Genomic DNA, 72,089 nt, shown 5'->3' on the forward strand with positions numbered 1-72,089 from the left:
AAGGCATCCCAAATGATCTTCAGTTACTCAAAGGATAGGAGATCAGAGCTATCAATGTGTCATAGATGATATATTTTCAACTATTATAGTTAGTTCAGGATGCATCCTATATCGTGTATATGTAATGGCAGGTTTCTCTCGATCATAGACCGTCAACTTTGGATCCTGCAGAGTTCGACACTCGGGTAAATTATAACGGATGAATAATATACTTTTAAAATTTTGCAATTGTTTAAGGTGATCATTTCCTTGCGTACACAAGGAGGCTCTAATCAAGAGAAATAAAGACCTTCTTACTCATACCGTTTTAAAATGAAATTATGTCGTAATACTATACAATTATATTTTGAATAAAGTTGTATGTGTCATTATAGTTGATAACTCTGAAACATGTCGTAATATTCATGTTAAACTATTTCCTGAATTGTATTGTGCCTTGATAAACTACATTAGAATTATATCATGTCTTGATGAACTATGATATCTCATATTGAAATGTATCATACCTTGATTAACTGTGGAATCTCATATTAAAATGTATCGTGTCTTGACGAAATGTAATATCTTATATTAAAATGTACCATGTCTTGGTGAATTGCATTGATATTGTGTCGAATGACATGAGATCATGATTGAACATGTTATACATGTAATTAATGATACATCACACCTACATAGTTACTTTACAAATGAATGCACTGTGTTATTATGATGAATATATATCACATATATATCACGATTGAAGTGTATCATGAATAATTGATTGAATGAATTATATTATCATTAATGTGCTACTTGTATTAGCTTTGTACACTCACCATATATTTTAATATAAATTTATTAGGCTTTCTTGATTCGGGATGGCGACCAAAAGCTAATACAAGTAGCACATTAATCATAAAAGACTCCTGGGGCAAGGGGTGCACCATGGGTTTACACAGTCGGGATGATGATCGGAAGTACAACAGGCTTAGCAAGCTCGATTGGGTCTCTGATTCCGATGATGGTTTCTTGATCCTTCATGAAAAAACTTTCCATCAAGTTGTGTATAGGAAGACACGACACGGGAGTGTCCCTTGTGACACAGGGTTTTGGTTATCGGTAGTTTAGGATTTGGTGTTTGGTTGTCTTACGGTTCTGGCCCACATTTTTTTTTGGCGACGAATTAGGTGATATTTCTGCATTTTTTAATTGATCCCTTGGTGCATCTTCTCTCCAAATCTCATTTTTTTTGTTGTTACAGTTTATTGGTTTCGAATGAGTCTGTTGTTTTAGGCGAGTGAATCCTTGGTGCATCCTTCCCGCTTTCATTTTCGATGCTCACTTCGAGTTATGTTACTTTTCTTGCCTTTAACTTATTGTTAATTTTGCAATTTTTTCTATGGTTTGTGTAAATATTTTTCCAATTTGATTAATGTGGTAGTCTTTATGACTGCATTCTTTTATGATTTTGTATGCACACTGCGGTTCTATGAATCTTTTGTTAGAATTTTCATTAAGGTGGCATAAAATAAAGTTAAAATAATATTAGATCTATTTACATTCAGACCCAACCTAATAAAAGCACTTTCCAATTCAAATCGGGTAAAGAAATGGATTTCTTTTTAGGTTTTTAATGGGTAGACCCGATATAAAGAGGAGGAGTCTTAGTCCCTCATGGCTGTCAAATATTTCTTGAAGAGACCCATCATCATCAAGAATAAGAGGGAGAAAAGACAACGTAGAGAAGGCTTTGTACTCACATGATCTATCATGGATCGTGATTTTTCTACTGTGTGAATCTTGATCGTATGAACTGGATTATCGTCTTTCACGTACAAGGCAACACATCGTGATCATCGACATGGATTCAGGTATGCTTCCGCTGCCCGAAATCTGACAAATGGTATCAGAGCCATAGGTTAGTATCTTGGTTCATGTTGATGATCTTCTTGTTTAAGATGATCGAATGATTATAGTCATTGACTATAATGGATTAAAATTGACTATTTTTTTCTTTTAATCATATTTACTGTGAATCGATCTTGCTGAATCAAATATTCACAGTTCATTAGAAATATTAATAAAATGTTTACAGTTCATTTACTGTAAATCACATTTTTTTTAGTATGCTAGCCTTGTTGAATCAGCTGCAAGGGTTATATTTAAGTTATATAAATATCAATATACAACCATTAGAGTTGCCATCGTTCTCCTTAATTGATTGCAGAAGCGATGTTGCCGTGATCTAAGTTAGATCCAGAGGGATGTATTGGGCTTGAACCCCATGATGATCCTAAACGTTGTTGAGGAGACAGTAGTGTTGCTAGGCTGCCCACCTTCATCAGCTACGATCATAGTAGATCAGACCCATTCTGACCCCTCTATGACCGCCATTAAAGAACCTTCACCATGGTCGTGTAAAGAGAGTCGGATGATGGCTACCATCCATTGATAGTAACTGCATTACTGCAGTTACAAATGATGACGGCAGTCAGTTGGACATTCTCTTCCACTCCCTCAATTACTGTATGCATGTAGAGAGGGAAATGGAGAGGAAATTGAATGACCCTACTTTATTGGGATTAACCGTTTTGCCTCCTTATGATTGACTATTTTGCCCTCATGTCTTTATGACTTCCCTACTTGCCATTACTAACTGTATTCATGAAATGTTGTGTTATGAGGTGGATCCGAGTCATGTTTTAACTGGATTCGTACATTAATTTTAGCATGAATGGAAATGGTATCCAATTAAAGACTTAAAGTCATAATTAATGGATTTCATAATTGGATCAAGATTTGGACTAAATATTCATGCTCTTATTTTATTTAAAGGTACATGAAATATTTATGAATATTAATTGTCAGCAATTTTATATTTATCAATCCTATTTTATTTTCACTATTCTAGTTGCCCCGAAGGGTCTAGAATGTGTTAATATATAGGGTTGTTAATTTTAGAGAAAATTTTGGATATTTATCTTGAAATGAAAATTGCATTAGAGTGTTGAATTGTAGTTTTGCTCAAAAGTAACTATAATTCAATATATTACTTGAAATTTAACAATCGATTGAAAACTACTTAACACGAAGAATCTTATCCCAAAGGAGAGATATCTTCGCCTTTAAGTATTTTGATTGGTTATTAAATATTAATGACATTATCATAGCGTTATTAACATTGTTCGTAATTTATATTCATGTAATTATGAATGATTAGCTGTGATTATATTAATGATTATTGGAATTGCACATAATGATTTATCTGCATCATGACAGTGATGTGAGCTTGTGAGCTTAACTTTGATTATTCAGCTATGACTCTGGCTTCCCTGCATTCTCATTTATCTCATATTCCTGCAATGAATGGATCAAATTATAATGATTGGCATGAGCAGCTTCTCATCACGTTGGGTTGTTTAGATCTTGATTTAGCTCTACGAACTAAAAAAAACTAATAGCACTACTGATAACAGTACATATGAAGAAAATGTCAAATTTGAAAGGTGGGAGCGTTCTAATAGATTGTCCTTAATGATAATCAAGAGTTCGATAGCAAAGAATATCAGGGGTTCTGTTCCTGATAATGAGAATGCTAAAGAATATCTTGATTCCATTAAACAACAATTTAGTGGGTCGGACAAAGCAATGGCAAGAATGCTCACTAATAAATTGACCTCTATGAAATATGACGGTACCAGTGGAGTGCGAAATCACATTATGGAGATGTCTAACATAGCTGGGAAATTTAAAGCATTGAGGATGACAATCTCTGAATTTTTTCTAGTTATGTTTGCACTCAACTCTCTTCCATCACAGTTTTTGCAATTTAAAATATCTTATAACACACATAAGGAAACATGGACATTGAATGAATTGATATCCATGTGTGTGCAAGATGAAGAGAGATTGAAACAAGAAGGATCGCAGGTTGTCAATTTAGCTTCATTATCAAAGCACTATAAGTCTCGAAAATGAAAAGAAAAGAAAAGAAAAGAAATTCCAACCAAAGAAAGGGCAAGAGGAAAGAAAGTTGGATGACAGGTGTCACTTCTGTCATAAGAAGGGACATTTTAAGGTGGACTGTCTAAAGCGCAAAAATTGGTTTGAGAAAATAGGTAATTTTCTTTTATGTGTTTGTTTTGAAACCAATTTTATGAATGTATCCTCTAATTCTTGGTGGATTGATTCTGGTGCTACTATTCATGTTACAAATTCTTTGAAGGCATTCATTTCCAACAGAAAACCAAACGAGAGTGAATCCTCCATCTTAATGGGCAATCTGACCAAATCTAAAGTCAAGGTTGTAGGGACTTATAGGCTTTGTCTTGATACTGGATATTATTTAGATCTTTATAATGTTTTTTATGTTCCATCAATATCTAGGAATTTGATTTCCTTATCAAAACTTGATGTAATGGGTTATTCAGTCAGTTTTGGGAACTTAAAGTTTAGCTTGTTTAAGAATTCTATTTTAGTAGGCACTGAAAATTTATGTGATGGTCTTTATAAATTAAATGCAGATTGCGCATTCTCTAATAATGTTTCTACTTTGAGTGTGAATATTGGTGTTAAGCGTTGCTTGATCGATGAGAGTTCCTCTATGCTATGGCATAAAAGATTGGGTCACATATCGAAAGCAAGAATGTTAAGATTGGTGAAAGATGAAATATTACCTAATCTTGATTTCATTGATTTTGACACTTGCATCGATTGTATAAAAGGAAAACAAACCAAGGCCTAGAATAAACAAGGTTGTAGACGTGAAGAACTCTTAGAATTGGTTCACACTGACATTTGTGATCCATTTCCATAATGTATAAGTGGAGAGCAATACTTTATCACATTCATTATTGATTTCTCACATTATGGTTTTATTTTCTTATTGCATGAAAAATCTGAGTCTTTGAAAATGTTTAAAATTTACAAAGACTTGGTAGAAAATAAATTGAATAAGAAAATCAAAATTGTGAGATCTGACAGGGGTGGAGAATATTATGGTAGACATGGTCAATTGGGTCATATTCCTGGACCTTTTGCTAGATTCCTTGAAGAGAAGGGCATAGAACCTCAATATACTATTCCAGAAAGACCTCAACAAAATAGTGTGACTGAAAGGCAAAATCGTACTTTCATGGACATGGTGAGGAGTATAATGAGCAATTCATCTTTACCCTTAAATTTGTGGAATCAGGCCTTAAAAACTGCTATGTATATCCTCAACCGAGTTCCTAGTAAGGCTGTTACCAAAACTCCTTTTGAGTTATGGACATGAAGGAAACCCAGTTTGAGGCATATGCATATTTGGGGTTGTCAAGCAGAGGCTAGATTATATAATCCACAAGAAAAGAAATTAGACCCAAGAACTATTACTTGTTATTTTATTGTGTATCCAGAATGGTCAAAAGGGTATAGATTTTATAGTCCATCGCACACCATTAAGATTGTTGAAACTGACACTGCTAAGTTTATTGAGAATGATACAAATAGTGGGAGTATGTGTAGTATTCCATGTAATGTGGAATTTAAAGAAGTTAGGGATCCTTTACCTACTACCTCTATGACAGATATGAGGTCTGAACCCATTGATCATGATATGATAGATCAACAGTCAGACCATACCACATCACCCACTGTAGAGGTTGATGTTGATCATGTACTACTGCAAAATAACACGCATGATGATACTGATAATATAGTCCACACTCCTGTACCTAGAAGGTCTCAGAGGGTTAGGAAACTTGTTGTTTCAGATGACTATATTATATATTTGCAAGAGCGTGATTATGATGTTGGTACTGATTATGATCCATTCTCATTCATAGAAGCCATTGAAAGTGAAAAATCTGATTTATGGTTGAATGCCATGAATGAAGATATTAAATCCATGTAAAAGAATGAAGTTTGGGAACTTGTTGCATTACCTAAGGGATATAAACCAGTTGGTTATAAATGGATTTTCAAGACCAAACGTGATCCCAAAGGTAATATAGAAAGATACAAGGCCAGACTTGTAGCAAAGGGATTCACTCAAAAGGAAGGCATTGATTATAGAGAAACATTTTCTCCTATTTCTAGAAAGGATTTATTCATAATTATTATGGTACTAGTGGCTTACTATGCTTTAGAGTTACATCAAATGGATGTAAAAACAACTTTTTTGAATGGGAATCTAGATGAAGATGTATACATGGTGCAACCTGAAGGTTTTGAAATGAAAGAAAATAAAAATTTAGTATGCAAATTAAAGAAATCCATATATGGGCTTAAACATGCTTCCTGTCAGTGGTACTTGAAATTTAATGAAGTCGTTTTGTCATTTGGGTTTAGTGAGAACATTGCTGATCAATGTATATACCTAAAGGTCAGTGGGAGCAAGTTTATATTTTTTATTCTATATGTGGATGATATATTACTTGCTATAAATGATTTGACTCTTCTAAGTGAGACTAAGAATTTTCTTTCCAATCATTTCGATATGAAAGATATGGGGAATGCATCATGTGTTATTGGCATTGAAATCCATCGTGATAGAACTAAAAGATTGCTTGGTTTATCTCAAAGAGCCTATATTGCTAAGATCTTAGAAAGGTTTAACATGTCGAGTTGCTCATCATATGAAGTGTCAATCTTTAAAGGTCATAAATTTAGTTCCCATCAGTGTCCACAAAATGAGATTGAGAAGCGGGAAATGAAGACTATTCCATATGCTGTCACCCTTGGGAGCATAATGTATGCTCAAGTTTGCACACGTCATGATATTAGTTTTGCTATGGGATTACTTGCGAGATATCAAAGCAATTCGGGAATAGAGCATTGAAAAGCAACAAAGAAAATAATGAGATACCTTCAAGGAACTAAAGATTTCAAGCTCACTTATGGCAAAACCAATCACTTGAAAGTGATTGGGTATACAGATGCAAACTTTGTTGGTTGTTTGGATAGTAAGAAATCCACATCGGAATATGTTTTCTTGCTTGCGGGTGGGGCAGTTTCATGGAAAAGCTCTAAACAACATATTGTGGCTATCTCTACAATGGAAGCCAAATTTATTGGTTGTCATGAAGCATCATCACATGTAGTATGGTTAAGGAAGTTTATCACTACACTTAAAGTTGTGGATTCCATCTCCAAACCATTAAGTTTACATTGTGACAATTTTTCTGCAATATTTTTCTCCAATTATAGTAAGTCTACTAGTGCTAACAAGCACATTGATATTAAATACCTTTCTATACAAGGATTCACAGTCATCTTGTATCAATTAGTTTTGTCAGTGGTTCTGACATGATTGTTGACCCCATGACTAAAGCCTTGGCACCTAAAGTTTTCTCAAGATATGTAGTGAGTATGAGTCTTATTTCATGGGATAATTGATGATGTAATTGATACATTTGAGATCTCATAATGGATGATTGTTATCTTCTTCTATTTTATTTGTTAACATTCATGTGTGAAATAGAAGATTTTATCGTATTGACATTAAAGTGGGACACTTTATATTCTTTACCATATAAGACTTATTTAAGTGAATTTGTTGATAGTATGAAGCATGGAAGGGAATATATCATTTGATGTATATAACCGCCATGATCTATATCAATAAGTTTTCTTAAAGTAAGTATGAATAATGAATTGTAAATACATATTGTTGGGTATGTTTATTAGAGTGCATTCAAATGGAACTTCTTTTATGATCCAATGTTGTATTTTGGATATACTTACAATTATTTTATTTTATATTATGCCAAGTGAAAGATTGTTAGAATTTTTATTAAGGTGGCATAAAATAAAGTTAAAAAAATATTGGATCTATTTATATTCAGACCCAACCTAATAAAAGCACTTTACAATTCAAATCGGGTAAAGAAACGGATTTCTTTTTAGGGTCCTGATGGGTAGACCCGATATAAAGAGTAGTCTTAGTCTCTCATGGTTGTCAAATATTTCTTGAAGAGACCCATCATCATCAAGAATAAGAGGGAGAAAAGACAATGTAGAGAAGGCTTTATACTCACATGATTTATCGTGGAACGTGATTTTCCTACTGTGTGAATCTTGATCGTATGAACTGGATTATCGTCTGTCACATACAAGGCATCACATCATGATCATCAACATGGATTCAAGTACGCTTCCGTTGCCCGAAATCTAACATCTTTTGCCTGTTGGTGTGCGTTTATGTACACTCATTTAATCTGGACAATTGGGACAAATTGGATAAACTTCACTAAGAAAAAAGCACGATATCCTTGTCTATCCCAATTATCTAGACAAATGTTTGCATCTAGATACAAACATCTATTTGAGGCACCTCCATTAGGATTGAAGATGTGACGATAGAGAATTAGTAGAGATTTTTAGATTGATAAAAAATGTTTGATTCCATCTGTCCATTGCTCTTCAAAATTTTGTCTTTCAGAAATATATTTTGTCGAACCCTTCTATCCCATTGAAAGCCTCAGGCAGACGACAGACCTGTGATATCAGATATACCTACTATTACATTGGTACACAAATAAGTTGCAGCGATCTGTTTATGTTCATCCTTCTAAGAAAAATATGTCCTATACATTGCATTAGGTTAAACTGAAAAGGTAAAAAATAACTCTAGACTGCATACATTCATCTGTCGAATAAAAAACAGTTGTAGATTCCATCTGAAAAAGTTGTTCAATAAAGAAGGATTCTAGGGTTCGGTATCGGTTGCCCAGTGTAGCATGTTTGCGACATGTAGGTGTCATTTATTTAGATGAAGTTCTAGTTGAATGTGCATTATGGAATAATCATCTATCTGATTTCTGTCTATTGTGCTATTTTTAGATAATTCTTTGAGGTTGAGGTTAACTTGTATGCTTAGCAAATATTGCATTCTTATTTTTTTTACCTAGTTTACCTGGAGGATGATCTTTGCTAATATTGTGTCTTCCTTTTCCATTGTAGAACATGGCAGTCCATGTTCTGTTCAAGAAAATTTTCATGAATCCCAAAGACTGTATATTCCAATGGATACTGGATTCCTGAGCCTTGTTCTAGAAAAGGGATCTGGTCTGTAAGGTGGTGTACTTCTATTGCTTGATTGAAATCTTGCTATATTAATATGAAAAATGATTACTTTAATCATCTACCTTATGCGTGGTTTTAGGGATGACTTGCAACTTCCTTCATCCCCATACTTCCCTACTCCACAGGGTGGTCAAGGACTGCCTCCGATGGCGCAAGAGCATTTCCAAAGTGTTATCAGTCAACTTTTTCAGCATGTAAGTCTTCACTATGGCAGTAACCTTGAAAAGATTATGTGATTTTCCTTTTTACTTCTAAAGTTTCTATACTTGTTTATCTTAGGAGGAATAACTGGTGTTTTATGAGGCTTTCATACTTTTCTACAGAGGATCATATGATGTGGTGGGGTCGTGGATGATGACATGCCGAATGTTATTGTTGCTCAACTTCTATATCTTGATGCAATTGATCCTAACAAGGTGCCAATTTTCTTTCTTTAGATGAATTTATTTGGTACCAGGATGATGGCGGTTTAATAGTTCTTCTCCCAGTTAGAAGGTGCCTTTTAACATTCTTTTATTTTCCTAACATTTTTCTAGCTATCCATGCATCATTGAAATGCATATCTCATAACAAAGCCCAACAAGAACAATCATAGAAAACCAACTTTCTTCTAGAGCTAAATCCACCTCTTTGAAGAATGCACGCAAATAGTGCATTGCTTCGCGGGTTTCACATATTCCGAAATCCTTCAAAAGAAAGAAAAACGTTGAATCTTCACCTTAGCCAGTATTGAAGAAGGAGATGGAAGATGTTGAGGTGCTGCAGCTATTCCACGCCAAGGTGAAGCCCACGACTGGAGTGAGGGAGCTTGAGAGAAGAGAGGAAGCTTTGGGAGAGAGAAAGAAGGAAAAATTGCCCAAAACAAGGGGGTACCCATTTTTTGTAAAAGCTTTATAGAGGTTGGCTTAGGGGTGGATGGCTGGGATTTAATTCCTCAAAGATGGAGGGTTGGAGAGCTCCACGCCCCCAACCACCAATGCATGTTTTTTTTTCAAAAGGTTTTTGCATAATTTCAAAAACGCCATTTATTAAAAGCCTTGAAACTTCAACAAATAACAAGGGGGCGCCCTTGGCTGCCACCCAACGCGCCCAATGGTTTTTAAGGATTTGAATCCTTTTGGAGATATTACAAACCTGCCATGGGGCGCCAACCCCATGGCTCCCTTTTGAAAATGGCGCCCCTCATGATGGAGCCTAGGCTTCATCATGAGGGTGTTGGAATGATGCATGGCCAATGAAGGCCCAAACTTTAAATCCATGCAAGATTTTTTTTTCAAAATTGCCATCCAGCTGGTCAAGCATTGACCAGCTGGTCAACCATGGCCATGGACGTCCACTATAGGGGTCGTCCATGGGTCTTGGATCCACTAGGTGCTCCGGATCCAAAACCAAAACCCGCCTACGTATGTATATCATAGAGAAATGCTTATTTAATGAAGTAAAATAATAATTTAATTCCAACAAATTATTTTGTTCTCTTTATAACCTTAATTAACATAGAATGGTTTATGCCTCTTGAGGAAATAGCCTCTTGTTCGCTAAAATTAAGCGTTCTAAGATTCAGGTCTAAAATTAGGTCAAAACTCGTAATTCACATGCATTGATGAGGTTCTTTTGTCGTTCGGGTCTCAAATTCGGGGTGTATCAGTACAACCCTATTCCAGACTTACACTAAAAGTTTCAGAGGTTGATTCGTTCTAGATTTCCCGAAATTGCGCTATTTACATAAAATTACGCGATTTTACCCGATTCTCAAAATAAGCAAAACTTCAGAAATTGCCAAAACATAAAAATTCATCGATTCCCATATAATTACACAGTATACATCAAAATTAGAATTATGGATCTTACACTATACGAGTTGCACAATGCTATACTCACGATTTGAAAGATAAATCATGTTCAAAATAAGATTTTTGGTCCAGTATATTCTAAGTATACACTTTTTCAAAATATGCGGGTTTACGCCTGGGTACTAAAATTCTTGAGAAAATGATATCTTTTCGTGAGTCCAGCTTTTCAAATAAACAGTTTTGCAAAGCAAAGTTTTAGAGTCTTTTGATTTCGAAATACCAGCCAAGTCTTCCATATCGACGTATTTGGGAATAGTGTTTTTGCTACTTCTGTTGTGTTCTGATACAACTTGGATAATTCTACTGAGAAACCTTGCACCATTATTGGTATCACAAGGCATGCATGTCATGCTGATGCTACGTTATCTTTGGATGAAAGATCCATGGAGATCTCATATCCTGCAATGTTGTTCAAGTAGTTAAAAGTCAGGATCTTATTGCATCACTTCTTTTGCGAGTTATTGCCGTTGAGTTTCTTTTGGATAAATTCATACCCCTCAATGTGTAGTCGTACTTTTAGACATATACGATTTGTTTGGACTATGATGAGTAGGATGAGAGGTCTGTGGTAACCCCAAAACGTGCTTTGGCACATTATTGTAATCACATGATGTTGATATTCGCCTACATAGGTAAGAGGCTCGTGTCGGTTAAAAGGACCAGAGCATGTCAAATTTAAACTTGGATGATTACACCATGCATTTTTACAAAACATTACAATGGGGATTTCCTTTGAGAAATCCATACCCCTCTCATCGTGGTTGTACTTTTAGATAGTTACATTAAGTACTACGATGAGTAAGATGAGAGGTCTATGATTACCTCGAACGTGCAATGGCACGTGATTGAAATCACATAATGGTGATGTTTTGAGCCTCACAATTAAGTTGATCTCTCTTATCATGGTTGTACCTTTGGACATGTATGTCACGTACTACGATGAGTAGGATGAGAGGTGTGTGGTTATCTCGAACGTGTAATGGTGCATTGAAATCACCTAATGGTGATATTTTTGCCTTCACAGAAAAGATGCTCTAGTGGGTCGAAAGGCCAGAGCATATAGAATGGATCTTCAGTTAAGTAACTCTTGATGTACCCATTGACTTCATCAAGAAAGAGGATGAACTGGTATAAAACTCTGACGGACAGGTTGTTAACAACTACCCCACGGGCAAATGACTCAGTGTCCCCAGTCTCTGGAGTTAGGGGCAGGACTACCTAAAATTTTCTTAAGTGGTAGATCCCATAGACTTCTGCGGAAGTAGGATGCATCCGTTGTTTACGAATGCATTTGGGGATTTTCTGTCTTTGTCACTGGTCATCTCTTTAGGAGCGGACCCAACTAGCTACTCGGGGTATCTAAAATTAATGGCATAATAAACCATCGGATTAGTCTCAACTGTTTCTACGTGTCGTGCCCTATTTGTACCCACAAAGCCAACTAGTATCGAAACAAAAGTTATTATGCTCATATTACTATTGAATCTAGATTAGTTCATATTACTTTTAATATTATGGTTCTTTTTTATTTAGCCTTATTAGCTTATGTACTTTACCCATAATGATTGTTTAATTTGTTCCCTTCGATTTCATTACATGATATCAAAACCAATGAGATTTATTGGTCCTGTTTGCTTTGTTTTTCTATGAGTGACTTCTCTTGGCGTGCGCTATTGACTACTACTTCCCCCATTCATGTGAAAGTTTCTTGTGTCCATCATCATCATCATCACATAGGTGAAGAAAAATAAAAAAAATGAGTTTTTCTTTAAGTTGAATGGCTCGAACTACTTATGTGAGCGGCGGCGATGGAAAATCACCTTAAAGGCAAGAAGTTATGTGGATATGTAAGTGGAACTACTCTTGAACCCAAATTTAAGGTCATTAAAATGGAAGGTATCAAAACCATTTATGGTGATGAAAGAAAAAAGATGATTCATGAATGTCAACAAAAAATGAAGGACCGAGAAAAAAAAACTTGTTAAAGTCTTTGCATGGTTCATGAATAATGTATAACTAAAGATTTGTGCTAACCTTGACAAATTTTTAAAGGCAAGTAAAACATGGATATTTGTTAAGGATATGTACACTCAAAAGGACCTTGCTCGCCAATACTTTTTTCAAGAGAATATTTGGTCGATAAAGCAAGTAGACGAATGTATATGATTACTATAGTATCATATCCCCATTGTGGGATGAGTTTGCTCTTTTCTAACCACGAAAGTGTGGAGCGGCTATTAAACTAAGGTAAAACCTAATAGAAAAGAAACACTTTTTTCAATTTACTCATGATCTCCACTCAAAATTTGAGTAAGTTCAGGTACATTACTTTGTTGATCTTCTCTACCTCCTTTAAATGAGGCTCTTAAGAAAATTTGCCAAGAAGAAACTCGACTTGGTGTGACTAAGGGAAGGGATGAAGTGCACATGGTGTCAAGACTGGAGAATAACTTGAAGATCTTCAAACCTTCACACTTTGGGAAGCAAAAAATAGAGGAATGTCAAAAATCATTTGCCATTTTTGCAATGACTCGAGTCGTATCAAATTGGATTGTCCTAAGCAAAAGAGAAAAGTGGCTTTTGTTGGAGATAAACTTTCTAAATTGAGTGATGATGCAAGCAAGAAAGGAGGTGATATTAAGATCCTATCCATCGCTCAATTGGTGAAGACGCAACAAAAAAATTGAAGTTAAATACTTTTTCTACCTCCAGTGTCATGGTTTGGTCATTTTCTTCTCTTGGAATGTCCTCTTGGGTAGTTGACACGGTGCTTCCTTTCCTATGACACCTAATGCAATACTTTGATCAGACGAATACACCAACTCTTACTCATCTTTAGTTTTAACCGTTGATGAAACTTCTTTAGAAATCAAAGGCATTGAAATATAGAAAAATGTTTCAAATGACTAAGAATTTTTGTTCCAAAAGTTAAGTTTAAATCTTTTGTCTGTTTTTCAAAATCTTTACCATGATTGTGAAATCTTCTTCTGATCTAAGGGTTACTCCGAACAAGATCTCTAGTAAGAAAAGTTGATCTCTATTACATGAATTTTTTATATCTTCCTTATAAGTCCTTTTGTAGACTTCGTCGCCCAACACTTCAATGCATGCTGGAGGACTTGGTTCCCTCCCAACTCATTAGTATTTAAGAAATGATATTACACTGACTATATAGTTCAGTGCCAGAAGGTGGAATCCAATTCCGTGTTTTATGGAAAAGAGCAAATGCATGATCATAACATCAGCTTTCCTGTACAGAATGTGATGGCTGGGTGGTCGTCCTATCTGTACTGAGGGAGTCAGCTTGATTATGAGTTGATCACGAACTAATGTTTGGTATAGTCACTTTAATGGAATTGGATAGTCATTTGTTATATAACACCAAAGTTAGTGAACAAGTGAAATTTGTTTCTTGAAATTTGAACTGATGCTCTTCTTTAAAAAAAAGAGATTGAACTGACGGTGATACAAGTCCTGGTTGGGCTGTGAGTGTGAGGTCATGGGTTCAAGCCCTGCTGCTGCGGCCACTTCTTGCAAAAGGCAGAAGGTTAGGACCATCCCCAGTCCACCCCAGCACCAGGGAATACAGGACCGCACTGGGTATGGCCTTTTTGTAAAGTTATAGTAGTCCTCTCTGCATCTTTTTGCTCTTTTATTATGTTGCCTTGATTCTTTACATCCTTCCATGTTGTCATTACTATATGGCCAGAGACATGAATAAGTCTACTGAAAAGGCATAATTGTTGGAGATGCCACGACACTACTACGAAGACCATTGCTAGAGATGTCATTACTGGGACGTTTCAGTGAAAGAAAAATCTTGTGGTAGCTTATACAAATTGTTTTTTTAAAAAAAATCTAAAAAAGCGTCCATATATTTAAATTTCAAAAACATATTAAAATATGTAACATTACAAAAAACTAAAAATCTATAAAAATTGTCAATATCACTCTAAGAACAAGATAATATCACAAAAAAATATAATACTTTCAAAATTGACCACCACATGCAGGACTAGCGGGGTGGGCATAAAAGCATCAAAATAAAGACATGAACTCCACTACATGCATGAGTGTATTTAGCTTTCACAGGTGGGCAGGGTGGTCATGGACGCCACCTGTGGTTTCCTTGTAATTATAAAAAAGGTGATTGTTCTTGAATATCTCGCGATAAATGGCCAGTAGTCGTGAGTCTTGTGACTACAATCAAGGGTTGCAAACGGGTCCAATATGGGTCTATTTGGATCCGACCCACTTTCACTCTTATTGGGGAAGCCACCGGGCAAGAGCAAGGCGGTGCGTCGCCCAACTGTATAAAGGGAAGCCTAACGGTAAAGAATAAAATATATAAGCACGAGAGGGCAAAAAGCCAAGAATGGCACGCTCCTGCTCTATCGTCTCTCTCTCTCTCGACCTTCTTTCCCATGCTCCTCACCCTGCCAGGGCCACCATCGCCAGAGAGCGAACCCTGTAGTGATCGTCCCCCTTAGGAGAAAGATCCATTGCCGGAGATCGAGCACCGGTCACGCTAGACCTCCTCCATGGACTACCATTGCCAGAGAGAGAGCGGGGAACCTTACTTTCCCCTTTTCTGGCTGCACCCTCTCTGCCCACTTTGCCCTCTCCCCACTGTTGCTCCTCCATCGCCAGACCACCGTCATCCTTCGCAAACCCAGCTACCTGCGAACCATCTTCCTCAAAACCCTCTCACCTTCTCCTATCTACCTGATTCCTTCACCACCATCTTCCTTGAAACCCTTGAATACCCAAAAGGATGATCCCATACATGATGAAAGATCGTCAGTGCGGCATGGTTCAAGTTTTGATCGATAGGGGTTTGAGCGAGGGGGTTTGATCGTGAGGTTTTGATAGTTCTTGATCGATAGGGTTCTGAGCGATGGGGTTTGATTGATAGGTTTCGGCAGGGTACTACAACGAGCATCCATTGTTGCCTTAGAGAGGTAAAGAATTCCGTCATCTCCCTTCCTTCTGTAGCTTCCTCTTTCCCAATCTCTATCGCGTTCTCTTTTTTAACCTAGCCGTTGTGCTCTTTCAATCCCTCAAACACTAATGGATGTGGGAGATGTTTTAGGGTTTCTTTTAAAGGGATTTCATCCTCTCTCTCTCTCTCTCTGTTGCTGGGTACTCTTGGCATCCTGCCAAGGAAATACGTTTCATTCATCCCGTCCATCTCTCTCTATCTTTATCATGGATCTTCCATATCTTCTTTATTTTTCGCTTTTTTCTTCTTCACCCCATTCGTTTTATCGAGTTCTGCAAAGGAATACACATAATTTGGTTGAAATCTTTTTGACCATGGTTTCTACGATCGTACGATCCGCTGTCATTGATGTCACGGTTAACATGCCTAGTTTTCATGCAAATTGGGAACCAAGTGTTGTTTTTTATGGGGGGTTGTTTTCTCTGCATTAGTCTTGCTTTCTTGAAGTGTATTCAATTCGTACCTGATGAGTTTCGGCAATTCGGTGTCCGTGGTTTGATATGCAAATTAGAATTGATATTCGTGCGCTTTATAACAACTAATTTAATTTAATTGAGGGATAGGTTGTTTTTTTGTTTCTCTCTATCTATTCCTACTGAGGTTGTTTACAGGGTTTCTATGGAAGTTGGGGATCCGAATTGATCTGTTGAGGTGTCAACATTGCAATGACCTATCGCCCCTCCCCAAGAAAGAAGAATACACAGAAAAGGAGGGAGCAGAGGCTTTGATTTTTCTACTCGTTAATCTAGCGAGGTCAATAATAATATCAAGGCAAAGGACAAGGTGGGTTCTCTCTAGCTATGATGGTTAGTGTTCGTTCCCCCTGTTCATCAGAGATGTTTTAAATTTTTAATAGTAGTCTTCAGTTTCCTGGGAATGATTTATCTCTTGATGTTGCTAAATCTTAAATGGGCAGTAGAATCTAGTTAAAATCAAAACTTACATCGCGACTAGAATCAAGACTTACATCGCGATCCGGGGAACTAGGGTTGCACACAGGTGCAATATGGGTCTATTTGGATCCGACCCACTTTCACTCTTATTGGGGAAGCGACCGGGCAAGAGCAAGGCGGCGCGTCGCCCAACTGTATAAAGGGAAGCCTAACGGTAAAGAATAAAATAGATAAGCATTAGAGGGCACAAATCTTGAAAAACTCAAGAATGGCGCGCTCCTGCTCTATCCTCTTTACCTCCACGGTCTTTCTCTCTCTTGATTTCTCTCGACCTTCTTTCCCATGCCGCTCAACGCGCGGGGTCCACCGAGAGAGACCCCTGCAGCGATAGTCCCTCGTCAGAGAGAGATCCATTGTCGGAGATCGTGCCCCGGTCATGCCACACCTCCTCCACGGACTACCATCGCCGGAGACTGACCTGCCAGAGAGAGAGAGGAACCTTACTTTCCCCTTTCCTGGCTGCACCCTCTTTGCCCGTTGCGCCCTCTCCCCACTGTTGCTCCTCCATCGCCAGACCACCGTCATCCTTCGCAAACCCTGCTACCTGCGAACCATCTTCCTCAAAACCCTCTCACCTTCTCCTATCCACCTGATCCCTTCACCACCATCTTCCTTGAAACCCTCGAATACCCAAAAGGACGATCCCGTACATGATGCAAGATTGTCGGGGTTCAAGTTTTGCTCGATAGGGGTTTGAGCGACGGAGTTAGATCGTCAGGTTTCTATAGTTCTTGATCGACAGGGGTCTGAGCGATGGGGTTTGATCGATAGGTCATCCTTCGCAAACCCTGCTACCTGCGAACCATCTTCCTCAAAACCCTCTCACCTTCTCCTATCCACCTGATCCCTTCACCACCATCTTCCTTGAAACCCTCGAATAGCCAAAAGGACGATCCCGTACATAATGCAAGATCGTCGGGGTTCAAGTTTTGCTCGATAGGGGTTTGAGCGACGAAGTTAGATCGTCAGGTTTCTATAGTTCTTGATCGACAGGGGTCTGAGCGATGGGGTTTGATCGATAGGTCATCCTTCGCAAGCCCTGCTACCTGCGAACCATCTTCCTCAAAACCCTCTCACCTTCTCCTATCCACCTGATCCCTTCACCACCATCTTCCTTGAAACCCTCGAATAGCCAAAAGGACGATCCCGTACATGACGCAAGATCGTCGGGGTTCAAGTTTTGCTCGATAGGGGTTTGAGCGACGAAGTTAGATCGTCAGGTTTCTATAGTTCTTAATCGACAGGGGTCTGAGCGATGGGGTTTGATCGATAGGTTTCGTCTGGGTACTACAACGAGCATCCATTGTTGCCTTAGCGAGGTAAAGAATTCTGTCATCTCCCTTTCTTCTATAGCTTCCTCTTTCCCAATCTCTATCGCCTTCTCTTTTTTAACCTAGCCATTGTGCTCTTTCAATCCCTCAAACACTATTGGAGGTGGGAGATGTTTTAGGGTTTCTTTTAAAGGGATATCATCCTCTCTCTATCTCTCTCTTCGTACTCTTGGCATCCTGCCAAGGAAATACGTTTCATTCATCCCGTCCATCTCTTGATGGACCTTTATGGCTATGGGCATGTTGCTGATAAAAAATTATGTGGTGCTTATAAATATTTGTTATTAATTTTTTGCTGATTCCATCCTTTGTCCTAAATTAGCATCTGGTGCCAGGAGCAGCTGTCATGTTTATTTGTTTATTTGTAGAATCTGTGACACTTCCCATGCTCATTTTTATAGTGACGATCCAGTATTCTTACACTATTGCATATCATGAGATATTTCATTATCTGTCACATCTAAGTGGGTTGATGTTGATGGATTGATGTAGGATTAGTACACCATAGTTTTGTTTCTGTTGCAAATTTCCACTTATTTTGGATAAAGCTTATTCTTTACGATGTTAATTGGGAGAAACATGCTGAGAACACCATATCCTTTTTTGTGATGTAGCTTGCAGAGCCCTCTCCAACTACTCAACCTTTTCATTTTGGCCATACATTAATGATGTCAATTATGGTGTCATATTTGATGCGTTTTCTTCATCAAGGAATATTCCTGAGAAGCTATCATATGATGATGGCAGCCTAAGAAGTTTTGTGTTTAAACCTCACACGGAATCACGTTCCAGTTCAGGCATTCTGGTAGGTTTCTATTTACCTGTTTGCTGATAACCATTTTCTGGAAGATGACTATTTGGTTGCCCCTTTCCTATTTGTTGGAAACTTCATCTTGTTGTGAACATAACATGCATCATGATCAGATGCCCTGTTAATTAATTGTTGAGATGGTATTGGAAATTTTTACTTTTCCAAGTGTTTGTTGGGTACCATATAAAATAGTAGCCATTATAATAAAAAACCTCTATGAGTTCTCAGTATGTTGCACCAGCTTGTTCTCGTGTGTTATCTGTATGTCATGTAACTATTGGACAGAAGATTGAAACAAACTGAAATTTTAACTGTTGTGGAAATTCTTGTATTCTCCTGTATTGTAGCAATGTTTTGCAATAGCACATCAACTTATTTCTTTGATGTTATGTGTAGATTTAATCTCAGTTCCAATTAATGGATGAGATTGCAATTCCTTTGCAACACATTGACATTTCTTTGCCTGTTGTCTAATTGAGACATTTTAACCCTGATTCATTGCGGACTTGGGAGTGTTGTATGGACTTTATGATGCTTATAACTGAGACATCATAAACTCCTAATTCATTCCTGATTTGGCAGTGTTGCATGAACTTTATGTTGCTTTTCGTATTTTCAATGCCTTTCAATATGGCCAGGAAAAAAAGATTCATCATGCAGGATATTGAAATTTTGAGATTTGTTGACTGTATTTGCTCATTGTTAGGTGCCTTCTAATTGTATTTGTGCTATATTTAAGATAAGTCTGATTCTGCTACAATTCGTGTGTTTTTCACTTTAACATCACATTGCTATATCATGCAATTGTGGCATGACTATGATTTAAGCAATTTGGTTGTATCTGTTATAAGCAATCTTACAATGGGCACCCATTCCCATTGTCTTCTTCATCTTGATAGGTATCATTTCAGCCTTCACATTGTAACAGATTTGAGCACCGCATGCATATTTATTGTTTGAACTGAGTGTTTGTCCATTTTTTTCTAGCACTCTAGTTTGTATCTTTGGCATTTCAGACAAGTTATCTTGGTGGTTTTAATTTCTTCAAAAGAGTGCAAAGAAAGTAGCAGTGATCATAATCATCCCTTTAAAGTTCAAGTTTTGATATTGGGAACATAATTGTCATTTGTACAGTTTGATTGAGGTCTGAGTACCAAACAACTAGATATAGATTGAATATGGCATCTGGGAGTGTACATAGGGGGAGCATTGTGAGCTTTGAAATTGGTAATTTTTCAAATGGGAAATACCTATACAATATGGAGAGTTTGTGCATTGTTTAGGCAACTGTCGACTCGCGAGGAAGCTAAACGTATTGAGAACTCTTGTATGATCAAGTTATTTTCAAGAAAAAAACTATGAGTCACTTTGATGAATTTAGTAATGGGTTCCGTGAACAATTCCAACCAAACATGAAGTTCACCAGAAATTTGACTGTTTATTCAGAGTCGATCAACTTGTTCAAGGCTCTGAGTTTTTATAGTAGTGTGCAATTTTGTTTATCTCATCAGTTCTGTGCTGTAGCTTTTGACATTAATTTGCTCAACTTGGATGTTTGAACTTTCAACTTTCACCATGGTGTTGAATCCAAGCTGTTGAACTTTAAATTTTTAGGGCCAGGTTACACTGATTGTTCAAGATCTGTGTCAAGTTCAATATCTTTGAGCCCTTTTCTATTTTTTGGATTTCCCTGTTCATGTATGATTTGATTGTTCAAGAGCTGTGTCAAGTTCAATATCTTTGAGCCCTTTTCTCTTTTTATTGGATTTCCCTGTTCATGTCTGAGTTAATTGTCATCATCTTCGTCATTAGATTTTCAATTTTGTTGTTGGCAACAACAACAATGATGACGATGACAACATATTATTAATGTTGTTATTTATCATTATTATTATTGTATTGCTGTTGTTGTTGGTTTGATTAAGTCTTCAGCAAGTCTTGCTTTTCGGATTGTGTGAAACATGAGCTACAGCTTGTACAAGATGTCACATAGGTACAAGCTACTGGTAAGCGGTATGACATGGTTGCTTTTCGAATGATTTAGTTAAAATCTTTTTTACCATGGTTTCTGCGATCGTTCAATCCGCTGTAATCGATGTCATGGTTAAAATGCCTGCTTTTCATGAAAATTGGGAACAAAGTGTTTTTTATGGGGGGTGTTTCGTATATGTGCTGGCATCAATGCGTGATGTTTTCTCTGCATTAGTCCTGCTTTCTTGAAGTGTATTCAATTCGTACCTGATGAGTTTCATGCAATTCAGTGCCCGTGGTTTGATATGCAAATTAGAATTGATATTCGTGCACTTTATACCAACTAATTTAATTTAATTGAGTGATAGGTTGCTTCTTTTGTGTCTCTGTATCTATTCTTACTGAGGTTGTTTACAGGGTTTCTATGGAAGTTGGGATCTGAATTGGTCTGTTGAGGTGTCAACATTGCAATGATCCAACATTCTTCATTGTATCGCCCCTCCCCAAGAAAGAAGAATACACAGAAAGGGAGGGAGCAGAGGCTTTGATTTTTCTACTCGTTAATCTAGCGAGGTCAATAATAATCTCAAGGCAAAGGACAAGGTGGGCTCTCTCTCTCTCTAACTATCATGGTTAGTGTTTGTTCCCCTGTTCATCAAAGATGTTTTAAATTTTTAATAGTAGTCTTCAGTTTCCTGGGAATGATTCATCTCAGCTGTTTCTTGTTGATGTTGCTAAATCTTAACGGTGTTGATGTTCAAGTGAAAGAGAATGAGGGAAGCTTCTGTAAACTCCAAGATGGTGATTCATGCTCATTTACTTAGTTTATGAGTCTTGCTGGATCTCATCTTTCTTTCCTTAGTTTATGTCTTCCAATTTGTTGAGCGTTAGATATGTTGAGTATGCTGCTATTATCAAAGGTTCTAAATACTGGTGCTCTGTTCATGGTTACTTTTGTAACTTTATTGTTTAGAGTCTTCTTGATTTCCTCCTCAAGTCCACTGATGTGGGTGTTCTTGTCAGAAACTGAATGTATTGATTTGGTTGGTACAAGCTCATCCCATATTGTATCCCCTTATATACCTGTTATATTGGAAAACATCATTATATTGGCCATATCCCTGGATCTTCAATGGTATCCATGTGACACAGATTAGTTGTAGTGATGGAGCTAAGATTTTCCTCTTAACTATGTGGGAAATGGTGGTACATACTGCTCTTCATTATTATTATTATTTTTGGATCTTTCTTGTGCTTATTTGAAGACCTAGCATCATGCATTTTTCTTGGTTGCCACACCAGGAAACTTAATTACAGTCTCACCAAGACATGCATCTTGGTTTAATGGCTGGCACATGGTCTATATGGTCCACTCACTTGTTTTCGTTATAACAAATCATTTACTGCTTAAAATGAAGGTGAATCAAAATTATTTGTTATTATTTTATTTCTGATATTTCAATATCAATGATTGTAATCAAATGCACAATTTTCTATAGGTCATCTCCTATATGTACCTAATCATAGTATCATGAACCTGATCTTAATGTGTATATTTCTCTCTGCTTCGTATGTAATTTTATTATTCTTTTTACGTGAATATGCAGATGGATGCACCAATCTCAAGTCCACTGAGCCCATCCCAGTCAGACAATATGGTGCCAGCTCCTCCTCCATTGACGAATGCACCAATGGGGCCTTGGATGGACACACTAAATTGAATTCTTCAGAGTGTGCTCCCTTGGGCTGAGACTGTGACCAGGTTGCATAGGGAAAGCACCACATTCTCAAGCCCCAATTTGTTTCTAAATGAACAGGAACAACCACATGAAGTATGTTCCCCTCTTTCTGTTATTTTTCATTTGTCAATGTGCATGTGCGCCTCTTATGTTTAATGTTGGAATGAGTTCATCTGGGATGAACTGCATGGATGATATTTAGCCAATGCACTTTTCTTCTCTTTGCTCATGTGGGTTTTGAGGATTGTACTCGTTCTGCTTGTTACTAGCGTTTTGACTTAATAGATTGAATTTGATTGATACTAATTGGATTTAGGGTTTAAAATTGTACACATTTAATGTGCTATTTTAAAAGTAATTGTTCCCCTGGAGGAAGGGTGCAGAGACACAATTTTTTCGAATCATAGATAGTTAAACAATATTGTCAACTTTATGGATCATGCAGATGCAATGCATACCAATAATTATTTAGAATAATGACTACCTGAATGCAGTTTGGAGACAACAGCTAATTGATATTTGAATTCTATTTCCAAACCTTCTTGGACTACAAACCTAACTTTTCTCACTTCTTATTCTTGTATGCTTAATGATTGGTCAAATAATTACACAAGTACTTTCATTATCACATCATGTACGTATTGTATACTCAATAAATTTAAGAATAAGGTTGCCTTGACTGTCACAATTAGAAGCTGACTGGTTTTTAAAAAATATTTGAATTATATTGGCATGGATTGTTGATCCAGTGATATTTCCTTTTTGTTCCCTCTCATCCCTTCCACCTTGTTTTGCTTACTTATTTTTGTCTAGAACAACTATTTCTGCTCTTTTTCTCCCTTTCTAGACTCAAATCATGTTGAGAAATAGTTGCTTCGCTTAATCAATATGGTTTGTATGCATATCCCAAAGACGTCAGTCTCTCATGCTAGTGTCTTATAGCTGTGATAATTTTTATGGTGCTTGCTATAGTTTTGCATTTATTATAATCTAATCAATTTATTGCAGTTTTATGATGTCACCCTGCCATATGCCATCTATTTCATATTAGACACTATTTTGGCCTTTTGCCTAATCTTCATGTGAAATGCACTTTTTTTGCCAAAAGGGGTTACCGATTGGTGGACTATATCTGGCCCAGATCATGTGCTAACTCTTTTATATTTTGTATTCTTTTATCTGTTTTTTGTATTCATCCATCTGATAACTGAAACATAGGAAACACCTCTTTTTTGTTTTAATTTTGTTTGTTCTACCTTTGAGATTGGTTCTGCTTATATATATGTATGTAAATATACTTTCCTCTCCACTTCGTTAAACTTGTCAATTGTCATGTCTAACAGTAGGGAGAAACCTCTTTTCATGCATTCTTCTCTAGTACTGCAATTTTTAATGTTGGTAACATGATAAGGTGATTTGCTTAATGGTACGTGTTATCACTTTGAGGGCATTGCGACCATTCAAGCTACGCAAATAAACACTATGAAGTTTGGTAGCATGAATAATTCACTCATCAATGAATTTAATATTGTTCTTTTATATTCCAAAGTCATGGAATATGTACTCATCAGTTCAACTATTTGATTACCCGTTTAGGCGGCTGAAGGTCTGTATGGGTATCAATACCACCATCGTTAAGAAAGCTTGATCTTTAACATTGCTGGTAAGTCACATTTTCATCTTTGTTGCCAATCAGATATTGAAGTTTTACCAGCTATTTATTGGACATTCACAAATAATGCATCATGCCTTTTTTTGTTGATAGTTTTGTAGTTTGTTACTAATGGCTTTAAATAGTTGAAAATTTGTGGAACAACAGGCTTGCAATGGGAATTTTGAACAACACATTGCTTGCTCCATTTTTATCACAATCTAACAATTTGTTGAGAATTCATGCTTCTCTGTGCTACACAGCTATTGAAACTTCTACAACCTTTATGAGTTGATTAAATTTATATTTTTGCACTATTGAATGCCTTTGCCAAATCTCTGAAATGTACACTTCCAATTTCTTGTTACCTACCTCAGTCGGCGTAGAGGACACATTGAACACCTTGGTTTCCTAGAAGCCTGCTATTCTAAGTCCATGCATGAGAGTTATGAGAATTTTGATTCCTAAAAAGTAAAAATATTACTAGCCTGAAGTTGTTGTAGTGGATATCTGCCAACGACAACCCTATCAGGTTCCTTGTTTACCTTTTATTACTGATCATTATAGAGAATAATGGTTATTGTGTTGTGTTGCTATCAGATTCACATCCAGGATGACAGTAATTTTTATCATAAATACTAATATATACATTTATATAATATAAATATAACTAGTACTAATATTAATATTAATATATATTTATATATTTTGTTTTCTTAAAGTAAATGCGTATTATCGACAGCTAAGGTTGTTGTTAGTACTCACCCTTATTTATTTTAAAGTGAGACCTATAGTGCCGTTGCTAAAGGTCCCTACTTCTTGTGACAAGTCCGAACGTCGCTAAAGGTTGTTAGAGGCTTTAGGTACCACACCTCTTGCAACATTGCTTGGAGGTATGGAAACTATGATGGCTTTGGCCATAGCTAATTATTAATTTTTTAGATGTTCGTCAAGTACTTTCATGATAGCTATTATTAGCAAATTAATCCTATGAAAAGAGAGAAATAGTTGGTCTGTATGATGGAGTAAAAAGACAAAACTACCCTAGTGGAAAGAAATAATATCAAGATATAAATAATTCCGTCCTCAACAAGAAAAAGTGTGGAAGCAAGAGCGATAAGATATGATGGTTATTTGGCTATAGTGGTTTAATCTTTAATAAAACAATGCATATGGGTTTTGACTATGCATGAGTTTTAGTGAGCAAACTAAATGGGCCTCTAATCCTATGTAGTACTTCATCACATTAGCAAATTAATGCTACGAAAAGAAAAAAAAATAGCAGGATTATAAATTGGTGGGGTAAAAAGACAACTTACTCAAGCAAAAGAAAACAATATCAATGTCTACATAATGTTGTCTTTGACAAGAATGATTATTGTGTGACTGGCCAGATATGATTTTCATTAACAAGTATTTTGGTGATGGAATGTGAAAGTGTGGCAAAAAAGATATGGATACAACGACTAGACACTGGTGGGGTAGAAAGGCAAAACTACGCTTAAAATAGGAAACCATGCTCATGTGTAATCGGTGCCATACTCAACCAGAACAAGTGTGAAAGTATGAAATAGAAGATACAATATTCAACAACTACGTTGGTGATGACTATTGTTTGAGTTTGACTGGACGAAATGAGAGAAAACATGTAGCTACATGTTGCCAAGGTAAAAAGACAAACCTACCCCTATGTGAGAAAACAACAATAAGTTATTCATAATACCATCTTCAACACAATAGAATCTGAAAGTGTAACAAGAAATATATGGATAATTCAACTACGCAATTGTGGGGTAAAAAGACAAAACTATTCTGAAAATAAGAAACCATGCAGATATGTACGTGGTGCTATGTTCAACTAGAACAAGTGTAAAAATATGAATGAGAAAGGATATTCAACAACTACGTTAGTGATGTTTATTTTTTGAGTTTGACCACACGAAACGAGAGCAAACAAAGAGCTATATGTAGGATAATAATAATAATTTGTTCATAATTCCATCTTCTAAACAATGAAAAGTAAAAGTGTAGCAAGAAAGATATGTATAGATCGACTATGCAATGATGTGGTAAACAGACAAAACTACCTCTAATATATGAAACCATGCTGATGTGTACATGATGTCATGTTCTACAAGAACAAGTGTGAAAGTATAAATGACAAGATATGATGTTAAATAACAAGTACGTTGGTGATGACTATTGTTTGAGTTTGACCTTACGAAATGAGAGAAAACTGGGCGCTCTATAGTGCAAAGTAAAAAAACAAACCTTCAGCTATATGAGAAAACAATAATAAGTTGTTCGCAATGCCATCTTCAATACAATGAAATGTGAAAGTATGGTAAAAAAGTTATAAATGGAACTATACAATGGTGAATTAAAAAGACAAAACTACTGTTAAAATAAGAAACTATGTTGATGTATATATGGTGCCATGTTCAATAAGAACAAATGTGAAAGTATGAATGAGATGTTATGATGTTCAACAACACGTACATTGGTGATGACCAGTGTTGTGAAAAGCGTTGAGGCGTAGCGAGGCGCTCCACCAAAATCTGAGGCGAGACGTAAGCCTCGAGGCGCAAAGCGTAAGCCTCAAAAAAATTTTTCATTAAAACTTACAAAAAAACTATAAAAATTATCTAAAATTATAAATAAATAAGAAATGCTTTATTGATGAAGCAACAACCCACAAAAAATAAAAAATCTCAATTAAATACAGAAAAAATATGAGATTAACATGTAAAAGTAACATTAATGCAACAACAAAAAATAAAAAATCCCATCCTACATCTTTTATTGTTGGTCAACTTTACCACATGAAAAATAAGCATAGAATGCACATAATAAACATGATCCAAGGATTGGTTTTGGCCTTTGAGTTTGGATCTATAGAAAACACATAATGTACTGCTAGAATGAGTCAAATAACGTGCCATTTTGCATCTGGTTACATGCGTTCTAAATCAATAGACAGAGAAAAGAAAGCATAGTTCAATGGCACATATATAAAGCAGCACATGTAGGTGCAAGCGTTAGTTTGTTACCACTATCTAGCTAGCTAGCAACTAATGTTGTTGACCCGAGTCATGATGCAAGTGGGGAACCCAGAAACAGATTCATATTTCAACTCAAAGGGGCTGGTAGAATATGCATGGAGTCATGCAGTCATACCAGACAACATGTATCTCCTCATATCTCACGTCTGTGATTTCAAGTTTCTCAACTGGACAAATGAATGTGAAGCTGCGAGTTGAAAAAGTTTCTCAAGTTTCTTACGTGATACAACATTAAACTGTACAAAGATGGGTAAAAACAGATACAGGGTTGAGAAAAAAGCAAAAATGAAAAAGAGAGAGGGGCGATTGTATCACGTGCGAGAGAGAGAGAATGTTGTATCACATGAGAGAGGAGAGAAGAGATAAGAAGAAGAAGAAGAAGAAGAGGAGAACGAGAGAGAAAAGAAAACTCGTACCTGTTTCTGGTCTCCACCACAAGAGAGAATGCTCTGTCGTGAGGGAGAGAAGGCTGCCGTGAGGGAGAGAAGGTCGTGAAAAAAAAACAGCGATAGGGTGAGAAAAAAAGTAAAGGAATAACATAAAAGAGTCGGTAGGTCTTTGTTTAAGCCCTAGTTTTTGGTCGAATGAGGGTTTTGACCCTCATTTGACCAAATCAATTGAGGCGTGTACGCCTCATTCTGAGGCGCGCCTCAAGGCCTATGAGGCGCACACCTCATAGGTTTTGCGCTTTACCCATGTGCCTCAAGGCACGAAGCCCCTCGCCTTGAGGCGAGGTGCGCTTTTTGCGCCTTGAGGCGCGTTTTTAATAACACTGGTGATGACTATTGTTTGGGTTTGACCAGATGAAATGAAAGAAAACTTGAACCTACATTTTGTCGTGGTAAAAAGACGAACCTACCCATATATGATGAAACTATAAGTTATTCATAATAACATCTTCAAACGCTGAGATTTGAAAGTGTTGCAAGAAAGATATTCTTAGAATGACTTCACAATGGTAGGATAAAAAGATAATACTACCCATATAATAGGAAACCATGCTTATGTATACAAGTGTGAATGTACGAATTAGAAGATATGACGTTCAACAATAAATACGTTGGTCTTGATTATTGTTTGAGTTTGACTAAACAAAATGATAGAAAACATGAAGCTACATAGTGTTGGGGTAAAAAGACAAAACCTACCCCTATTTGAGATAACAATAATAAGTTATTCTTAATTTCATCTTTAGCACGATGAAATGTGAAAGTGTCGCAAAAGAGATATGGATAGAATGACTACGAAATAATATGGTAAAAAGACAAAACTACTCCTAAAATACGAAACCATGCTGAAGTGTATATGGTGCCGCGTTCAACAAAAACAAGTGTGAAAGTATGAATTAGAATATATGGTATTCAATAATTTCGTTGGTGATGGCTATTGTTTGAGTTTGACAAGACAAAATAAGAGAAAACATGAAGTTAAATGCTGCCCGACTAAAAAGGCAAAAGACAAATCTACCTCATTGTGAGATAACAATAATAAATTATTGGTAATTTCATTTTAAACTCGATGAAATCTGAAAGTGTAGCAAAAAAGATATGGATAAAAAGGCATGTATTGATCCACTACCCAATGGTCGGATAAAAAGATAAAACTGCCCCTACAATAGGAATTCTTGCTGATGTGTACATGGTTCTATGTTCAACAAGAACAAGTATGAAAGTATGAATTAGAAGATATGATCTTTAACAACAAGTACGTTGGTTATGTTTATTGTTTGAGTTTGACCAGACGAAATGATAGAAAACATAAAGGTATATGGCGTTGGGGTAAAAAGACAAACCTACCCTAATGTGAGAAAACAATAATTGGTTTTTTGTAGTGCCATTTTCAACACGATAGAATATGAAAGTCAAGCTAGAAAGATATGAATAGGACAACTACGCAATAGCGGGGTAAAAAGATAAAACTACACCTAAAATAGGAAACCCTACTGATGTGTTCGTGGTGCCATATTCAACAAGAACAAGTGTGAAGTGTGAATGAGAATATATGATATTCAACAAGTACGTTGGTGAACACTGTTGTTTGAGTTTGACTGGACAAAATGAGAGAAACATGGTGTCGTGATAATTATGACAAACCTACCCCTATGTGAGAAAACAACAATTAGTTATTCATAACATCTTTAGCAGAATGGAATTTGAAGGTGTGGCAATAAAGATATGGTTAGAATGACTACACAATGGTTGGGTAAAAAGACAAAACTACCATTATGTGTGACAACAATAATGTTATTCATAATTTCATTTTCAACATGATAGTACGTGAAAGTGTGGCAGGAAAGATGCGTATAGATTGACCATGCAATTGCGAGGTAAAAAGAGAAAACTATCGTTAAAATAGGAAACCGTGTTGATGTGTACATTGTGCCATGTTCCACAAGAACATGTGTGAAAGTATGAACGACAAGTTATGATGTTCAATAGCATGTATGTTGGTGATGGCTATTGTTTAAGTTCGACCATACGAAGCCAGAGAAAACATGGAGCTACATGATGCTACAGTAAAAAGACAAATTTACAACTACGTGAGAAAACAATAATAAGTTATTTGTAATGCCATCTTCAACATGATGTAATGTGAAAGTTTGGCAAGATATATATATATATATATATATATATATATATATATATATATATATATATATATATATATATATATATATATATATATATATATAGAATGACAACAGAATATGGGCTAAAAATCAAAACTACCTCTGAAATAGGAAAGCATGCTGATGTGTACATGATGCTATATTTAACAAGAACACGTGTGAAAGTATGAATGAGAATATATGATCAACAATATTTACATTGGTGATGACAATTGTTTGAGTTTCACCTGTCGAATTGAGAGAAAATAAGGAGCTACATCGTGTCGGGGTAAAAAGATAAACCTACCTGTATATGAGAAAACAACAATAAGTTATTCATAATAACATCTTCAACACGATGGAATATGAAAGTATGCTAAGAAAGATATGGTTAGAACAACTACACAATGGTTGGTTAAAAAAACTTTCCCTAAAATTGGAAACCAAGTTGATGTGTACATGGTGCCAAGTTCAACAATAACAAATATAAAAGTATGAATTAAAATATATGATGTTCAACAAGTACATTGGTGATAACTATTATTTGAGTTTGATAGTACAAAATGAGAGAGAATAGAAAACTACAAGGTGTCGGAGTAAAAAGATCTACAAATATGTGAAAAAACAATAATGAGTTATTTGAAATGCCATCTTTATCACAATGAAATGTAAAAGTGTAGTAAGAAAAATATGGATAGAACGACTACGCAATTTTGAGCTAAAAAGACAAAACTACTCCTAAAATGAGAAAACTTGTTGATTTGTAAATGGTGTCATGTTCAACAACAAGTACATTGGTGATGACTATTGTTTGAGTTTGACCTAACAAAATGATAGAAAACAGAGAGCTACATGGTGCTAGGGTTAAAAGACATACCTACCTATCTGTTAGAAAACAACAATAATTTATTTATAATGCCATCTTAAACACGATGGAATGTGAAAGTATGACACAAAATATATGGATGGTCCGACTTCGCCATTGTTGGGTAAAAAGACAAAACTATCACTAAAATAAGAAACCATGCCGATGTGTACATGGTATCATGTTCAACAAAAACAAGTATGAAAGTATGAATGAGAAGATATGATGTTCAACAACAAGCATGTTGGTGATGACTATTGTTTTAGTTTGACCATACAAAATAAAAGAAAAGAACGTGCTACATGATGTCGGGATAAAAAGATAAACCTACAACTATGAGAGAAAACAATAATAAGTTATTTGTAATGTCATTTTTAACATGATGAAATGTGAAAGTGTGGCAAACTAGATTTGGATAGAACGACTACGGAATTGTGGGTAAAAAGACAAAACTATCCTTAAAATAAGAAACCATGCTGATGTGTATATGGTGTCGTGTTCAACAAGAACAAATATGAAAGTATGTATTAGAATGATATTCAACGGTTTCATTGGTGATGGCTATTGTTTGATTTCGACAAGACGAAATGAGAGAAAACATGAATCTATGTTGTGCTTGGGAAAACAACCAAATCTACCCATTGCGAAATAATAATAATAAGCGATTCATAATTTCATCTTCAACATGATAAAATATGAAATTATAGCAAGAAAGTTATGGATAAAACGACTACACAATAATGGACTAAAAAGGCAAAACTACTATTAAAATTGAAAACCATGCTAATGTGTACATAGTGCCATGTACAAATTTGACCATACGAAATGAGGGAAAAAAAAGAGCTGCAGGGTGCAGGGATAAAAAGACAAACCTACAAATTTGTGAAAAAACAATAATAAGCTATTTGCATTTCCATTTTTAACACGATAAAATATAAAAGTGTGGCAAAAAAGATTTGGATAAAATGACTATAGAACAATTGGGCAAAAAGACAAAATTACCCCTAAAATAGGAAATCATGCTGATGTGTTCAACAAGAATAAGTCTAAAAGTATGAATTAAAATGTATAATATTCAATAATTTCGTTGGTGATGGCTATTGTTTGAGTTCGACAAGAGGAAATGAGAAAAACATGGAGCTAAATGGTGCTATGCAAAAAAGACAAACCAACCCATTGTGAAATAACAATAATAAGTGATTCATAATTCTATCTTTAACACGATGAAATCTGAAATTGTAGAAAGAAAGATATGGATAAAACGATGATGCAATGATGGGCTAAAAAGACGAAACTACTCTTAAAATAGGAAACCATGCTGATGTGTACATGGTGCTATGTTTAACAAGAACAATTGTGAAAGTATGAATAGGAGGGATATGATGTTCAACAACACGTACATTGCTAATGACTATTGTTTGAGTTTGACCGAACGAAATGAAAAAAAACATGTAGCTATATTTTGTCGGGGTAAAAGGATAAACCTACCCTTACGTGATAAAACAATAATAAGTTATTCATAATTACATCTTCAACACGATGAGATTTGAAAATCTGGTAAGAAAGATATTTTTAGAACGATTAGGCAATGGTGGGTTGAAAAAAACTTTCCCTAAACTTAGAAACCAAGTTGATGTGGACATGGTGCGAAGTTCAACAATAACAAATGTGAAAAGTATGAATTAGAAGATATAATGTTCACACGCTGAAATGTGAAATTGTAATAAGAAAGATATGTATAGAACGACTGCGCAATGGTGGAGTAAAAAGAAAAAACTACTCATAAAATGGGAAAACTTGTTGATTTGTACATGTTGCCATGCTAAAAACCAAGCATGTTGGTGATGACTATTTTTTTAATATGATTTAACAAAATGATAAAAAACAAGGAGCTACATGGTATTAAGATAAAAAGACACACCTACTAGTATGTGAGAAAACAATAGAAAACAACAATAAGATATTCATAATAGCATCTTCAATACAATGGAATATGAAAGTAACACAAAAAGTATGGATAGACCGACTATGCAATTTTAGGGTAAAAAGACAAAATTACTCCTAAAATAAGAAACCATGCCGATGCGTACATGGTATCATGTTCAACAAGAACAAGTATAAAAGTATGAATGCGAAGATATGATCTTTAAGAACAAGTACGTTGGTGATTGTTATTGTTTGAGTTTGACCATAGAAAATGAGAGACAAAAGAGAGTTATATGGTGTCGGGATAAAAAACAAACCTACACCTATGTGAGAAAACAATAATAGATTATTTGTAATGCATTTTTAACATGATGAATTGTGAAAGTGTGGCAAAAATGATTTGGATAGAACGACTACGAAATAGTAGGGTAAAAGGATAAAAGTACCCCTAAAATAAGAAACCATGTTGATTTGTACATGATATCATGTTCAACAAGAACAAGTATGAAAGTACGAATGAAGATATGATTTTCAACAAAAGTACGTTGGTGATGGTTATTGTTTGAGTTTGACCATAGGAATTGAGAGACAAAAGCCAGTTACATGGTCCCGAGATAAAAAGACAAACCTACAACTATGTTATAAAACATTAATAAGTTATTTGTAATGCCATTTTTAAGAGGATAAGATGTGAAAGTGTGACAAAACAGATTTGGATAAAATGATTTCAAAATAGTGGGGTAAAAAGACAAAGCTAACCCTAAAATATGAGACCATGTTGATGTGTATATGATTACATGTTCAACAAGAACAAGTCTGAAAGTATGAATTAAAATGTATGATATTCAACACTTTTTTTGGTGATGGCTATTTTTTGAGTTCGACAAAACAAAATGAGGGAAAACATAGAGGTACATGGTGCTGAAAAAAAGAGAGACAAACTTAGCCATTGTAAAATAACGGTAATAAGTGATTCATAATTCCATCTTCAACACGATGAAATGTGAAATTGTAGCAAGAAGGATATGGGTAAAACAACTATGCAATGGTGTGCTAAAAGATGAAACTACTCTTAAAATAGGAAATCATGCTCATGTGTACATGATGCCATGTTAAAAAAGAACAAGTGTGAAAGTATGAATAAGAGGATATGATGTTCAACAACACATACATTGATCATGACTATTGTTTGAGTTTGACCGAACGAAATGAGAGAAAACATGTAGCTACACGGTGCAAAGAAAAAAAGACAAACCTACCAATTGAGAAATAACAATAATAAGTTATTCATAATTCAATCTTCAACATAATGGAATATGAAATTGTAACAAAAAAGATATGGATAAAACTACGCAATGGTGGGGTAAATAGATAAAACTACTCATAAAATAGGAAACCATGCTCTTGTGTACATGGTGTCATGTTCTACAAGAACAAGTGTGAAAGTATGAATTAAAGGATATGATGTTCACCAACACCTCCATTGGTGATGAGTGTTGTATGAGTTTCATAGGACGGAACGAAAGAAAATATCTAGCTACATTTGGTTGGGGTAATAGGACAAAGATACCTCTGTGTGAGCAAAGAATGATAAGTTTTTTATAATATCTTCACGAGGATGAGATTTAAAAGTATGGCAAAAAAGACAAAACTACCCATACAATAGGAAACCATGCTAATGTATACAAGTGTGAAAGTATGAATAAAAAAATATGATGTTCAACAAGTATGATAGTGATGACTATTGTTTCAGTTTAACCTAACAAAATGATAGAAAATAGGGAGCTACATGGTGCTTGGGTAAAGAAACATACCTACCAAAATGTGAGAAAAGAACAATAAGTTATTCATAGTGTCCTCTTCAACCCAATGGAATGTGAAATTGACACAAAATGTTTGGATAGACCAACTGCACATTTTCATCGTAAAAAGATAAAATTATCCCTGAAATAAGAAACCATGCCGATGTGTACATGGTATCATGTTGTACAGGAACAAGTATGAAAGTATGAACGAGAAGAAATGATTTTCAATAAATAGCTATTGTTTGAGTTTGACCTTAGGAAATGAGAGAAAAAAGATAGCTACATGGTGTCGGGATAAAAATACAAACCTACAACTATGTGAGAAAACAATAATAAGTTATTTGTAATGCCATTTTTAACACGATTAAATATAAAAGTGTGGGAAAAAAGATATGAATAAAACGACTACGGAACAATGTGGCAAAGAGATAAAATTGCCTGTAAAATAGAAAACCATGCTAATGTGTATATGGTGACATGTTCAACAAGAACAAGTCTGAAAGTATGAATTAGAATGTTTGATATTCAACAATTTCGTTGGTGATGGCTATTGTTTGAGTTCGACAAGACGAAATGAAAGAAAACATGGAGCTACATAGTGATAGAGAAAAAAGACAAACCTTCCAATTGGTAAATAACAATAATAAGTGATTCATAATTTCATCTTCAACACGATGGAATGTGAAATTGTATAGAAAAAGATATGGGTAAAATGATTGCGCAATGGTGGGGTAAAAAGATTAAACTACTCTTAAAATCGAAAACCATGTTGACGTGTACATGTTGGTATGTTCAACAAGAACAAGTGTGGAAGTATGAATAAGAGGATATAATGTTCAACAATACATACATTGGTGATGACTATTGTTTGAGTTTAAGCGGCCAAAATGAAAGAAAACATGTAGCTACATTTTGTTGGGGTGAAATGACAAACCTACCCCTACGTGATAAAACTATAATAAGTTAGTCATAATAACTCAATACGATGAGATTTGAAAGTACGACAAGAAAGATATTCTTGAAACAACTACACAATGATTAAAAAGACAAAACTACCCCTATATTAGGAAAATATGTTGATATATACAAGTGTGAAAGTATGAATTAGCAGTTATGATGTTCAACAACAAATACGTTGGTGATGGCTCTTGTTTGAGTTTGACTTGACAAAATGATAGAAAACCTAAAGTTAAATGGTGTTTGGGTAAAAATACAAAACCTATCCCTGTTTGTGGTAGTAATAATAAGTTATTCTTAATTCTATCTTCGACACCATGACATTTGAAAGTGTAGCGAGAAAGATATGGATAGAACGACTACACAATGTTGGGGTTAAAATATAAAAACTACTCATAAAATATGAAACTAGATGGTGCTAGGATAAAAAGAGCCATCACCAACGAAATGAAAGAAAAAAGAGAGCTAGATGGTGCTAGGATAAAAATACAAACCTACAACTATGTGAGAAAACAATAAGTTATTTGTGATGTTATTTTTAACACGATCAAATGTGAAAGTGTGGCAAAAGAGATTTGAATAGAACGACTACAAAATAGTGGGTTATAAAGACCAAACTACCCCTAAGATAGGAAACCATGATGATGTGTATTTGGTGCCGTGTTCAACACCAGGTCTGAAGGTATGATATTCAATAATTTCGTTGGTGATGACTATTGTTTGAGTTCGACAAGATGAAATAAGAGAAAACATGTAGCTACATGGTGCTTAGAAGAAAAAGACAAAACTACCCCTATAATAGGAAACCATGTTGTTATATACAAGTATGAAATATAAGATCTGATGTTTAAGAACAAGTACGTTGGTGATGGTTATTGTTTGAGTGTAACTTAACGAAATGATAGAAAAACTCTATTATTTGAGTTTCACTTGATGAGATGATAAAAAATATGAAGCTGCATGGTGTTGGGGTAAAAAGATAAAACCTACTCCTATTTGAGATTATAACAATAAGTTATTCCTAATTCCATCTTCAACACGATGGAATGTGAAAGTGTAGCGAAAAAAATATGAATTAAACGACTGAAAAATGGTGCGGTAAAAAGCGAAAAACTACTCGTAAAATATGAAACCAGGCTGATGTGTACATGTTACCATGTTCAACTAAACTATGAAAGTATGAATGAGAAGGTATGATGTTGAACAACACGTATGATGGTGATGACTATTGTTTGAATTTGACTTAACAAATTGATAGAAAAAAGAGAGGTACATGGTGCTAGGGTAAAAAGACATACCTACTCATACGTGAGAAAACAATAATAAGTTATTCATAAAACCATCTTTAACACGATGGAATGCGAACATGTGACATTGAAAGTATGGATAGACCGACTACGCAATTGCGGGGTAAAAAGACAAAACTACCCGTAAAATAAGAAACCATGCCGATATTTACATGGTGTCATGTTCAACAAGAACAAGTATGAAATTATGAATAAGAAAATGTGATGTTCAACACGTACGTCGGTCATGACTATTGTTTGAGTTTGACATTTTGACGATACAAAATAATAGAAAAAGAGAGTTACATGGTGGTGTGATAAAAGGACAAACCTACAACTATGTGGGAAAACAATAATAAGTTACATGTAATGTCATTTTTAACACGATAAAATGTGAAAGTGTTGCAAAAGAGATTTGGATATAACGACTTTGGAAAACAATAAGAAGCTGATTGGTTTTTAAAAAATATTTGAATTATATTGGCATGGATTGTTTACCCAGTGATATTTCCTTTTTGTTCCCTCTCATCCACTCCACCTTGTTATGCTTACTTATTTTTGTCTAGGACAACTATTTCTGCTCTTTTTCTCCCTTTCTAGACTCAAATCATGTTGAGAAATAGTTGCTTCGCTTAATCAATATGGGTTGTATGCATATCCCAAAGACGTCAGTCTCTCATGATAGTGTCTTACAGCTGTGATCAATTTTATGGTGCTTGCTATAGTTTTGCATTTATTATAATCTAATCAATTTATTGCAGTTTTATGATGTCACCCTGCCATATGCCATCTATTTCATATTAGACACTATTTTTGCCCAATCTTCATGTGAAATGCACTTTTTTGCGAAAAGGGGTTGCCGATTGGTGGGCTATATATCTGGCCCAGATCATGTGCTAACTCTTATATTTTGTTTTCTTTTATCTGTTTTTTGTATTCATCCATCTGATAACTGAAACATAGGAAACACCTCTTTTTTGTTTTAATTTTGTTTGTTCTACCTTTGAGATTGGTTCTGCTTATATATATGTATGTAAATATACTTTCCTCTCCACTTCGTTAAACTTGTCAATTGTCATGTCTAACAGTAGGGAGAAACCTCTTTTCAAGCATTCTTCTCTAGTACTGCAATTTTTAATGTTGGTAACATGATAAGTTGATTTGCTTAATAGTACGTGTTATCACTTTGAGGGCATTGCAACCATTCAAGCTACCCAAATAAACACTATGAAGTTTGGTAGCATGCATAATTCACTCATCAATGAATTTAATATTGTTCTTTTATATTCCAAAGTCATGGAATATGTACTCATCAATTTAACTATTTGATTACCCGTTTAGGTGGCTGAAGGTCTCTATGGGTATCAATACCACCATGGTTAAGAAAGCTTGATCTTTAACATTACAGGTAAGTCATCTTTTCATCTTTGTTGCCAATCAGATATTGATTAAGTTTTACCAGCTATTTATTGGACCATCACAGATAATGCATCATGCCCTTTTTTGTTGATGGTTTTGTAATTTGTTACTAAAGGCTTTAAATAGTTGAAAATTTGTTGAACAACAGGCTTGCAACGGGAATTTTGAACACCACATTGCTTGCTCCATTTTTTTCACAATCTAACAATTTGTTGAGAATTCATGCTTCTCTGTGCTACACGGCTATTGAAACTTCTACAACCTTTATGAGTTTATTAAATTCATATTTTTGCACAATTGAATGCCTTTGCCAAATCTCTGAAATGTACACTTTAATTTCTTGTTACTTACCTCAGTCGGCTTAGAGGGCCCATTGAACACCTTGGTTTCCTACAAGCCAGCTATTCTAAGTCCATGCATGAGACTTCTGAGAATTTTGATTCCTAAAAAGTAAAGACATTACTAGCCTGAAGTTGTAGCGGATATCTGCCAAAGACAACCATATCAGGTTCCTTGTTTAACTTTTATTACTGATCATTATAGAGAATAATGGTTATTGTGTTGTGTTGCTATCGGATTCACGTCCAGGATGGCAGTAATTTTTATCATAAATACTAATATATACATTTATATAATATAAATAAAACTAGTACTAATATTAATATATATTTATATATTTTGTTTTCTTAAAGCAAATGCGTATTATCGACAGCTAAGGCTGTTGCTAGTACTCACCCTTATTTATTTTAAAGTGAGACATATAGGGACGGCCATTGCCATTGCTAAAGGTCCCTACTTCTTGTGACAAGTCCAAACGTCGCTAAAGGTTGTTAGAGGCTTTAGGTACCACACCTCTTGCAACATTGCTTGGAGGTATGGAAACTATGATGGCTGTTAATGATGGCTTTGGCCATAGCTAATTATTAATTTGTTAGATGTTCATCAAGTACTTTCATGATAGCTATTATTAGGAAATTAATCCTATGAAAAGAGAAATAGTTGGTCCTGCATGATGGAGTAAAAAGACAAAACTACCCTAGTGGAAAGAAATAATATCAAGATATAATTAATTCCGTCCTCAACAAGAAAAAGTGTGGAAGCAAGAGCAATAAGATATGATGTTCATTTGGCTATAGTGGGTTAATTTTTAATAAAACAATGCATATGGGTTTTGACTATGCATGAGTTTTAGTGAACAAACTAAATGGGCACTAACATTAGCAAATTACTGCTATGAAAAGAAAAAAAATAGCAGGATTATAAATTGGTGGGGTAAAAAGACAACTTGCTTAAGCAAAATAAAACAATATTAATGTATACATAATGTTGTTTTCGACAAGAATGATTATTGTGTGAGCAGATATGATGTTCATTAACAAGTATTTTGGTGATGGAATGTGAAAGGCGAAACCATGCTGATGTGTACATGGTGCCATGCTCAACCAGAACAAGTGTGAAAGTATGAATGAAAAGATACATTGTTCAACAAGCACATTGGTGATGACTGTTGTTTGAGTTTGATCGGACGAAATGAGAGAAAACAAAGAGCTACTTGGTGCCGGAGTAAAAAGTCACACCTACTTTTTTGTGAGAAAACAATAATAAGTTATTCATAATGCTATTTTCAACACGATGAAATGTAAAAACGTTGCAAGAAAGATATGGATAAAACGACTACGCAATGGTGGGGTAAAAAGGCAACTATGACTAAAATAGAAAGCCATGCCGATGTGTACATGGTGCCATGTTCAACAAAAACAAGTGTAAAAGTATGAATGAGAAAATACAATGTTCAACAACAAATACATTGGTGATGACTATTGCTTGAGTTTGACGATACGAAATGAGAGAAAACAAGGAACTGCCCGATGTCGAGGTAAAAAGACAAACCTACCCTTTGTGAGAAAACAAAATAAGTTATTTATAATGCCATCGTTAAAATGATGAAATGTTAAAGTGTGACAAGAAAGATATGGATAGAACGACTACATAATGGTGAGGTAAAAAGATAAAATTACGACTAAAATAGAAAACCTTGCTGATGTGTACATGGTGCCATGTCCAATAAGAACAAGTATAAAAGTATGAAATAAAAGATACAATGTTCAACAACAAAGTACATTGGTGATGACTATTGTTTGAGTTTGACTGGACGAAATGAGAGAAAACATGTAGCTACATCTTGCCAAGGTAAAAAGACAAACCTACCCCTACGTGAGAAAACAACAATAAGTTATTCATAATACCATCTTCAGCACAATAGAATGTGAAAGTGTGACAAGAAATATATAAATAGTTCGACTACATAAATGTGGGATAAAAAGACAAAACTATTATGAAAATAAGAAACCATGCTGATATATACGTGCTGCTATGTTCAACAAGAACAAGTGTAAAAGTATGAATGAGAGGATATTCAACAACAACTACGTTAGTGAGGTTTATTTTTTGAGTTTGACTGCACGAAATAAGAGAAAACAAAGAGCTACATGTAAGATGACAATAATAAGTTATTCATAATTCCATCTAATGATGAAAAGTGAAAGTGTAGCAAGAAAGATATGTATAGATCGACTATGCAACAGTGTGATAAAAAGACAAAACTGCCCCTAATATATGAAACCATGCTGATGTGTACATGGTGCCATGTTTTACAAGAACTAGTGTGAAAGTATGAATTAGAATATATAATGTTCAACGATAAGTATATTGGTGGTGACTATTGTTTTAGTTTGACAAGACGAAATGATAGAAAACAAAAAGCTACACGTTGTCGAATTAAAAAGACAAACCTACACATATATGAGATAACAATTACAAGTTAATCATTATTCCATCTTCAATACAATAGAATGTGAAAGTATAGCAAAAAAGATAAGTATGGATCGACTATGCAATGGTTGGCTAAAAAAACAAAACTACTCTTAAAATAGGAAACCGTGCTTATATGTACATGATGTCATGTTCTACAAGAACAAGTATGAAAGTATAAATGACAAGATATGATGTTCAATAACAAGTACGTTGGTGACGACTATTGTTTGAGTTTGACCTTACGAAATGATAGAAAACTGAGCGCTCTATGGTGCAAAGTAAAAAGACAAACCTTCAACTATGTAAGAAAACAACAATAAGTTGTTCGCAATGCCATATTCAATACAATGAAATGTGAAAGTATGGTAAAAAAGTTATAAATGAAACTACACAATGGTGAATTAAAAAGACAAAATTTTCCTTAAAATAGGAAACTATGTTGATGTATATATGGTGCCATGTTTAACATGAACAATTGTGAAAGTATAAATTAGAAGATATAATGTTCAATAACACATACGTTGATGATGACTATTATATGAGTTGGACTGGAGAAATTGAAACAAAACACGAAGGTAGATGGTGTGGGGTAAATAGACAAACCTACCAATTGTGAAATAACAATAATAAGTTATTCATAATTTCATCTTCAACACTATTAAATGTGAAATTGTAGCAAGAAAGATATGGATAAAACGACTACGTAATGGTGGGGTAAAAAAAAACTACTCCTAAAATAGGAAACCATGCTCATGTGTACATGGTGCCATGTTCAACAAGAACAAATGTGAAAGTATGAATGTGATGCTATGATGTTCAACAACACGTACATTGGTGATGCCTATTGTTTGGGTTTGACCGAATGAAATGAAAGAAAACTTGAACCTACATTTTGTCGTGGTAAAAAGACAAACCTACCCATATATGATGAAACTATAAGTTATTCATAATAACATCTTCAACACGATGAGATTTGATTGAAAGTGTTGCCAGAAAGATATTCTTAGAATGACTTCACAATGGTAGGATAAAAAGATAATACTACCCATATAATAGGAAACCATGTTGATGTATATAAGTGTGAATGTACGAATTAGAAGATATAATGTTCAACAATAAATATGTTGGTCTTGATTATTATTTGAGTTTGACTAAACGAAATGATAGAAAACATGAAACTACATTGTGTTGGGGTAAAAAGACAAAACCTACCCCTATTTAAGATAACAATAATAAGTTATTCTTAATTTCATCTTTAGCACGATGAAATGTGAAAGTGTCGCAAAAGAGATATGGATAGAACGACTACGAAATAATATGGTAAAAAGACAAAACTACTCCTAAAATATGAAACCATGCTGAAGTGTATATGGTGCCGTGTTCAACAAGAATAAGTGTGAAAGTATGAATTAGAATATATGATATTCAACAATTTCGTTGGTGATGGCTATTGTTTGAGTTCGACAAGACAAAATAAGAGAAAACATGAAGCTAAATGTTGCCCGGGTAAAAAGGCAAAAGACAAACCTACCTCATTGTGAGATAACAATAATAAATTATTGGTAATTTCATCTTAAACTCGATGAAATGTGAAAGTGTAGAAAAAAAGATATGGATAAAAAGGGCATGTATTGATCCACTACCCAATGGTCGGGTAAAAAGATAAAACTGCCCCTACAATAGGAATTCTTGCTGATGTGTACATGGTTCTATGTTCAACAAGAACAAGTATGAAAGTATGAATTAGAAGATATGATCTTTAACAAGTACGTTGATTATGTCTATTGTTTGAGTTTGACCAGACGAAATGATAGAAAACATGAAGGTATATGACGTTGAGGTAAAAAGACAAACCTACTCTAATGTGAGAAAACAATAATTGGTTTTTTATAGTGCCATTTTCAACACGATAGAATATGAAAGTCTAGATAGAAAGATATGGATAGGACAACTACGCAATAGTGGGGTAAAAAGATAAAACTACACCTAAAATAGGAAACCCTACTGATGTGTTCGTGGTGCCATATTCAACAAGAACAAGTGTGAAAGTGTGAATGAGAATATATGATATTCAACAATAACTACGTTGGTAAAGACTGTTGTTTGAGTTTGACTGGACGAAATGAGAGAAACATGGTGTCGTGATAAGAAGATAAACCTACCCCTACGTGAGAAAACAACAATTAGTTATTCATAGCATCTTTAAGACGATGAAATTTAAAAGTGTGGCAATAAAGATATGGTTAGAATGGCTACACAATGGTTGGGTAAAATGACAAAACTACCATTATGTGTGACAACAATAATGTTATTCATAATTCCATTTTCAACATGATAGTACGTGAAAGTGTGGCAGGAAAGATGCGTATAGATCGACCATGCAATTGCAGGGTAAAAAGAGAAAACTATCGTTAAAATAGGAAACTGTGTTGATGTGTACATTGTGCCATGTTCCACAAGAACATGTGTGAAAGTATGAACGAAAAGTTATGATGTTCAGTAACATTTATGTTGGTGATGGCTATTGTTTAAGTTCGACCGTACGAAACCAAAGAAAATATGGAGCTACATGATGCTACGGTAAAGAGACAAATTTACAACTTCGTGAGAAAACAATAATAAGTTATTTGTAATGCCATCTTCAACATGATGCAACGTGAAAGTTTGGCAAGAAAGATATATATAGAATGACAACAGAATATGGGCTAAAAAACAAAACTACCTCTGAAATAGGAAAGCATGTTGATGTGTACATGATGCTATATTTAACAAGAACACGTGTGAAAGTATTTTAATAGTGTATATTTCCATTTCAAATGTGTTTGTTCAAATTTTGGTCTTTCATTTGAGCTCCTAAAAATGCTTTAAATGCAAATAATATTCAATTTTTAAAGTTTTCTTAAACTAGAACCAGAATTGAGTTTTCCAATGTTTTAGTTGTATTCATACAATATTTTAGGAAAGTTATATTTTTATTGGATAACAAATTTTAACCTTTTTACACATATTTGCTTCAATGTTTGTTTTATATACAAGTCTCAAGTTAATGTTGGCAACAAATCTTAATTTAGGAAATTTCGAACATAGCGACTTTTTCTGTTTATTGAAAATATTTATTGAAAAGAAAAAAATTGAAAACCTTTTAGAGTGGTGAAGTAATTTGAACGAATGGCTTGTTAGAGTTCTTTTTGACAAAACCTGGTGAAATTTTTCGAAGATGTTCTTATTTTGGTCTTCTTTTGTGGTTGCATTATTTTGAAATATTTAAATGTCATTTTGTCGTGATTTCCTTTTGCGTAAGGTATCTAGTTTTAAAGGTTTGAAATGTTTGAGTTGTATTCATATACAATTTGCAGTTATTTTTTTATTGAAAAAAAGTTTTTCAATACCCTAGTTATATTCAAATAAAATATGCATAAACGTATTATTAGCTCAAAAACATATTTTAAGACACCCACACATTATTGCTAAAGTGGTTTATTCTCTGGTTTCAAAACAGTTGGTTTAAGTGGCTTCCTTTTGGACAATTTGAACCAAAGTGGTTTTTTCCGTAAAAGATCGAATATATTTTTCGAAAGCATCATGAATGGCAAAGCAAATTATTTTCATTAATGAATTATCACAAATATTTTTTGAAAATGTTGGTACTTTAAATAATTTTGATTTTTAATGGTTTGTCTCAAAGCAATTTGTTCTAATTTTATTATTTCATTTAATTTTTTTTAACTTCAAAACATATTGAGCTTTAAAATTTTAATGAAGATGTATGAACTGATTTCAACACCTAATAGAATTGAGTTTTCAAAATTGTTGTACGTACATTTTTGTGGTTGCATTATTCTGAAATATTTAAATGTTATTTGGTCGTGATTCCTTTTAGATAATGTAACAATTTGAAAAGTTTTGAAATGTTGAGTTGCATTCATGCAAAATATGCATAAGAATATTTTTTTGCCCGAAAACATATTTTGACATGTCCAATCATAGTTGCTAATAATATGTTATCTTGAGTTGTGCTTTTATGGTTACATTTTTTTTAAATCTATAAATGTTATTTTGTTGTAATTTCCTTTTGCATAATGTGTCAAATTTGAAAAAATTTAGTTGTATTTAAATAACGTTTGCAGAAAGTTATTTTTTATATGAAAAATAAATTTTAACCTTTTTACACACATTTGATTAAATCATTGTTTCAAACCTCGCGAAGCTAAAGGTACAAAAAAAAAAGACAATAGTTATTGTCAAAAAAGTATTCGGTTGAGGTTAAAAAAAATTGAGAATATGTTACCTTCTACAGAAACTGAGAATAGTGGAACCAAGTCAGCAGAGAATGCCAGAGCACCCCTCTACCTATGGGTGAAGTTGGACCTTCCAGAGTTCGCGTGACGATTTGATGCAGAGCAGTTCTTTGACTGGTCCTATGCTGTGCAGTTTTTCCTCGACTACCACACTGTAGCTGAGCACCGTCGTGTCTCTCTAGCGTCCACTCGATTGAGGAGCCTAGTGCAGACATGGTGGGTTGAACTGCAAAGGTCAAGGGAACGGCATGGCCTATCATACCAGACTTTCTTAAGCCATTGTAGGGAGGACAGTTATTGTTATGCCTTGGTGGCCAAACCGTCTATGAGTACGTCGTTGCCATTTTCGCGAACATCGCGCCCCTTGTCGAGGAGTTTCAAGATATTATACCAAACGACCTTCCAGATGGCCTACCTTCGATGAGGGTGCTGCACCATGCCATTGATTTGTTCCCGGGGTCGAGTCTACCTAACCTCCTCGCATATCGCATGAATCTATCCGACCATGCCGAGCTGTTGAGACAGATTCAAGACTTACTGCAAAAGGGTTTTATTCGTAAAAGTGTGAGCCCTTGCGTCATGCCCGCCCTGCTCACTCCTAAGAAAGATGGGTCCATGCGCACGCGTGTAGACAGTAGAGCGATCAATCACATCACTCCTAAGAAAGATTGGTCTATGCGCATGTGTGTCGAAAATGTAGGTGCCTTAAATAACTATGACACCTAAAAATTTTTGAACGCAAGGAAAGATGTTTCGCACGCTAGAGTTGTTTTCACTTTTCGTTTATCAAAGCGTTACAAATATTTTTTGAAAGTGTTGGTACTTACATTAATTTTGTGAAAGGCAAGTTATTTATTGAAAAGAAAAAGTTTTAAAACCTTTTAGAATGCGGAATCAGTTTAAACGAATGGCTTATTGGAATGTTTTTATTAAAACATGTTTTCACCTATCACAGCATGTTGCAAAATTTTCGAAAATGTTCTTATTTTGGTCTTCTTTTGTTGTTGCATTATTTTGAAATATTTAAATATTATTTTGTCACGATTTACTTTTGCGTAAGGTATCAGGTTTGAAAGTTATGAAATGTTTGAGTTGTATTCATACAAAATTTGTTGTTTTTTATTTAAAAAACAAGTTTTGAAATATCTGGTTTGTGTTGGTGTGAAATATGCATAAACATATTATTAGCTCAAAAACGTATTTTAAAACACCGAGACATTATTGCTAAAGTGATTTATATAGTAGCTTGAAAGGGTTTGTTTAAGTGGCTTCTCTTTAGACAATTTAAAGGAAAAAATATGAAAAATATTTTTTCAAAAGCATCATGAATAAAGTTTGGCAAACCAAGCTCTTTTCATTAATGAAAATTTTACAAATTTTTTTTAAATGTTGTTTCTTAAAATAATTTTGATTTTTAAAGTTTCTTAAAATTTATTTTCATCACAAAACAGTTTTTCCTAATTTTATTCTTTCATTCTATTTTTTTTAAACTTTGAAAGCTATTGCGCTTTAAAATTTTCTTGAACATCTATAAAATGTTTTCAACACCTACTAGAATTGAGTTTTCAAATTTGTAGTAGTGATTTTTCAGTGGTTGCTTTATTTTGAAATATTTAAATGTTATTTAGTCGTGATTCCTTTTGCATACTGTAATAATTTTAAAAGTTTCAAACTGTTTAATTGCATTCATGCAAAATATGCATAAACATATTTCTTGTTCGAAAACATATTTTAACACGTCCACATGTTTGCTAAAATGATAGATATACTAGTTTGATACCAATGTTTAAATGACTTTCCTTTGGAGAATTTCAAAGTGGTTTTTTTCTATTGAAAATCAAAAATATTTTTCGAAAGCGTCCGAAAAATAGTTTTACAAGTCAAATTTTTTTCATTAATAAAATCATCACAAATATTTTTCGAAAATGTAGGTGCCTAAAATAACTATAACATCTAAAAGATTTTGAACACAGTGAAAAATGTTTGGCAAGCCAAAACTGTTTTCACTTTTTTTTTAGCAAAGCATTGTAGATGTTTTTTTTAAAGTGTGGCCTCTTACATTAATTTTGATTTCTAAAAGATTTTAACAGTATATATTTCCTTTTCAAATGTGTTTGTTCAAATTTTGGTCTTTCATTCGAGCAAATGAAAATGCTTTAAATGCATATAATATTGGGTTTTTAAGGTCTTCCAAAATCAGTTCTAGAATTGAGTTTTCAAATTTGATTGTTTTGAATTGTTTTAGTGGTATTCATAGAAAATTTTAGGAAAGTTGTATTTTTATTGGAAAAAAAAATTTAACCTTTTTACACATATTTGCTTGAATATTTGTTTCATATACAAGTATCCAATTAATGTTGGGAATGGATGTTGATTTAGGAAATTTCAAACATAGGGACTTTTTCTATTCAATCAAAATAGTTATTGAAAAGAAAAAATCTGAAAACCTTTTAGAGTGGTGAAGTAGTTTAAACAAATGGCTTATTAGTTTTTTTTTTCGAAAAACATCTCACCAATCAAAACATGGTCCAAAATTTTCAAAATTGTTGTTATTTTTGTCTTTTTTTGTGGTTGCATTATTTTGAAATATTTAAATGTTATTTTGTCGCGATTTCCTTTTGCATAAGCTATTAAGTTTGAAATGTTTGAATTGTGTTTCATACAAAACTTGAAATTATTTTTTATTATAAAAAGATGCTTTGAAATATGCTGGTTGAGTTCATATAAAATATGCATAAACATATTATTAGCTTTGAAAACATATTTTAAAACATTCACACATTATTTTTAAAGTGATTTATTTACTATTATCAATGAGTTGGTTTAAGTGGCATCCTTTTAGACAATTTGAAGATTTACAATTTCAATGAGTTGGTTTAAGTGGCTCCCTTTTAGACATTTTAAAGAAAAGAGTTTTTTTCTGTAAAAGATCAAAAATATTTTTCGAAAGCACCGTGAATGGCAATGCAACTTGTTTTCATTAATGAATTATCACAAATACTTTTTGAAAATGTTGGTATTTGAAATAATTTTGGTGCTTTATTAATGAAAAAGTTTGGCAATGCAATTTGTTTTCATTAACGAAAGAGGCATATATTCTTTTGAAAATGTTGATACAACAACAACAACAACAACTACGCCTTCATCCCAAAACAATTGGGGTCAGCGATATGAACCAAAAAGAAATTCATTTTGGGTCTTCCACATGAATCCTTTTCCTCCAATCATTTCTATCCAACGCCATGTCCTCGGTGAGGTTCAAAGCATTCATATCCTTTCCTATCATCTCCATCCAAGTCTTCCTAGGCCTACCCCGACCTCTTTTAACTAATATATTTTCCCATTTCTCCAACCTTCTAACTGGAGCATCATTAGGCCTTCGCCGAATATGTCCAAACCACCGTAAACGATTCTCTCGCATCTTATTTTCAATGGGTGCAACACCTACCTTCTTACGTATCTCTTCGTTCCGAATCTTATCTTTTATTGTATTTCCACACATCCATCTAAGCATCCGCATCTCAGCTACACTCATTTTTTGAATATGATGTCTCTTGGCAGCCCAACATTCCGTACCATATAGTAAAGCGGGTCTAATAGTCGTCCTATAAAACTTTCCCTTCAACCGCAATGGCATTCTACGATCGCACAGCACTCCAGTAGCACTTTTCCATTTCATCCACCCAACCTTTATCCTATGATTTACATCTCCATCAATTTCTCCATACTTTTGAATGATGGATCCCAAATATTTGAAATAATCATTCACCGGTATATCTTGCTCACCAAGCTTCACTACACTCCCATCACTACTTCGTTGCTTACTAAACCGACATTCCATATATTCAGTCTTACTCTTACTCAACTTAAAACCTCTAGCTTCCAATGTCTGTCTCCATAATTCTAACTTAGCATTAACCCCAGCTCTAGACTCATCAATCAAAACAATATCATCAGCAAACAACATACACCACGGTACATTTTCTTGAATTGATCTCGTAAGTTCATCCATCACTATCGCAAATAGGAAAGGGCTTAAAGCAGATCCTTGATGTAACCCAACCGTTATCGGAAAATTGGTTGTCACCCCTCCACAAGTGCGGACATTGGTTACTACTCCTTCATACATATCTTTAATTATACTAATGTACTTGAGAGAAACACCTTTCTTCATCATTGTCCACCAGAGAACGTCCCTAGGTACTCTATCGTATGCCTTCTCTAAATCAATAAAAACCATATGCAAATCTTTGTTCATCTCCCTATATCTTTCAATAAGTTGTCTAAGAAGATGTATAGCTTCCATAGTTGATCTTCCAGGCATAAAACCAAATTGATTCTCCGATATCATGACAACCTTCCTCAACCTAGACTCAATCACCCTCTCCCAAAGTTTCATAGTATGACTCATGAGTTTTATACCACGATAGTTTGTGCAATCTTGTATATCACCCTTATTCTTATATAAAGGCACCAAAGTACTCTTCCTCCACTCATTAGGCATCTTATTTGTTCGCCAAATCAAGTTAAAAAGATTTGTCAACCATTCTAAACCTTTCTCTCCCAAGCATTTCCAAGCCTCGATAGGTATACCATCTGGGCCAACTGCCCTTCTTGATTTCATTTTCTTCAAAACCTCTGCAATTTCTTTCTTTTGAATCTTGCGCATGAAGTCACGATTTATCTCATGAAAAGGAATGGAGAAGTCTCCAAGATCTTGAGCATGACTATCATTAAATAGCTTATCAAAATAATCTTTCCATCTCTCCTTAATCTCCTCATCTTTGACTAAAACCCTTTGCGTTTCATCTTTGATACATCTAACCATACCCAAATCCTTCGATTTCCTATCTCTCATCTTTGCAAGCCTATAAATATCCTTCTCGCCTTCTTTGGTATCCAACTTGTCATAAACCTCCTTATATACCTTAGCCCTCGCGTTTCGAACAACTTTTTTAGCTTCCTTCTTTGCTATCATATACTTCTCCAAATTCTCATTATCACGACTCTTACTTAGATTTCTATAACACTCTCTTTTAACCTTAATAGCTAATTTGACATCCTCGTTCCACCATGATGTATCCTTACCTAGTGGTGCACCACCTTTAGACTCACCCAATACCTCCTTAGCTACTTTTCTCATACCACCCGCTATCTTATTCCACATTGATTCTGAATCCTCCTCGAGACACCAATCAACTTCCTTAACTACCTGCTCTACAAACATTCCTTGTTTAGCTCCTTTCAGTGCCCACCACTTAATTCTAGGATCTATCCTATGTCTATCCCTTTTGCGGCATTGTCTAATTCTAAGATCTAAAATTAAGACTCTATGTTGTGTAGCTACACTTTCTCCTGGTATAACCTTACAATCGATGCAACAACCCCTATCTCTCTTTCTAAGTAGGAAAAAATCTATTTGACTCGTATTAACCCCACTTTTAAATGTTACTAGGTGAGACTCCCTCTTCCTAAACCAAGTGTTTGCTAAGATCATATCATAGGACAAACAAAAATCTAAAATCCTTTCTCCACTTTCATTTCTTTCTCCTATACCATAGCCTCCATGGATATTCTCAAATCCATCCCTACTAATGCCTACATGTCCATTAAGGTCACCGCCGATGAAAAGCTTTTCTCCATAAGATGTCTCTTGTACTACTCCATCTAAATCTTCCCAAAATTGATGCTTAATGGAATCATCTAAACCTACTTGAGGTGCATAAACACTAATAATATTAATAATATCCGTACCTAATACTAATTTAATAAGTAAAATCCTATCACCCTTCTTATGGACCTCAACTACATTATCTATAAACTCACGACTCATAACAATCCCTACTCCATTTCTATTCCTATTTATTCCTGTATACCAAATCTTATATCCCCAAGGTTCTATCACTTTTGCTTTCTCACCTACCCATTTGGTCTCTTGTAGACATAAAATATCAATCTTTCTCCTACACATAACATCTACTAACTCTACCAACTTACCAGTTAAAGATTCTATGTTCCAAGTGGCTAACCTAATTTTATGGTCTTGGACTAACTTCTTTACCCCCACCCGTCCAACAAAGTGAGGGAACCCTTGCCTATTTGACACCACACCCGGGCGCCGGTGTGACGCGTCGCTTCTGGGCGACGACCTAGCAACCCTTGCACATTTATCACTGCCTCCGGGCCTAGAGAGTACAGCGCGTCGCTCAGTAGGGAACGCCCCAACGAAATTCTCATATTGGTTCATTTTCATAGGATATGACAAAGTTTTTATGCTGGCTGTCACAGGCCTACCGCAACCCTCCTCCTTTATCCGGGCTTGGGACCGGCAGTGTATAACTACACAGGCGGAGTTATTCTTTTGAAAATGTTGATAATTATAATAATTTTGATTTCTAAAGGTTTTAAAAAATGTGTTTCTATATGAAAAGTCTTTGTTTTAATTTTGGTGTTTCATCAGGACACAAAAAAATCTTTATGTGTGCAAATAATATTTTGAACTTTTAAAGTTTTCCTGAAGATTTATGAAATGTTTTCGATTCCTACTTACCGAATTTGAGTTTTCAAAGTTGTACTTTTGTGGTTGCATTTTTCTGAAATCTTCAAATGTTATTTTGTTGTATTTTCCTTTTGCAAAATGTATGAAATTTGAAAGTTTTGATAATTTTAAGTTGTATTTAAACAACATTTGCAGAAAGTTATTGTTTATTAGAATTTTGTTTTTAACCTATTTACACACATTTGATTAAATCATTGTTTCAACCCTCGCGAAACTAAAGGTACAAAAAAAAGGCAATAGTTATTGTCAAAAAGTATTAGGTGGAGGTTAAAAAAAACTAGGAATATGTTACCTTCGACAAAAACTCTCCTTCTGCCTCGACATATCCACTGTTTTTTTTTATGGTTTTCACAAAAGACTTTCCGACAGATGTCATAGACTACCTTGAAAGTATAAATGGAAATAATTAAGAGTTTTATCTCTTCCATCCAGACGATTTCGGCTATTGTGAAGCACTCGCAAAGATCGAGTTTGTTCTTATTATGGTCATGAACTCAAGTGTGCCTGTGTGATATGTCCCATGGATGTCATAGAGTGATTTTGATTTTTATATAAAAAATTCCATAGGATTTTTTTTAAATAAGCTTCCTTGGGCATGCTATTTATCACTTTATGAATGTGAAAGTTCAAAATATTGATTATTATCTAGTGTATTCATTCCTTACAACAAAAGATGAGCAACTAGCTTTGAGGATTTATAGTTGTTTTTTAATCACATAAGGTCCACACATTTGTGGGTTTTTTGATGGTTTAGTTATATAAAAAACAATTCTTTTCCATATATGTGTGCCTCCAAAATGATGGTTGTGGTCATTGCTCAAGATCTAAGTTGGAATGTGTCTATTTAACCTTACTTCTGTGAGGGAAGTTTGTTTATGTTTTCAATTCTCATGAACGTAAATGTACATAATATTTGTGATGACTATCCTCACTTTCCTTTTATTGAAACTTGAATGTTTTGAAAACATGTGGGTTGTGTTCATACAAAATGTACATAAAAATATTATTTTGTTCGTAAACATATTTTAAAACATCCACATATATTTGCTAAAATGATAGATATACTAGTTTGATACCGATGTTTCAATGGCTTTCCTTTAGAGTATTTCAAAGTGACTTTTTCAATTGAAAATCAACAACATTTTTTTAAAGTGTCAAAAAAATAGATTAACAAGGCAAGTTTTTTTTATTAAAAAAATCATCACAATTTTTTTTCGAAAATGTAGGTGCCTAAAATAACCGACACCTAAAAGATTTTGAACACAAGGAAAAATGTTTGGTAAGCCCGAGTTGTTTTCACTTTTCGTTTATCAAAGCGTTGCAAATATTTTTTGAAAGTGTTGGTACTTACATTAATTTGGATTTCTAAAAGATTTGAATGGTATATATTTCCTTTGGCGTAATTTATCAAGTTTGAAAGTTTTGAAATGTTTGAGTTGTATTCTGATAAAACTTACAGTCATTTTTTTTTGGAAAAAAAATCAGTTTTGAAACATCTCGATTGTGTCCATATAAAATATGCATAAACATTTTATTTGGTCAAAAACACATTTTAAGACGTCCACACATTGTTGCTAAACGATTTATCTTCGAGTTTCAAAGAGTTGGTTTTCGTGGCTTCTCTTTAGATAGTTTTAAGGAAAGTATTTTTTTCTATATAAGATCAAAGATATTTTTCGAAAGAATCATGGAAAAAGTTTGGCAAAAGCAGGTTGTGCTCATTAATAAAAAATTCACAAATATTTTTAAAAAATGTTGGATCTTAAATTATTGTTGATTTTAAAAGGTTTTTAAAAATCTATTTCCATTTGAAAATCAAACAAAAGAAAATGTTTTAACTTTAAAACATATTGAGCTTTAAAATTTTCTTGTGCATATATGAAATGTTTTCAACATCCGCCAGAATTGAGTTTTCAAAATTGTTGTAGTGATTTTTTTTGTGGTTGGATTATTTTGAAATATTTAAATGTTATTTGGTTTTGATTCCATTTTAAGAATTTTATTTGCATAAACATATTGCTCAAAAACATATTTTAACTTCTCCACACATAGTTGCTAAAGTGATTCATATACTACCTTCAAACCGATGTGAATGACGTCTCTTTACGAAATTTTAAAGAAAGTGCCTTTTTCTGTGATAAATCAATGATGTTTTTAAAAAGCGTCATGAAAAAAATTTGGCAATGCAATTTGTTTTCATTAACGAAAGTGTCACAAATATTTTTTTTAATTTTTTTTTATAATTATAATAATTTTGATTTTTAAAAGTTTTGTAAAATATGTGTTTGTATTCGAAAAGTGTTTGTTCTAATTTTGGTGTTTCAGTTAGATACAAGAAACTCTTTATGTGTGCAAATAATATTTTAAAGTTTTCCTAAAGATGTATGAAATGTGTTTGATTCCTACCAAATTTGAGTTTTTAAAGTTGTAGTACTTCTGTGGTTGCATTTTTCTGAAATCTTTAAATGTTATTTTGTTGTGATTTCCTTTTACATCATGTATCAAATTTGAAAGTTTTGAAATGTTTTCTATTTACATACATTTGATTAAATTATTGTTTCAACTCTCTCGAAGCTAAAGGTACAAAGAAAGTTAGACAATAGTTATTGTAAAAAACCTATTAGGTTGAGGTTAAAAAAAATTGTAAACATGTTATGTTCGAAGCTACCTTTTTAAGAATTGTAGGACAACTTGGACAATTATTTTTGAAGAAGTGAAGCTTAAGAACAATCAACAAGTTTGGTGCTAGATGGTATATATAAAGATAGTTCAATTTTGCTTGAGGTGTATTCGTCTAACTACGACCATGACAACGGTGATTACCTGGATGAATGCAATAGAAATGGGGTTAGGGGGCTTGCCATGTGTTCATATCTTAGCTGAATTTTGTACGACGCCAACTATTTTTTAAGCATTATCAAATTCAAGATCCACTCTTTTCACGTAGGAGGAACTCGTGCGTTATCTTATTTCATTTGAAATTTCAGAGTCCTGCTTGAAGTTCTATATATTATTTCTCCTAGTTTGAAAAAACTTGTAAGGAGAAATTGCTTTATCATGACTCCGCTTGATTTTTTTCTGCAACATCTATATCTTGATTATATTTAAACAAAATATACAACATATTATTTTCTTGAAATATATTTTGACATGTTTGGGGTAGGCCTAGGAAGACTTGGATGGAGATGATAGGAAAGGATATGAATGCTTTGAACCTCACCGAGGACATGGCATTGGATAGAAATGATTGGAGGAAAAGGATTCATGTGGAAGACCCAAAATGAATTTCTTTTTTGGTTCATATCGCTGACCCCAATTGTTTTGGGATGAAGGCGTAGTTGTTGTTGTTGTTGTTGTATATTTTGACAAGTTCGCACATAGTTGCTAAAGTGATTTTTATACTAGATTTAATCTGATGATTTCATTGGTTTCTCTATAGAGAATTTCAAAGAAAGTGGTTTTTTTCTTTAAAAAATCAAAGATATTTTTCGAAAACATCCTGAAAAAAGTTTGTCAAACATCCTGAAGCTCGAATTCTTTTAAAACATCTTGGTTGTGTTCATACAAAATATGCATAAACATATTTTTTGTTCCAAAACATATTTTAACACGTCCGCACACATTTACTAAAATGATAGATGTACTAGTTTGATACCGATGTATCAATGGCTTTCCTTTATAGTATTTCAAAGTGGATTTTTCTATTGAAAATCAAATTTATTTTTCGAAATCATCACAAAAATGGTTTTACAAAGAAAGTTTTTTTAATTAATAAAATCATCATATTTTTTTTCGAAAATGTTGGTGCCTTAAATAACTGACACCTAAAAGATTTTGAATGCAAGGAAAAATGTTTGGCAAGACAAAGCCTTTTTCACTTTTTGTTTTTTCAATGCGTTGCGAATATCTTTTGAAAGTGTTACGTAAATTAATTTTGATTTCTAAAAGATTTTAAGTGTATATTTCCATTTCAAATGTGTTTGTTCAAATTTTGGTCTTTCATTCGAGCTCTTAAAAAATGCTTTAAATGCAAATAATATTCGGTTTTTTAAGTTTTCTTTAACTAGAACCAGAATTGAGTTTTCCAATGTTTTAGTTGTATTCATACAAAATTTTAGGAAAGTTATAATTTTATTGGATAACAAATTTTAACCTTTTTACACATATTTGCTTCAATGTTTATTTTATATACTAGTCTCAAGTTAATGTTGGCAACAGATCTTAATTTAGGAAATTTTGAACATAGCGACTTTTTCTGTTTAATGAAAATATTTATTGAAAAGAAAAAATTTGAAAACCTTTTAGAGTGGTGAAACAGTTTGAACGAATGGCTTGTTAGAGTTCTTTTTGACAAAACCTGGTGCAAATTTTTCGAAGATGTTCTTATTTTGGTCTTCTTTTGTTGTTGCATTATTTTTAAATATTTAAATGTCATTTTGTCGTCATTTCCTTTTGCGTAAGGTATCTAGTTTTAACCGTTTGAAATGTTTGAGTTGTATAGTGTATACAATTTGCAGTTATTTTTTTTTTTGAAAAAAAAGTTTTTAACTATCCTAGTTATATGCATAAACGTATTATTAGCTCAAAAACATATTTTAAGACACCCACACATTATTGCTAAAGTGGTTTATTCACTGGTTTCAAAACAGTTGGTTTAAGTGGCTTCCTTTTTGACAATTTGAACCAAAGTGGTTTTTTCCGTAAAAGATCGAATATATTTTTCGAAAGCATCATGAATGGCAAAGCAAATTATTTTCATTAATGAATTATCACAAATATTTTTTGAAAATGTTGGTACTTTAAATAATTTTGATTTTTAATGGTTTGTCTCAAAGCAATTTGTTCTAATTTTATTATTTCATTTAATTTTTTTTAACTTCAAAACATATTGAGCTTTAAAATTTTAATGAAGATGTATGAACTGATTTCAACACCTAATAGAATTGAGTTTTCAAAATTGTTGTACGTACATTTCTGTGGTTGCATTATTCTGAAATATTTAAATGTTATTTGGTCATGATTCTTTTTGCATAATGTAACAATTTAAAAAGTTTTGAAATGTTGAGTTGCATTCATGCAAAATATGCATAAGAATATTTTTTTACCCGAAAACATATTTTGACATGTCCAATCATAGTTGCTAATAATATGTTATCTTGAGTTGTGCTTTTGTGGTTACATTTTTTTTAAATCTTTAAATGTTATTTTGTTGTAATTTCCTTTTGCATAATGTCTCAAATTTGAAAAATTTTAGTTGTATTTAAATAACGTTTGCAGAAAGTTATTTTTTATATGAAAAATAAATTTTAACCTTTTTACACGCATTTGATTAAATCATTGTTTCAAACCTTGCGAAGCTAAAGGTACAAAAAAAAAGACAATAGTTATTGTCAAAAAAGTATTCGGTTGAGGTTAAAAAGAACTGAGAATATGTTACCTTCTACAGAAACTGAGAATAGTGGAACCAAGTCAGCAGAGAATGCCAGAGCACCCCTCTACCTATGGGGTGAAGTTGGACCTTCCAGAGTTCGCGTGACGATTTGACGCAGAGCAGTTCTTTGACTGGTCCTATGCTGTGCAGTTTTTCTTCGACTACCACACTGTAGCTGAGCACCATCGTGTCTCTCTAGCGTCCACTCGATTGAGGGGCCTAGTGCAGACATGGTGGGTTGAACTGCAAAGGTCAAGGGAACTGTATGGCCTATCATACCAGACTTTCTTAAGCCATTGTAGGGAGCCATTGTAGGGAGGACAGTTATTGTTATGCCCTGGTGGCCAAACCGTCTATGAGTACGTCGTTGCCATTTTCGCGAACATCGCGCCCCTTGTCGAGGAGTTTCACGATATTATACCAAACGACCTTTCAGATGGCCTACCTTTGATGAGGGTGCTGCACCATGCCATCGATTTGTTCCCGGGGTCGAGTCTACCTAACCTCCTCGCATATCGCATGAATCCATCCGACCATGCCGAGCTGTTGAGACAGATTCAAGAGTTATTGTAAAAGGGTTTTATTCGTGAAAGTGTGAGCCCTTGCGTCATGCCCGCCCTGCTCACTCCTAAGAAAGATGGGTCCATGCGCACGCGTGTAGACAGTAGAGCGATCAATCACATCACTCCTAAGAAAGATTGGTCTATGCGCATGTGTGTCGAAAATGTAGGTGCCTTAAATAACTATGACACCTAAAAAATTTTGAACGCAAGGAAAGATGTTTCGCACGCTAGAGTTGTTTTCACTTTTCGTTTATCAAAGCGTTATAAATATTTTTTGAAAGTGTTAATACTTACATTAATTTTTTGAAAGGCAAGTTATTTATTGAAAAGAAAAAGTTTTAAAACCTTTTAGAATGCTGAATCAGTTTAAACGAATGGCTTATTGGAATGTTTTTATTAAAACTTGTTTTCACCTATCAAAGCATGTTGCAAAATTTTTCGAAAATGTTCTTATTTTGGTCTTCTTTTGTTGTTGCATTATTTTGAAATATTGAAATATTATTTTGTCACGATTTACTTTTGCGTAAGGTATCAGGTTTGAAAGTTATGAAATGTTTGAGTTGTATTCATACAAAATTTGTTGTTTTTTATTTAAAAAACAAGTTTTGAAATATCTGGTTTGTGTCGGTGTGAAATATGCATAAACATATTATTAGCTCAAAAACGTATTTTAAAACACCGAGACATTATTGCTAAAGTGATTTATATAGTAGCTTGAAAGGGTTTGTTTAAGTGGCTTCTCTTTAGACAATTTAAAGGAAAAAATATGAAAAATATTTTTTCAAAAGCATCATGAATAAAGTTTGGCAAACCAAGCTCTTTTCATTAATGAAAATTTTACAATTTTTTTTTAAATGCTGTTTCTTAAAATAATTTTGATTTTTAAAGTTTCTTAAAATTTATTTCCATCACAAAACAGTTTTTCCTAATTTTATTCTTTCATTCTATTTTTTTTAAACTTTGAAAGCTATTGCGCTTTAAAATTTTCTTGAACATCTATAAAATGTTTTCAACACCTACTAGAATTGAGTTTTCAAATTTGTAGTAGTGATTTTTCAGTGGTTGCTTTATTTTGAAATATTTAAATGTTATTTAGTCATGATTCCTTTTGCATAATGTAATAATTTTAAAAGTTTCAAACTGTTTAATTGCATTCATGCAAAATATGCATAAACATATTTCTTGTTCGAAAACATATTTTAACACGTCCACATGTTTGCTAAAATGATAGATATACTAGTTTGATACCAATGTTTAAATGACTTTCCTTTGGAGAATTTCAAAGTGGTTTTTTTCTATTGAAAATCAAAAATATTTTTCGAAAACGTCCCAAAAATAGTTTTACAAGTCAAGTTTTTTTCATTAATAAAATCATCACAAATATTTTTCGAAAATGTAGGTGCCTAAAATAACTATAACATTTAAACGATTTTGAACACAGTGAAAAATGTTTGGCAAGCCAAAACTGTTTTCACTTTTTGTTTATCAAAGCATTGTAGATATTTTTTTTAAAGTGTGGCCTCTTACATTAATTTTGATTTCTAAAAGATTTTAACAGTATATATTTTGTAAAACTTGAAAATTTTATAAAATTTTGCAAATTGGGCCTGGATCCAAATTACAGATCCAGGACCCATAAAGGGGTTTTTTCGCGTACATTTACCTCGTAAATTTGATATATACGTATAAGTACAATAATTTTTAATTTATTTAATAATTCAGAGAATGATCATTCAATTAGGGTGCGTAGATGGGTATGGGATCCATATACCGGATCCATGTACATATATATATATATTTATATATATCTAAATATATATATATATATGTGTGTGTATAATCATAAATAAATAATATTAATATGGGTAATACTATAGAAATATATATATATATATATATATATATTAAGCGGATTCGAGGATCCACAGTTGGATCCACTTGGATCCAACTTGCGGATCCATTTTGGTGGGGGTTAAGATTTTATAAAATGTGAGATTCAAAATGAATAAAATTTTTATGTTTTTAAAATTTTATCCAAGGATCCACAGTGGATCCATTTGGATCCACTTGTGGATCCATATTTGTTTTGGGGCCGGGTTACGGGTCCCGAGTTCGGACCCGAGCCCCACCCCATGACAGTTTTTTTTAAAAAAAAAAATAAGAGGAAAGGGCACCCGATAAGGGTTGCCCGATCCTGTTGTAACAGGAAAAGGAAAGGGGAAAAAGGGGGGGGTTACGCAGGGCGTAACCGACCTCCCCCATCTCGGCGATAAAAAGGGGAGGCAGAAGAGGGGGTCTCACCCTCTTCCCTCATCTCCCTCGCGTCTCTCTCAGTCGGTGCGCGCGCCGGTGGAGTTCGAATCTCGCCGACGAGCTGCGGTCAGCCACCACCGAAGGCCACGGCAGCAGTGAGGAGCATCAGCCGCGACCCTGCTTTCGCGATTGCCGCCGGGGATCGCCGGAGAAATCTTCAATAAGGTACGGTGCTTCTCGGATTTCGGGTGAGGAATCGAACATAGGTTCGATTCCATGTGGGGGATTTGAGAGTAGGATTTGGGGTTTACATCAACCCTAAACCTAAAACCCCAATTCGGTGATTTGGGGGTTTCGGATCTTTCCAGGTGTGGGGTGTTTTTCCTTTGTTTTGGTTGGATTGTATATTGGTTATCTCCTAAACTTAGTTCAGATTTAAGATAGTTATTTTATTTAGGTGGATGTCAATATTTAGACCTACTATTCCTTCTCTTGATTTGGAATTGAGGCATGATATGTGTTAAATTCTGTTTGGGGTTATCGTTCTGGCGAATTCAATATAAATATAATGTGCATTGAGGGGTGACCGGCCCAGCCGACCCAATCGGCTGGGTGCTGTGCATCTTTTGAACCAGGCCATAGCAGGCCCAGCTGACCCAGTTAGCTGGGAGCTGGCCTCTAACTCGATTGAAAAAAAAAAAAATCCGCATTTTTCAAAAGTAGGAGTTGGGGTCGTTACAGGTTTGGTATCAGAGCCACCACGAATACTTGCAATTTTATCGTCTTTTAATGTTTAATTTTCATAAACGGTATGTGAGTCCTGTCCTGAAGCGTCGACAAGTTGTGACTCGTCCTCCAGAGCAGTCTTCTTCACTGGTATGTTGCTTAATACTTTTGCTTACTTTATATAAGTCCTGTGTGATATGTTACTTAAAAAAAAAAAAATTGGATGTTATTTGGTGAGGATTAAAAATCTGACGCGATTCGGGAACGAATACTGTTCGTGATCAGCCCTAAAGGGGTAGTATCAATAATAGCCTAATTTTGAAAAAAAAAAAATTGGTGCATTGTAGATGTCGCACTATACCCGTAGAGGCGCTTCGTCTTCTGCTGCTGCTCCCACGAACTGGCAGGAGGAAAGAGATTTCATGATGGAGACCATCCATACCCTGACAGAGACTATGGCGGCACAAGCTGCACAAACGGCCCAAGCAGCACAGGCTGCACAGGCAGCTGCACAGGCAGCCGTGCAGGCAGCGACTCGTGACCCTCCGGTCAACATCATTCCCAACGCAGGTGGCGTTTCGTTCGAGAGGTTTCTGAAGTTGGACCCGCCTTCCTTTTCAGGAAAGGCAGACCCAGAGGCTGCCGAGAGATGGGTCGAGGAGATTGAGCGGGTGTTTGACGTCTTGCTTGTCCCTGAGGAGAGAAAGACACCCTTTGGCTCGTACCGCTTAAAGGGCGATGCCATGAACTGGTGGGACACCCTGCGAAGGGTGAAATTTGCTGATTGGGATGAGATTCCTTGGGAGACGTTCAGGGAGGAGTTTCTGGACGCCTACTTTCCCCCTTACGCCGAGGAGCAGATGCAACAAAGGTTTCTCGATCTGACTCAGGGGACCATGAGTCTAGTGGAATACACTACTAAGTTCCGGAGTCTTGAGAAGTATAGCCCAAACCTCTTCAAGAGTGAGAAGGCAAGGGCGGCTAGATTCGTGCGTGGACTGAAAGACGGGTTAAGGACTCGTGTGCTCGGGGGTCGTCCTTCTACCCTGGCCGAGGCGATCGAGTCGGCCACCGTACTGACCGAGGATTGGGAACGATCCAAAGGTAGTTTTCAGAAGAAGGGTGGCAGCGGAGGAGGTCCTTCAGGCGGGATCAGGAAGAATCCTCCAGCAGGAGGGGGAGTGCAGAACGGGAAGAAGCAGCGGACCTGGGAAGGGCGACAGCAGGGCGCGCAACAGGGCCGACCTCAGCCGCGGAGACAACAGGGGAAGGCCCAACCGGCATGTCGCAGATGTGGCAAGAATCATCCATTAGGTTTTTGCCCATCGTTTAAGGGGGTATGCTATCAGTGCCAACAGCCAGGGCACATTGCCCCCTTCTGTCCGAACAAGCCTGCGGTTCCGGGTGGACAGCCGCAACAACCACAGCAGCAAAGACCTCAACAGCAGCAGGGTCAGCGCAAGACCAATGGACGGGTCTACGCAGCGACAGCAACCTCCCAGGATGATCAGGCTGATCTGATCGAAGGTATATTCTTAGTCGCCAAACACTTTGCACGTGTTATGTTTGATTCGGGTGCAACTCACAGTTTTATTTCCTCTTCGTTTGCAAAGTTGCTTGATGTGGTTCCATCTAGCCTCGAAAGGGCTCTTGATGTGATGTCACCTATGGGTGCATCCTCTTCCTGCGGGAAGTATTTTCCGTCCGTATGCGTGGTGATAGAAGGCCATGAGTTGTCGGCCGATTTGGTCATTTTGGATATGACATTCTATGATGTCATCTTGGGCATGGACTGGTTGTCCAAGCATAATGCGACCCTCCAGTGCCGGGGCAAGAAGGTGATCTTGGAGCACCCCAATTTGTCTGTATTGTTGTGCCATTCAACGAGACCAACCGATGGGGTGAAGATCGTGTCAGCTTTGAAGGTCTCCAAGTACCACAAGAAGGGTTACATGGTATTCTTGGCCTGTGTTTCTGCTCAAGACAGTCAGGCGCCGTCGTTGGAGCAGTTAGACGTTGTCCGCGAATTCCCGGATGTTTTTCCCGAGGATTTGCCGGGTTTGCCTCCGCATCGAGAAATTGAGTTCTCGATCGAGCTAGTGCCTGGTACAGCCCCAGTTTCTCGCGCTCCGTATCGCATGGCACCTGCTGAGTTAGGGGAACTGAAAAAGCAGTTGCAGGAGCTTCTTGACAAAGGATTTATTAGACCGAGTGTATCCCCTTGGGGTGCCCCGGTCCTCTTTGTTAAGAAGAAGGATGGTTCAATGCGACTTTGTATTGACTACCGCATGCTGAATCAAGTAACGGTGAAGAACAAATACCCTTTGCCTAGGATCGATGATTTGTTTGATCAGTTGAGAAGGGCCAAGGTGTTCTCGAAAATCGATCTTCGTTCGGGATATCATCAGCTGAGGATTAAAACCGAAGATATTCCTAAGACAGCGTTCAGGTCCAGATATGGGCATTATGAATTTCTAGTGATGTCCTTTGGACTTACGAATGCCCCTGCGGCATTTATGGATCTGATGAACCGGGTTTTCAAGTTGTGGTTGGATTCTTTTGTCATCGTGTTCATAGATGACATCCTGATATATTCGGAGAATGTGGAAGATCACCGAGGGCATTTGCGACTCGTGCTACAGACACTGAGAGAACATCATCTTTACGCTAAATTCTCAAAGTGTGAGTTTTGGATCGATAGAGTAATGTTTCTGGGTCACGTAATATCTGAGAGGGGTGTGGAGGTTGATCCAGCCAAGGTGGAAGCCGTTTTGTCATGGGGACAACCAAAGACGGTGACAGACATTAGGAGTTTCTTGGGATTGGCGGGTTATTATCGTCGTTTCATTCAAGATTTCTCGCGTATAGCGGCTCCGATGACTCGGTTGTTGCAGAAAGGAGTAAAGTTCGAATGGTCCTCTCGCTGCGAAGGCAGTTTCCAAGAGTTAAAAAGAAGGTTGACCACAGCGCCGGTGTTGACATTGCCTTCCGGGGCGGGTGGTTTTGTGGTATATAGTGATGCGTCAGGGACCGGACTGGGTTGTGTCCTTATGCAACATGGAAATGTCATAGCATACGCTTCCCGACAGCTAAAGGTGCATGAGAAGAATTATCCCACACACGACTTGGAGTTAGCGGCAGTAGTATACGCGCTGAAGATTTGGCGCCACTACCTTTATGGAGAAACGTTTGAGGTCATGTCTGACCACAAGAGCCTCAAGTATATCTTCACCCAGAGGGACTTGAATTTGAGGCAACGTAGGTGGTTGGAATTCCTAAAGGATTACGACTTCTCCATCGCTTACCATCCGGGTAAGGCGAATGTGGTGGCTGATGCACTTAGCAGAAAGGCGTCAGTCACAGCAGCTAGCTTGATTGGACACGGTTGGAATCTGGTCGAGGAGTTCGTACGATGGCAACCTTTTTCTGATGACTCTGAACGCATCCTTTGTGCTGGGATGCAGGCACGACCAGAGATCATAGATCGAATTGAGGAACTCCAATCAAAAGATCCGGACTTTGAAAAGTTGTGCGAAAGTGCTCAGAAGCCAGAAGCGCAGTTTCGCCGGGAGGAGAGCGGAACCATTATGTTCGGGGACCGATGGTGGGTCCCAAAAGCGTTGCGTGAAGAGCTGATGAGTGAAGCTCACAGGTCGAAGTATTCCGTTCACCCTGGTTCCACCAAGATGTTCAAAGATCTTCAGAGGACGTACTGGTGGAATGGGATGAAACGGGACATCGCGGAGTTCGTATCCCGGTGTCTTACGTGCCAACAAGTGAAGATTGAACACCAGAGACCGGGTGGACTTTTGCAGCCTCTTGAGATTCCAGAATGGAAGTGGGATGATATCTCAATGGACTTCATTGTAGGGCTGCCTAAGACCCGACGACAACGAGATGCCATATGGGTGATTGTGGATCGTTTGACGAAGAGTGCTCATTTTCTTCCGATCAGGATTAGTCAAAGCTTGGAAAGCTTGGCCGAGCTCTACGTAGAAGAGATTATTAGGCTTCACGGAGTACCTCGTTCGATAGTGTCAGATCGGGATCCGAGGTTCACATCTCGATTTTGGCGCCAGATTCAGAAAGCTCTTGGCACTACTTTGAAGTTTAGTACTGCTTTCCATCCGCAGACAGACGGGCAGTCAGAGCGAACGATTCAGACGCTCGAGGACATGTTGAGAGCGTGCGCTTTGGATTGGGCCGGTGATTGGGACAAACATGTGAAGCTTGCAGAGTTTTCCTATAACAATAGCTTTCATGCTAGTATTGGTATGGCCCCGTATGAAGCACTGTATGGCCGACCGTGTAGATCTCCGGTTTGTTGGGATGAAGTTGGAGTAAGAGCAATAGAGTCTCCAGAAATCGTCCAGCACTATGCGGATCAGGTACGTTTAATTCGACAAAGGTTGATTGCAGCTCAAAGTAGGCAAAAGAGTTATGCCGATCAGCGGCGTAGAGAGCTCAGTTTTGAGGTAGGCAATCACGTGTTTGTTCGAATCTCGCCTACGAAAAGTATCTTCCGGTTTGGGAAGAAAGGCAAGTTGAGTCCTAGGTATGTCGGACCCTTCGAAGTCCTTGGGCGGGTCGGAGAGACTGCGTATCGAGTAGCCCTTCCTCCTCAGTTTTCGCAGATTCACGATGTTTTTCATGTCTCGATGCTGAGAAAGTACGTGCCTGACCCCTCACACGTAATTCACTATGAGGCGATCGAGGTACAACCTGACTTAACTACGGACGAGAAGCTGATAGAGATTGTGGAACGCCAGGAAAGGGTACTACGCAGTAGGACGATTCCATTTGTAAAGGTGCGATGGCAGCATCATGGACTAGATGAATGCACTTGGGAGCCTGAGGCGGATATGCGTCAACACTATCCTCTTTTATTTGGTACGTTCTAATTTCGAGGACGAAATTCTTTTAAGGGGGTAGGGATGTAAAACTTGAAAATTTTATAAAATTTTGCAAATTGGGCCTGGATCCAAATTACAGATCCAGGACCCATAAAGGGGTTTTTTCGCGTACATTTACCTCGTAAATTTGATATATACGTATAAGTACAATAATTTTTAATTTATTTAATAATTCAGAGAATGATCATTCAATTAGGGTGCGTAGATGGGTATGGGATCCATATACCGGATCCATGTACATATATATATATTTATATATATCTAAATATATATATATATATGTGTGTGTATAATCATAAATAAATAATATTAATATGGGTAATACTATAGAAATATATATATATATATATATATATATTAAGCGGATTCGAGGATCCACAGTTGGATCCACTTGGATCCAACTTGCGGATCCATTTTGGTGGGGGTTAAGATTTTATAAAATGTGAGATTCAAAATGAATAAAATTTTTATGTTTTTAAAATTTTATCCAAGGATCCACAGTGGATCCATTTGGATCCACTTGTGGATCCATATTTGTTTTGGGGCCGGGTTACGGGTCCCGAGTTCGGACCCGAGCCCCACCCCATGACAGTTTTTTTTAAAAAAAAAAATAAGAGGAAAGGGCACCCGATAAGGGTTGCCCGATCCTGTTGTAACAGGAAAAGGAAAGGGGAAAAAGGGGGGGGGTTACGCAGGGCGTAACCGACCTCCCCCATCTCGGCGATAAAAAGGGGAGGCAGAAGAGGGGGTCTCACCCTCTTCCCTCATCTCCCTCGCGTCTCTCTCAGTCGGTGCGCGCGCCGGTGGAGTTCGAATCTCGCCGACGAGCTGCGGTCAGCCACCACCGAAGGCCACGGCAGCAGTGAGGAGCATCAGCCGCGACCCTGCTTTCGCGATTGCCGCCGGGGATCGCCGGAGAAATCTTCAATAAGGTACGGTGCTTCTCGGATTTCGGGTGAGGAATCGAACATAGGTTCGATTCCATGTGGGGGATTTGAGAGTAGGATTTGGGGTTTACATCAACCCTAAACCTAAAACCCCAATTCGGTGATTTGGGGGTTTCGGATCTTTCCAGGTGTGGGGTGTTTTTCCTTTGTTTTGGTTGGATTGTATATTGGTTATCTCCTAAACTTAGTTCAGATTTAAGATAGTTATTTTATTTAGGTGGATGTCAATATTTAGACCTACTATTCCTTCTCTTGATTTGGAATTGAGGCATGATATGTGTTAAATTCTGTTTGGGGTTATCGTTCTGGCGAATTCAATATAAATATAATGTGCATTGAGGGGTGACCGGCCCAGCCGACCCAATCGGCTGGGTGCTGTGCATCTTTTGAACCAGGCCATAGCAGGCCCAGCTGACCCAGTTAGCTGGGAGCTGGCCTCTAACTCGATTGAAAAAAAAAAAGGGGAAACCCTGGCCATGTCCCAGGCTGGGGCAAGACAGTATGAACGACACTAGTTCCTCGTTGCTTGGTGTGTGATTCACACTTTGTTTTCATTTTAGAGCACCAAGGGGGCTTTAAAACGTATATACTGAATATAGGTTTAATATGAAAAACATTTAATCTGCACATTTGAACTTTGTACTACCTGTTTATGAAATTACTCAATGGGTATGGGTTGGAAACTCTTAATGCAAAGGTATGACCATCTGGGACCTCCTCAGGTATAGTATTAGGTTCACCAATTTGAGTAATCATTAGAGGTATATTTTGATAAAATAAATATCGGTTAGTGATAATTGCCCACACTATTATGTTATGATCAATTTGTGTTAATCGAACAGTCTTTTAATGTTAACAGCATGCCTCTATACAGTTGTGTCAATGGAATACCTTGGTGTATGCTGACCAGTTAAAGGAATTGTATACCCTGTTACATTCTGATTATCATACCCCATTTTTTCTAGCATACCCTGTTATCCTCTGCAGTGGAACAATATTGCAATAGTAGGGCCTGCTTTCGCCATACTGACTTTTATTGCACCATTATGAAATTTTTTCATAGCTTTGATTTTCTTGAAACAGTAGGAATTGACTTCACTTGATTTAAATAACATTGACTATTGGATTTTGTATTAGGTTACACCAGGTCGTTTACTTTTCCTTATGAATGAGTGATATAGTTTCTCTTGAATGTCTTGTAATGTCACATTGTGATGTGCCAAATCGGAGGACAGCATTATTAGGTACACATAGCCGACCTCCACTCTTTTGAACAGTTCCCCATTCATATTCGGTAAACTGGGCACAACTGTTATCATTGGAGAATGGGTTCATTAGTATTTACTGTTAGGCAATATATGAATAAAATGAAGCATGACTAACTAGTATACTTTTTAGTAATTAGTAATGGGTCAGTTGTGTATAACAGTGCTCATGTTACACTGTTTAGGGAGAATGGATACATGAAACTGAAATTGTACATATGGAATGGATCTTGCTTGTATGTCCCTAGATGAACATTATATTTTTGGCTAGAATCCATGTGTTATTTAAAAGCTTGTGTATTGGATTGAGAGAAAACACTTGCCGTGAAGGTTATGCTTTCACTAACTGTTACGGTTTTATTATGTGATGCTCCGATGGCCAAATTGGACCATCAGCGGCCTGGAGTGCCGTGGGTTGGTTTTCTTTTAGTTATGTTTCTAAATACATCACTTGACACATTACTACACTGCTCTAGTGGTGGTTACGGGCTGGAGTCCCGAATGGGTCCCCTCAAGGGAGGATGCGGGGTTTTCACTTTACTTTTGCATAGGGTGTTGCAAACTTAAAGAAATTGACTTAATTAAAAATATAATGAATAAGAACAGTGTAAATTTACTTTCTGGGATATCTCATCTGGAGTATGAGAATCTTGGATATCCGGTCTTGGGGAGACTGTAAGGATACAAAAACTCCGTGTGCGTTGTTGCCCCTGAACCCGATATTGAGGTTCTTCTCCTGGCCACGGTTTTAGGGAGAACCCGCCACTTTACCCGGGAGTGGTGTGTTAGTCACAGCTGTGAGTTTATGGTACCAAGGAAGTGGCACTTGTGGGCGTGGGGTGTCCCTTGTGTCCCCGACATTAGATGTGGAGGTCTAATGTTCCGATGGATGGTGTTGTTTCCTGATATCGGTCGAGGGCTAAGTTGGAACCCAGTAATAAAATACAAATTGTGTGTTAAGCTACCCTGGGAACCTACTTGACCTCGGGGTTTGTACCCGTTTGGTGTATCCGCGGGCCACGGTAATTAAAAAGAGGAACCTAAAGATATGTGCATCTAATAGGGCATGCATGTGGAAAGATGAAACTTAAATGAAAGATAACAGAAGAAATCATGCATTGCACATAATCATGCATTTTTCTGTTATGCATTAGATCATGCATGATTGAATCATTCTTGATATCATGACATCATTTGGTGGTAGCATATGATTTACTTTGTGAAATCATGCTGAAAGGTTTGATCATTTAGTTATCAATATGACACTGTTTACTGTTCTTGACTAGTGAGTAAATACAAATATTGATAGTTATGGATATTTAGATGTTGCAAATTTTACTTAAGCACTCACTCGAATCACTGCATGAAATCTTATCCATGTTCTTTCTCTCACCTGGTTTCTTTAGAAGTAGCTGTGCTCAGAATTTTGGTTCTGACACCCTACTTTGTTGGTTTTTCACAGGAAATGGTGAACAGTGAAGTTGGACATGCATCTGGGATGGATGAGTTATACTTGGGCTTGTCAGCTTCAGTAGAGGACTTAGTGGCTCTATCTTTTGCCTTTTAGTTCTTTTAATTTCTGAAATTGTAACTTTACTTTCTGTTGAATCAAACACTTTATTTGGAGATTAATTCTTAAATCATAAATAAAGGTATTGGTTAGTTTATGGATGATAATTGCAAGTTCTTTTGTGGTTTGTGGCTGTCCAGTTGGAATTGGAACTGTGAGGACCCCGGGTCTCTGGGAAGTTTTTCGCAACTCAAAAAAAAAAAAAAAAAAAAAAAAAAAAAATCCGCATTTTTCAAAAGTAGGAGTTGGGGTCGTTACATATTTCCTTTTCAAATGTGTTTGTTCAAATTTTGGTCTTTCATTCGAGCAAATGAAAATGCTTTAAATGCATATAATATTGGGTTTTTAAGGTCTTCCAAAATCAGTTCTAGAATTGAGTTTTCAAATTTGATTGTTTTGAATTGTTTTAGTGGTATTCATAGAAAATTTTAGGAAAGTTGTATTTTTATTGAAAAACAAAATTTAACCTTTTTACACATATTTGCTTGAATATTTGTTTCATATACAAGTATCCAATTAATGTTGGGAATGGATGTTGATTTAGGAAATTTCAAACATAGGGACTTTTTCTATTCAATCAAAATAGTTATTGAAAAGAAAAAATCTGAAAACCTTTTAGAGTGGTGAAGTAGTTTAAACAAATGGCTTATTAGTTTTTTTTTTTGAAAAACATCTCACCAATCAAAACATGGTCCAAATTTTTCCAAACTGTTGTTATTTTTGTCTTCTTTTGTGGTTGCATTATTTTGAAATATTTAAATGTTATTTTGTTGCGATTTCCTTTTGCTTAAGCTATTAAGTTTGAAATGTTTGAATTGTGTTTCATACAAAACTTGAAGTTATTTTTTATTATAAAAAGATGCTTTGAAATATGCTGGTTGAGTTCATATCAAATATGCATAAACATATTATTAGCTTTGAAAACATATTTTAAAACATTCACACATTATTTTTAAAGTGATTTATTGACTATTTTCAATGTGTTGGTTTAAGTGCCTCCCTTTTGGGCATTTTGAAGAAAATCATTTTTTTCTGTAAAAAATCAAAAATATTTTTCAAAAGCACCGTGAATGGCAATGCAACTTGTTTTCATTAATGAAAAGTTTGGAAATGCAATTTGTTTTCATTAACGAAAAAGGCATATATTCTTTTGAAAATGTTGATAATTATAATAATTTTGATTTCTAAAGGTTTTAAAAAATGTGTTTCTATATGAAAAGTCTTTGTTTTAATTTTGGTGTTTCATCAGGACACACTAAAATCTTTATGTGTGCAAATAATATTTTGAACTTTTAAAGTTTTCCTGAAGATTTATGAAATGTTTTCGATTCCTACTTACCGAATTTGAGTTTTCAAAGTTGTACTTTTGTGGTTGCATTTTTCTGAAATCTTCAAATGTTATTTTGTTGTATTTTTCTTTTGCAAAATGTATGAAATTTGAAAGTTTTGATAATTTTAAGTTGTATTTAAACAACATTTGCAGAAAGTTATTGTTTATTAGAATTTTGTTTTTAACCTATTTACACACATTTGATTAAATCATTGTTTCGACCCTCGCGAAACTAAAGGTACAAAAAAAACGCAATAGTTATTGTCAAAAAAGTATTAGGTGGAGGTTAAAAAAAACTGGGAATATGTAACCTTCGGCAAAAACTCTCCTTCTGCCTCGACATATCCATTGGTTTTTTTTATGGTTTTCACGAAAGACTTTCCGACAGATGTCATAGACTACCTTGAAAAGTATAAATGGAAATAATTAAGAGTTTTATCTCTTCCATCCAGACGATTTTGGCTATTGTGAAGCACTCGCAAAGATCGAGTTTGTTCTTATTATGGTCATGAACGCAAGTGTGGCCTGTGTGATATGTCCCATGGATGTCATAGAGTGATTTTCATTTTTATATCAAAAATTCCATCGGAGTTTTTTTAAATAAGCTTCATTGGGCATGCTATTTATCACTTTATGAATGTGAAAGTTCAAAATATTGATTATTATCTAGTGTATTCATTCCTTACAACAAAAGATGAGCAACTAGCTTTGAGGATTTATAGTTGTTTTTCAATCACACAAGGTCCACACATTTGTGGGTTTTGAGATGGTTTAGTTGTATAAAGTACAATTCTTTTCCATATATGTGTGCCTCCAAAATGATGGTTGTGGTCATTGCTCAAGATCTAAGTTGGAATGTGTCTATTTAACCTTACTTCTGCGAGGGAAGTTTGTTTATGTTTTCAATTCTCATGAACGTAAATGTACATAATATTTGTGATGACTATCCTCACTTTCCTTTTATTGAAACTTGAATGTTTTGATAACATGTTGGTTGTGTTCATACAAAATATACATAAAAATATTTTTTTGTTTGTAAACATATTTTAAAACATCCAAAATGATGGTTGTGGTCATTGCTCAAGATCTAAGTTGGAATGTGTCTATTTTAAAACTTTCAAATTTGATACATG

General features: G+C 35.4%; 1 long non-coding RNA gene across 4 annotated transcripts; it reads left to right on the plus strand.

Annotated features, from left to right (window-relative positions):
• The first annotated feature begins 15,764 nt into the window (after positions 1-15,764).
• LOC149820654 (uncharacterized) lies at positions 15,765-40,369 on the plus strand. Of its 4 annotated transcripts, XR_016426835.1 has the most exons (5): positions 17,884-18,175; positions 21,387-21,572; positions 22,577-22,801; positions 24,305-24,371; positions 38,210-40,369. It is a non-coding gene; the product is annotated as an uncharacterized LOC149820654 (long non-coding RNA). The 4 variants fall into 4 exon arrangements; XR_016426836.1 differs by lacking the exons at positions 17,884-18,175; positions 38,210-40,369 and adding an exon at positions 15,765-15,862 and having other exon boundaries at positions 24,305-26,629; XR_016426838.1 differs by lacking the exons at positions 17,884-18,175; positions 38,210-40,369 and adding an exon at positions 16,664-16,686 and having other exon boundaries at positions 24,305-26,629.
• The last annotated feature ends 31,720 nt before the right edge of the window (positions 40,370-72,089 follow it).

The sequence above is a fragment of the Nuphar pumila genome, chromosome 12 (genome assembly GCF_984573655.1).
Source record: "Nuphar pumila chromosome 12, dmNupPumi1.hap1.1, whole genome shotgun sequence".
Lineage (NCBI taxonomy): Eukaryota > Viridiplantae > Streptophyta > Magnoliopsida > Nymphaeales > Nymphaeaceae > Nuphar > Nuphar pumila.